The sequence below is a fragment of the Amborella trichopoda genome, chromosome 6 (assembly GCF_054954075.1).
Source record: "Amborella trichopoda isolate Santa Cruz 75 chromosome 6, AtrichopodaSantaCruz75HAP2 v2.0, whole genome shotgun sequence".
In the NCBI taxonomy this organism is placed as follows: domain Eukaryota; kingdom Viridiplantae; phylum Streptophyta; class Magnoliopsida; order Amborellales; family Amborellaceae; genus Amborella; species Amborella trichopoda.
In genome coordinates this window covers 12,500,076-12,561,937 of record NC_142341.1, presented here as the reverse complement: position 1 = coordinate 12,561,937, position 61,862 = coordinate 12,500,076, and the positions used below count along the sequence as shown (strand labels likewise).

General features: G+C 35.3%; 3 protein-coding genes across 27 annotated transcripts; 2 read left to right on the top strand and 1 right to left on the bottom strand.

The window, feature by feature from the left end:
- Window positions 1-9,202: 9,202 nt before the first annotated feature.
- LOC18438143 (Exostosin family protein) lies at window positions 9,203-18,278 on the top strand. Of its 4 annotated transcripts, none has more exons than XM_088869509.1 (5): window positions 9,203-9,546; window positions 10,046-10,297; window positions 15,290-15,586; window positions 15,675-15,770; window positions 17,494-18,278. In XM_088869509.1, exons 2-5 carry the CDS (start codon window positions 10,124-10,126, stop codon window positions 17,914-17,916), a joined length of 990 nt encoding a protein of 329 aa, XP_088725635.1. In that variant the 5' UTR covers window positions 9,203-9,546; window positions 10,046-10,123; the 3' UTR covers window positions 17,917-18,278. The 4 variants fall into 4 exon arrangements, with proteins under 4 accessions (XP_088725635.1, XP_020525554.1, XP_020525552.1 ...); XM_020669895.2 differs by having other exon boundaries at window positions 9,280-9,546; window positions 10,017-10,297; XM_020669894.2 differs by lacking the exon at window positions 9,203-9,546 and adding an exon at window positions 9,608-9,857 and having other exon boundaries at window positions 10,017-10,297.
- Window positions 18,279-19,085: 807 nt separating this feature from the next.
- LOC18438142 (P-loop containing nucleoside triphosphate hydrolases superfamily protein) lies at window positions 19,086-36,242 on the top strand. 17 transcript variants are annotated; one of them, XM_088869506.1, is made up of 14 exons: window positions 19,115-19,540; window positions 20,558-20,692; window positions 21,143-21,389; window positions 21,483-21,556; window positions 24,121-24,386; window positions 25,402-25,529; window positions 25,645-25,763; window positions 25,839-25,931; window positions 29,438-29,539; window positions 29,659-29,761; window positions 35,230-35,313; window positions 35,390-35,485; window positions 35,730-35,857; window positions 35,955-36,242. In XM_088869506.1, exons 2-14 carry the CDS (start codon window positions 20,618-20,620, stop codon window positions 36,054-36,056), a joined length of 1,617 nt encoding a protein of 538 aa, XP_088725632.1. In that variant the 5' UTR covers window positions 19,115-19,540; window positions 20,558-20,617; the 3' UTR covers window positions 36,057-36,242. The 17 variants fall into 17 exon arrangements, 4 of the variants coding, with proteins under 4 accessions (XP_020525517.1, XP_006848394.2, XP_088725632.1 ...); XR_016057510.1 differs by having other exon boundaries at window positions 19,138-19,540; window positions 20,554-20,692; window positions 25,846-25,931; XR_016057505.1 differs by having other exon boundaries at window positions 19,138-19,540; window positions 20,554-20,692; window positions 25,839-25,927.
- A 2,497-nt stretch (window positions 36,243-38,739) lies between these two features.
- LOC18438141 (serine/arginine-rich splicing factor SR30) lies at window positions 38,740-51,577 on the bottom strand. 6 transcript variants are annotated; one of them, XR_016057514.1, is made up of 15 exons: window positions 51,455-51,577; window positions 50,662-50,753; window positions 50,092-50,157; window positions 49,913-49,987; window positions 49,627-49,729; window positions 49,450-49,496; window positions 49,316-49,373; window positions 47,859-47,908; window positions 47,600-47,656; window positions 46,128-46,255; window positions 45,947-46,042; window positions 41,066-41,168; window positions 40,586-40,619; window positions 40,419-40,499; window positions 38,740-39,032 (listed from the first exon to the last, which is right to left on the bottom strand). XR_016057514.1 is itself a non-coding variant. In XM_011626616.3 (14 exons), exons 2-14 carry the CDS (start codon window positions 50,746-50,748, stop codon window positions 38,988-38,990), a joined length of 927 nt encoding a protein of 308 aa, XP_011624918.1. In that variant the 5' UTR covers window positions 50,749-50,753; window positions 51,455-51,577; the 3' UTR covers window positions 38,740-38,987. The 6 variants fall into 6 exon arrangements, 3 of the variants coding, with proteins under 3 accessions (XP_011624918.1, XP_011624919.1, XP_088725634.1); XR_016057513.1 differs by having other exon boundaries at window positions 40,419-40,493; XR_016057515.1 differs by lacking the exon at window positions 38,740-39,032 and adding an exon at window positions 41,317-41,414 and having other exon boundaries at window positions 40,413-40,493.
- Between the last annotated feature and the right edge of the window lie 10,285 nt (window positions 51,578-61,862).

The following is a 61,862-nucleotide window of genomic DNA, read 5'->3' as shown; positions in this document are numbered from 1 at the left end:
GCATTTTTAGGTTGCATCTAAATTCTACCCAAACAGTAACAATCCATTTGCAAGTAATGTATTACGTCAGTAATATATTTCACAGACAATATATATGCAGTAATCCAAACGACCCCTCAGGGCGTATGCTGTCAGGATCAATGTTAATAACCAGATTTTTTTATTCTTTCAATAGGTATTTTTATGACTTAATTTTTAGTTTTCATGAAGAAAATAGCATTTTACAAAAAAGGAAAAAGTTTTCTTTTATGCTTTAATATGAAAGTTTTTTGTTGAGGAATTTTGATGCATGTTAGGAAGGTTAGTGTTAATAATCATATTTTGTAAAACAATTTATACCTATTTGGATTTTTACGGATTGGTTCTTATTTTTAAGGAAAAAATAGATTTTTTAACAGGAAAAAGCCTTTTTTCATATTATAATATGGGCTTTTTGTAAGAGATTTTGAGTGATAGGCCATTAGGAAGGATTAAAGTCAATAATCAATTTTTTTTTCATTTTTATAATTATTTTGATTTTTTTTTTTCATAATCAAAATAGCAATTTTTAAAAGAATTATTTTTCATGTTACAATATGAAAGTTTGTTTATGAATTTTGATGCATTATGTTGTTAGGAAGGATTAGTGTTAATAGTCAGATTTTTATTTATTTTTATAATTATTTTGATTTTTATGCCTCTATTTTTATTTTTAGAAAAAAGTATTTTTTAGAAGGAATTTTTTTTTTCATTTTATAATATGAAAATTTGTTGGGGAATTCTATCATTTTATTTTATTTTATTGAATTTTGTTTATGATCTATATTGGCTTTTCTTTATTTTATGCTTTTTACTATAAATAGAATTTCTTTAAAAAAAGTTATTTAATGATTTATTACAAAAGAGTGTAAGTTCATAATTCCTTTTTAAAAAGTATTATATTGTCAATTATGATACTATAAAATTATTAATATGTATTATCTAACTTTTGAAAATGTTATCATTATATTTAATAAAATTTTGAATATGTCTATGACATAAACATAATCAAAAAATATTTTATTTAAAAAATGAAATTGATATATGACATTTGTCCTTTATATTTATTCAATAATTAGGATGGTAGTTTGCTTTGTAAGGTTTCTTTTACATCCATGATGTGTGGTTTCCAAGTTTACACAACCGTTTGTTCTTCATTGTGTTCATAAAATAGATAGTATGCATCGGTTTTGGTGCTTATTCAATAGGTAAAATGATGCAATTAATGCGTATTGTGACGGATTTATCTAATAAAATTGCAAGAATCGGTTTTGGCTCCTTTCATATTATAATTATCATGGCTAATTTTTGCATATCATGTGATTTGGGGTTCTTGGGTGGATCGACCGAGTCCGATTGTTGACTATGTGCATTTCCAATAGTCCTTAAGTTTTCACTATAGTCCAATCTAAGGAAGACCTTATATGGCAACATAGCATCCGATATGATCCAATCAAGAAAGACAAAATTGTTTGTACTTACTACCATACGATTTTAAGTAGTTGAGTAAATCGATTCAAGCAGCACTAAAGAATTTAGAAGGAGGTTGCTTACACCAAAATGTTCCTAGCAACGTGAGGAAGCATAGGGCGACTCTTTTAAAGGCTACTAAAGGTAGAAAGATAACTAAATGAAAGATAGATGAGAAAATAACTAGTGTTTATATACCATTAAGTGGAAAGGATCCAGACAAACAATTCAACATCAACATGGAGCTTGCAATAAGAGCAAGCTTAGAGGAAGTGCACCATCAAGAGAGTGGGATGGATATACATGATGATTATACCATATGCACGTATGGAGGGGCAGGGCCAAGTATGTGTGCAAGGCCAACCATGGTTATGTATAGATGGTCCAGCATGGGCAAGTATGGGGATCTAGGGGCACCTGGTGTCAGTTCTAGCATGATAGAGGGGTCGTCTGGGCAACCTTATCCTATACTTCAAATATAGAGGCGACTACTTCTGACTTGTTTAGGAGCGGCAGTGTCACAGAGAGCATGAAGGGTGCAAACACTAAACCTGGGAACCTCATGGCTCAGGGTCGCATAGACCCATTTCTAATGAAGCTTAGGTTGCAACATATGTCCCGGAGGTGTGCTCAAAGGTTCAAAGCATATAATGAAGAAGGCTATTGGGAATGGTTCTATGGTGAAGTGACCCCCTTCAACGCAGCCAACAACCCATATTATATAGCCGTTGCAATTCAAAATGTGGGTTTGAGGGTGAAGCTCCATGTAGCATATAAGTTTAGTGATGTAATCTTGGATAAAGAGTTAGAAGATATTTAAAAAAATGGATAGCCGAGTTTAAGAAGGTTTGGCTGAGAATGGATTTTACCATCATGAATGACGGTTGGTGGGACAAAATCAATTATCTAAACTTTCTATTTTATGTCCCACATGGGATGGCCTTCTTCTAGCAAAAAGTTCATAGGGTTAAGGAATGAAAGTTCTTGATACAATTATTGGACCAGATGATCGACGAGGAGGGAGAGACGTATGTAGTCCAGATTGGTATGGACAATGCCAATGCATATGTTTCTATGTGGCCAAAATTGATGAACAAAATAAAACAGCTAGTATGGAGCACTTATGTTACCCATTGAATTGATCTCATATTGGAGAAGATTGATGAAATCAAGATGGTGAAGGAAACTCTCGTTTCGGCAAGGACGGTAATGAAGTTTAGATATAACTACTTCATGATCCTTCATATGATGAGACAAGAAACCGAGAACAAAGACCTTATCAGGCCTGCTATCACTCACTTTGCAACAAACTACTTGGTTGTGAGATCTATTCTACAGTCCCAAGCTATATTAAAGAGGGTGAAAAATTGCCTCTTAGAGTCAAGTCGGGAACTTAATGTGGATGGCATAATCACCGATAAGAGGATTTGGTCCAAGTGTGGCCGTATTGTGAATGCCAACTATGGATGGCAAAAGAAATCCACCATGGCGCTTCTCTATGGAGGCATCGACAGAGCAAAAAGAGATATTTGGGAAAAGTGCAATTTTGCCCATAGAGTGGAGATCACATATAGAAGGTGGAGCAATCAATTAGGCTGCCCGATCCATTATACAAGTAAATCTTTATCTATATGTTTAAAAAATTTATATCAAAATATTTTATCAATATCAATTTAAATGGTTTCCATATCTTTGTGTTATCTATGTTTCTACTTCAGCCCCAAATAGTTTTATTCAATGCCTATTATTCCTATCAATGCCTATTACTCCTAACAAGGCCATGGAGGCGGTGAAAGATAATATTGGAAGGCTTAAGAGAAGCCATAAAAGTCAATTAGTGCACTAAGGGAGGTAAGATTCACATTTGATGTAAGAATTTCATTGACGTGGTGCATTTGTGAGGCAAGATTAAAGCACTAAAACATAATGTTTTCGCAACCTTCTATGTATAAGGATACAAGAGGCTCATCTGAAACTGGACTTGTAAGGATTTCTCGTGATACAATAGATCCAGGTTATTTCTTATCTAATTATGTAGCCTTTCATATCATTCATTGTATGAAATATTTCGGCCCTTTCTTATAATACAATTTGTATTTTGTTTCAGCATAATAGAGGAGTGTCATGATGTTGACGCACTTCACTTAAAACTTCACTTAAAAGGAATACAACAGAGGTGCTCTCTCAAGTATATTCAGCTGCTAGATGTGAACAGAACTAGAGGACGTTCTAGTGGACACACACTCGTAGAAGGAATCGACTGACTATAGAAAGTCTTCAGAAGCTCGTTTATGTCCATTGCATTTTGAAATTCCGACAACAAAAAATGAGAAGTAAGTCTAATCAACCTAGATGTGATATTTGTTGTAAATACAACCCTCGAGCGGTGGGTGGTCGAGGAAGAAGATTAATGCTACACGAGAGTATTCATTGAGGCAATAGGTAACATATATGAAGACGATGCTACGGAGTGGGGAGGAGGAGGTGACCCACCGACATATCGCAGTTCATTGGAGATATAGGCGATGTGGCGCCTGTTGAAGGAGAGTGGAAATGGGGTACTAGAGAAATAAGAGAGAAGCTGATTATGAGGCCACACTGTCCCAACTAAAATATATGCAACCCAAGACCCAACAACAAGAGTGTGGAGGCGAGCTAGAGGGTGGTGAGAGCATTAGGGATTGACATGCCTTAGGGATTTCAACCTAGGAGAGCAACAATTCACTAACCATGAGGGACTCTGGTATCGTTAGTTGGGCACCGATGATTCTGATGCATCTCAACAATTCAATGACTGGCAACAATATGATAGAAAAATGAAAAACGTTGTCATCTTTCATTTTAGTATTATGTTATATTTTAGTAGTTATATGCTTTATTTTTTGGGAAAGCTTTCTATGCTTCTCCTACCACATAAAACTTATATACTTCCCCTTATCCAACCGAGCATTATGAATGGAGGGCTAAGACTGCCCCAATCACAATGTCACATCTCTACACTATTTTATTTTTAAATTTTTTTCTATAAACTACTTTGACACAAAATTTTGGGAGTCTAATCCTCTATTAAACTCACAATATTGAAACATATTAAAAAAATATTTTTAATAAAATCAAATAACCAAACTACCCTTGAAAGTTTCAAGGGGTATTTTGGTCATTATATTTTATCAAAAAATTATTTTTAATATTTTTTTTTGGTGCACCTCAATGAGAAGATGACACATACAAAATTTCATATTCATACAATCTGTATAAAAAAAAACTAAAAATAAAATACTTTGAGACATCGGATCTAAGATCAAACGGTGTATGGCTCTCTTGATCAAAATTGGACCGTTGGATGGTAGGGGAAGCATAGATTTTCTATGTTGTAGGGGAAGTATAGAAACCTTTCCCTTATTTTTTTCCATGTATTTATATCTATAATGATTTTATGCTCATTTTCTTCGTGACGTGAATGTAATGGTCAACAGACATCTAGACACATTGAGAATGGCATAGGGCATTGGTAGTAATAATCCCAAGCTCCATGATGAGGTCTATAACTCCATTCTCATCAAAGGGCAAGGGCCCAAATCCCCACTGACTTACCTCTTTTTACTTACCCAAAAAAAAAAGACATCTAGACACGAAAAGAACCCTTTTACTTACCCCAAAACAAGGACATCTAGACAAGAAAAGAACGTCTCTACATTCACGTATTTTTTCAAAATTAATGCATAATGTATTTCTGTTATTTTTTTTAAAGAAAACAATACTTAGAAGGATCTTTAGTGATTTTTTGAATATTTTTGAGACTTGATCAGATCGATTCACCGATCGGGACCACGATTAGCCGATCAGGACTTATTTTTTAGATAGGTGATCAAGATTACCAATCCATTTTTCTAAACATTGGTTTATCCTTTTCCTTTATCTCTTTTTCTTCCTTTAGGTGTGGGAGTGCATGTGTGGAAACGCATAGAGTACGACCATTTTCTTTTAGTATGAGAAGACCACAACCATTATTGATCATTAGATATGAAATCTGCTGGTTAGGGATGTGTCATTGATAGATACGGAGTCCAAAATAAAATTTATTGAATGTTGTAACACACTTCAATCCAAATTTCACATCTAATGATTAAAAATAATTGTGACCTCCTTGTAACAAAAGTGGATGGTCTCATTGTAGACACCCAATTTAAAATTTGCTAATTTCTTAATTTCTCAAAAACCCTAAAAAACACCTATAGACTTGAACCATATGGACTTTACTGGACTAGTGAACCTTAGTGCAGTATAACTTGTGGTCCAAGATCTTTAAGAAAACCGCTAAATTTAACCAAATCTAGTCAAGTAAACCCAAATCTATATAAACCCATCTAAAGAAATCCAGATTGATTCAAACTTATCCGGAACAACAATACATATTTTTAGAAAGACAAAAAAACTTACATTAAATGCTCGAAACCATGTCAGAATTGAACCAAAGCAGCACCTTTGGACTCACAGGAGGACTGGCATGACCCGACAAATTTTGGGCCCGATCTGTTCTAAGGACAAGCCATGTGTCAGTGACCCAAAATGTGTCCAAAAATTTTGGGAAGCCCCGTCTAGTTGAGATACGTACTTTTTTCTTATTTAGTTGATTTTCGAGTTTTCTAGAATCCTAAGGACCTACACCCAATAGAAGACTGAATATTTCGACCCAATCAACCAGTTAAACCCTTTGAGCTCTTTCAAACCTAGAAAGTCCTAATTCTAAACTAATTAGAACTCCTATTCCTAATAAAATCAGGATGCTAATTGAAGCCTATACAAACCCTCCTTAGCCTCCCACAATTCACAAACTAAAAATCCCATATCCTAAACCCATATGTTAGAAGCCCTAGAGCCTAGAAAAGCCCTAGAGAAATCCTAGAGCTAGGACACCTAGAAAATCCTAGGTGACTCAATCTTAAGTCAATTATCTAAAAGGTGCAGTTTGCATACGGATGCACCGTAGGTATAGAAGTAAGGTGTACCTTCAAATTTTATCATGGTATATAATTTTGATGTAAAATGTCATTAGGATTATCTCAAAATCTATTGTTATATCTAATTATAAAATTTTAAATTTAAAAAATGATTAAAATCAAGTAGATCTATAAATATATGAAAATCTTGAAAATGGACGGTGTAGATAATATGTTGTAAAATGCATTATTTCTGAGACTTAAAATCTTTTTATTTTTCATAGTTCGAAATGATCAATCAAAAGGTTTTTCAGCATTAAAACGACCTTTTCCGATGGATTTTTGAGGGGCATCAATAGTGCTACATTACAAGGTAGTATCCTTATATAAGCTTTTTCCTTATCTAAAACCCTACTTCTCTACGACTCTAAATCAAAAAAAAAATTGAGAAAGAACATGCCCCAAGAAATGAAATCCTAGGAAGAACAAGCCCTACGCGCAATTCAATTAATTCTTAAAGAAATGAGAAAGCAAAAAAAAATAATCAACCCACGTTCTAATACGGGTCCTATTTACATTATCTCAGGGTTAGATCCCATTTTATCCTTAAAGCATGTATCCTCCCTTAATTGTGACTTAATAAGATAGATTGATACAACACACTATCATTAAATTCATAGTATAATTTGGTAATTTGAATCGTTGAACGTTTTCTTAGCCAGAATTCATAGTTGTCGAGCACCAAAGCATGGAGTGCATTGTACGTCTACTCTTTGTTAGACATGTCATAGTGCTTTTTATTATAAAAAATTAAGACTTGGTCCTTTGACTCTGGAGTTTTATGGGTCATGTAGATCATCCGCGTCCAATCCAGTAGAAGTGGGACCACGATATGGCAAGGAAACCTCTCATGACAGTATTAATTCGGGCTAGTAGTGGGTCCATCTGCCCCGGCCCTAAAAAGAAGAGCTTGGGCCACAAATTGTGGGCCAAGGGACGTACTATGTCTCCGCCTTTTTTTTTTTGTTTATTGTTATCCTTCTCCATTTGTTTGGCTCAGCCTAGAACGGCTTGGCCCAACCCAACACTACGGCCAAGGTTGGGCTTGGCCCAAGGTTGGCCCGTTGCCACCCGTATTGGTAGGGTCGAGAATTTTTCAGATCAGGTCAGGATCCAATCGGATCCAAAATTTTTGAATCGGGATCTAGATCAAAAATTATTTAGGATCTGAATCCGAATGCAGATCCGGATCAATTCCAGTTTTTTATATTATAAAGTTAAAATATAATTATAAAAATTAAAATAATTATATATTATATAAATATATGTAAATTAATAAATATATAAAGGATGCGGTTAGCATGTGGACCAAGCCCCCACATGTAAAAAAGTGGGCCCCTTAATAAATCTATTTTTGAGATGGGTTTTTGGGCTTAATTTTTAAAGATATGTAATATCTAACATGGAGATCATGAATATGAAAAAAGAAATAAATTTTTAAAAACTAGAAATAATAATTTTATTAAGAAAACATTTGGACGGTTAGTTTCAATTGTTTTTGGATGAAGCACATATTTGTGGGGGTGAGGTTTGTATAGAGCCGAGGTTCTAAACAATCAAAGTAAAGCGCACCTTCAAATAGTATCAAGAAAAGTGGTTTCAATACAAGAAAACTTTGTGATAGACTTAAATTATATTTTCATCTATAATTATGAAATTTAAAGCTTCAAAAATAGTGTAGATCGAGAAAATCAATGAAAATCTTGAAAATTAATAGTCCAAATATGCGTTACTAGATTGTACTATTTCCAAAATTTGAAATCCTTTTTTTTTTTTTCTCATGTCCATGCATCTTGATGTCGAGATGATCAATTTGAGGATATATGGGTATCAAAACAACATCCGCCAGTGAAATTTTTGAGGTGAGCTCTAATTTGATTGTTGAGAGCCTCGGCTCTATATAAACTTTTTCCCATATTTGTATCCATCTTTTAGATGGATGCTTTATACTTCTGGACCACATATGTAGAAAAGCGATTGAATTCGCATAAAACAATTTTTCATATATAAATTATAACACACATGTGTATATATATATATATGAGATAAGATATATTATTTAAAAAAATCAGGTCAGATTTGGATCAGATCCACGTACCCGAATCCGACACAAATTACTACTCAATCGATCCAAACCCAAATCCGAATAGATCTGAGTTTCAGGTTTTCAGATCAGATAAATTCTCAGCCCTACTTCCTGATAATGAGATGAACGTTTTTGACCCTTTCAATTTAAAAGCAGAACGCAAGGATGGAGCTCACTTGCACACGTTCTCTCTCAATAAAAAGCGCAAATGAAACAGTGAAAGTATCCCCACAAATCTGGGTCAAGGTAAAAGAGGAGTGTATTCTATAGTCCTTGTCCCTTTCGTTTCCGAGTAAGGCAACTGTTGTTGTATACTAATGTGATGTAACAACGTTAAAAGACGTTTATTTAATTTAAATTTTAAAATATTTTTTTTATTTTAATAAATAATAAAAAAAATTAAAAATATAATTTAAAAAGATTTTTTTTAGCCCAATTAATATAAGCAGCTGATTTTGATCAGAGATATAGATTTAGGTTTTAAAAAGTTTTTTTATTTTTTATTCCTTTGATGGTTTTATTATCATTAGATAAATAATATAAAAAAAATGATTTTAAATTTATAAAAACTAATATATTGAAATTCATGAAATAAATAGCCTAAGTTTGTTTTTAGAAAAATTCATTTGACCATTTTTAAGTTCAAATCGAAATTTTTATTTTTATTTATTTTATTTTAAGAGTTAATTATTGAGATGCAAGAGTGCGTGGCAAAATTTGAGGTACTTAGAGATTTTTTAGAAGTGTTTGTACTATCGTACAACGGTTGCATTGAATCCTTGCACTTCGTTTTCTTCAATCCTTCAATCCTCAATGAACACTTATACGCAATCCTTCAATCCTCAGTGAACACTCATACGCAAAGGCCCACCACGCTCCCCCCCCCCGCCCCCCCCGCTCCGGCCCCCCGCCCCCCATCCCCCACCCCCCGCCCCCCGCCCCCCGCCCTTTAATTGCTCTCTAGGAAACCAGGTACATCTGATCTTTCATGATCTTAACAGTGTTTATTTAAACCAGAAGGAAACTAATAATTGTAACAGGACTTCTCAGAAACCCTAGAAATGGCATGGCCGTTTTTCTACTGATCTCTTCCGAAAATTACGTAATGGAGCATTTTTGAAAGTTGAGTCGCAAAGTTTCTCTTAATCCCTAACCATGGCGGCTGATGACCCGCTTCTCTTTTCAATTTTATCAAATTCTCGAAAACAGACTCCCTGAAAGCCTATATTAGTCCTGAAATCCGGAGTGGAGCCTCTCTGGAACATCTAAAATGTTGGCCAAGGGTCTGTTACTCTCCTTCTGTGTACTTTTAATGGTGTTTATTTACCTATCTCTTGGTTCCCTTGATCTCAGATCTCAGTTCTTTGCGCCAACTATCATAGCCCCCAGTAATTCTCCATTGAAAATTTACATGTATAATCTACCTCGTCACTTTAACATAGGAATGCTAAGACGGTCTGATCCGCACCAGGACCTGCCATTCACTGGTCAAATACCACCATGGCCACAAAACTCTGGTTTAAAGAAGCAGCACAGTGTTGAGTACTGGATGATGGCTTCACTCCTTTATGAAGATGGAGAAGGGAGAGATATGGAGGCAATAAGGGTTTCTGATCCAGAAGAAGCAGATGCTTTCTTTGTTCCATTCTTTTCCTCACTCAGTTTCAACACACATGGGCACAACATGACTGACCCTGAGACTGAGGTCGATAGGCAGTTGCAGGTGCAATTTTCTCTCTCTCTCTCTCTCTCTCTCTATCTATCTATCTTCTATCTACACTCATGCAGATTTCTGAATTACTGGACATTTCATGATATAATTTTACATAATTCTGAGTTTCTGGAAATTTGACTTCTATTTGCTTTTATGCTTCTTTTTATTATTATCATCAGTAGTGCTGTTTTTGATATGTTATTGTTAGTTTCAGTTGGCCTTTGAGTATAGTCATGGAATGATGAGTTGAGGAGAACTATGAGTTATGAACTTATGATGTTTGTCAGAATTATTAAAAATATGAATTTTATTTTTCTTTTGTGGGAAATTGCCAGTTCTACGCTTTGAACTTTAAATCAGATTTATTTACACATAGTTAACTCATCAGTGATTTGGTGGGAATGGACTTTGTAATTTTGTATTCCAGTGGTTGGGATTCTTGTAAAAGAAGAGTAATAGTTGTGGTGGAGTGGATTCTGATGTCGCCATAATCATACTTATGGCTGTCTTTATTTACTCTTTATATTTAAGTGGGCAAGCTGTAAATTTTGAGAAGTGTTTGGTTGATGATTGAATGCGGAGTGAGATGCGATTACATGTTTTGCAAAAGTTGTTGGGTTTGATGTGGCAAATAGACCATAAACTCTGTAAAGATAAAGCAGCAAAATTTTATAAAACAAAGTGGTAATTGTAAAGTGAATCAGCAAAATTTCATAAAACACTTACTTAAATGAGGAATTAAACAATCAACAATAACTAGGATTTTTAAAAGCAGTATTGTAAAACATGGATTTTGGTGCCTAGATGGCCAGAGGTCTAGGCTGCTGGGTGGGCTTCTAGTTCCCTAGGTAGCCCATCAAGGAAGGCGGCAGTTCTAGGCCCCAAGTGTTTGAGGGATTCGTTTGGAAACCAAACCCCACAAATTGATATTAAAAATCATACTTTTCAAAAATACAAATAAAAAATTTATATAAGTACCTAAAACATCGTGCATATAGCATCATCATCATCCGAGCCTTAACCTGACTATTCGGGGTCGGCAACAGAATCGTGTTCCGCCATTCCACTCTATCAAGGGTCGTAACCTCAGTTAGACCAGAGGTCTCCATATCTTCTCTCTACTTCCGTCCATATCCGTTTGGGCCTTTCTCTTGCCCTCTTAGAGCCTTCCACTTGAACCAAATTACCCTTCCTAGCAGGTCTTGTTCTGTGTTGACGTTGTACATGGCCAGATCACTTAGGTCTATTTCTCCTCATCTTATCGTCTATTGGAGATACCCTTAAGTTCCCTCAAATGTATGCATTCCAAATTCTATCGTTTCTTGTCTTTCCACTCATCCATCTTAACATCCTCATCTCAGCTACACTCATTTCATGGATATGTCATTTCTTGACTGCTCAACATTTTGTCTCATAAAGCATGGCTGGTCTTATATTTATCATATAGAACTTCCTCTTCAGATTCATTGGTGTGTGACGATCACATAAGACTCCAAAAGCACATTTGCACTTCGTCCACCCAGTTCTAATTCTAAGCATGACATCTTCCTCAATCTATTCATTCTCATGGATTATCGTCCTAAGATATCAAAAAAAAAATTATTTTAGGTACTTTTTGCCATCAATTTTAAATAATTTATCATTCTACTCCTATAAATGCTAAGCTTTCGTTTCATAGTATTTTGTCTTAGTCCGACTAATTTTAAAACTTTTAAATTCTAGAGAATCCCTCCAAAATTCAAACCTTGCATTGACATAGTCTCTAGTCTCATCAATCCAAACTTTGTTATCTGCAATGTTTGAATTTATAGAATCCCTCCAAAATCTTTTGAATTTTAAAACCTTTAAATTCTAGAAAATCCCTCCAAAATCCAAACATTGCATTGACGTCGTCTAGGCAGCCAATCGCCAAAAACGCCTAGGCAGAACCTAGGTGGGGCACCTAGGCAGGCAAGGCGCCGCCTAGGCACTATAGTTAAGGTGGTCGCCTTGATGCAGGTTCTTGAGGGCGGAAAAATGCCCTCAGCTATGGTCAACATAGTAATTCCTCCCCCCCCCGGGGCCAAGAAGGGGGGAAAAGAGTTTTGGAGGGACATTCTAAACCCTCAGAACCAAATCCGTGCCATCTAGAGATAGAAAAACTCCCTAAAAACTTCTATTTTATGATTTATTGAAAGATTGATAAATTTTCGATTTTTTCGATTTCTTCCAAAATCAAAGGCAATACTTCGTGGTAGTTTTCAAAGCTTCTAGTGGTCAAGAGTGAGGACTTTTGGCGATCGAATGGAAGAGGTGGGTTGACATCGTTTTCATTTTGATATTTTTAGAGCATTATGCCATTATGATATTTGAATAAGGGTTTTTGATTTTTTTTGCAATAACGTATTATATTTTGAATTTTTTTTTTTTTTTTTTAGTTTTTTCCCTTTTATGATATATTTACATGTTTGTAGTTGAAAGATTGATTTTTTTTGTAATTAATGGATTATTAACTCATTTAGACGATGAAATTGGTCATATATCGAATTGTTTTATAAATAATTGGTTCTTATTTTGTACAATGTGTGATGTTTTGATATCCTATTAGTTTTGTTTTACTTTTTTGGTATTTCTTCATATTTTTAGATGGAACTTTTACTGATTTGGACTTATATTTTGTGAATAGTCATAAACTTTTGATGAAATTGATATTTTGTGAATATTTGATATCCGAAAGCAAATCTTATTGATATTAATTAATAATAATAATTATATTATAATTTATATGTGAATAGTCTCTATCTGTCCTTGTTCCTGGGCGCTTGCGTAGGCAGCCAGACCCCCAAAACGCATAGGCGACCACACTGGTTATCCGCAAATAACATACACCGCAGTACCCCATCCTGTTGATGCCTAGTTAACTTGTCCATAACCAAAGCAAAAAATTACGAACTTAACGTTGATCCCTGATGTATGCCTACTATCATTGAAAACTCACTTCTCTCTCCATTAGTTGTCCTCGCACTAGTTCGCGTCCCTTGTACATATACCTTATCATATCAATATCCTTTAGAGACTCATTTCTTTTTCAATGCCCACCAAATTAACTCTCTCGGTACCCTATCGTATGCTTTCTTTAGATCAATAAAGACCATGTGGAGGTCTTTTCTCTTCTTCCTAAACTTCTCAATCAATTGCCTAAGTAAGAAAATAGACTCAATGGTTGATCTCCTTGTCATAAAACCAAACTGATTATCTGGTAGACTTGTTTCATGTTGCAGCCATTGCACACTTACTTTCTCCTACAACTTTAGTGTGACTCATAAGTTTGATCCCTTGATAGTTCATACAACTCTATATGTCTCCTTTATTCTTGTCAATAGGTACCACAATACTTTTTTTCCATCCCTCTAGCATTTCCTTTGTTATTAAAATCTTGTTGAACGTCTAGGTCAACTAGATCTAAAACTGAAATCGAATTACTAAAATTCTAAAATTATAAAAGATTAATAGATGCTCGTAGCCTAAATGCAAGATAATCTTGGCTTGAATTGAGGACTGTTGGCTAAATGCTCTTTGATTTTGCAAGGAATCTAAAAGTTCGAAAAAAAATTTAATCTTCATAAAATCTCAAAAATCTTGAAATTTTTATATTTTTATTTTCACTCTGAAACAGCGAAAACCTTTTTTTGTTTTTTTCTTGGGGGGGGGGGGGGGGGGGGGGGGGGTAATGCGGGGGGTAAATACCATAAATTGTCCTTGGCAGGAGGGAATCTTTCCGCCCTCACCCCAAGGGGCTCGAGGCATCGCCTAGGGTGGCAACTAGGTAACTCAGTACCTAGGCAGCCTGCCTAGATCAATTCGGTTCGGTGAGGCCTCCTGGCCACCTAGGCGGTCAAAGTTTTGAACAGTATGCAAAAAAAATGCTATTGAGAAGCGCATGGAATATGTGAGAAGCTTTGCTCTTAAGAAAGTAAAGGAAAACAGGATCTCCAATGGGCCTGTCTTGTCTTCTATCTAAACCTGTGTCCCTCAAATAAGAAAGAGAGTAAGAGGGAATAGCTTATTAGAAGCTAAAGCTCCTCGTGTTGGAGTTGTTTGAATGTATTTCTGACTAATGTGGAACTTGGTTTTAAAGTCACTAATGAACTTGTTATTGATCATCATCATCCCATCATTGATCCTTATCACAACTATTTGGGTCAGTTAATGAATAAATGTGGCAAAAAAATTTATGCTGGCTGTCAACCTAACAGAACTCTCCTCCTTTCTCCAAGCTTGGGATCAGCATTACCAATTTTGTATTGGCTCTGACAGACAGAGTTAATGAACTTGCTAATGATAATTATTTTATATGATAATTGTCACAATCTACTCTCATCAGAAGACATCTGGTGTTGAGATACATGTCCAGATGGTTTTGACCATTTTATTTTCTATATATTTCTATGAGATGAGCAGTAAAAAGTTAATGCTTATCAGTGAGACCTAATGGCTTTACTGCTCAAATGCATATGAGCAGTAAAACTTAATGCTCGTCCGTGAATCCTTATGGACATCACAAACTAAAGGAAAGCAAAGAAATTCATAATCAAATGGCTTTGATGGTTATTTGGGGAATGAATTTGAGAAAATTGTTGCAAACATGTAACAAATAGATTGGCACATTTGTTTATTATCGCTATGCACAATCTTTTTATTGCCAGAGCTTAGCTAGAGTGCTGCATACGAGAATCAAGAGTAGATATGAACTTGGGATTGCTTAGATGTGTGGTTCTTCATTTTGTTCCTTTGTCTATTTTGTTCTCTTTTGGATTATTCGGAAAGTCACAGGCAGAGAAAACCGATGATCTGCAGATGATACTTTTATAGTTGAATTATGTAGAATTGAATTTTCATTTTCAAACTGCTTTTCTATTTCATTTGGTTACTGATTTATTACTAATAAACCAATCGTTGTGAATTTATCTATAAATTAATGATGAATCATCCAAATCTTAATATGTTATTACATGACGCTAGATTGAATTGCTGGAATTTTTGAGGATATCCAAATTTTGGGAGCAGTCTGGAGGCCGTGACCATGTAATTCCCATGCACCACCCGAACGCTTTCAGATTTCTTCGAGAAAAGGTGAATGCATCTATTCTTGTTGTTGCAGATTTTGGGCGCTGTCCAAAGAACATATCCTCTCTCAGCAAAGATGTGGTAGCCCCTTATGTGCATGTCGGGGATTCGTTCATTGATGATGACTCATCTGATCCATTTGAATCTAGGACAACACTTCTGTTTTTTCGAGGAAGAACAGTCAGAAAAGCTGTATGTTTGTTTATACTTTATATGCAATTTAAGGCCCCTGTGATCCAGATATTTTCTTGTTGAGTGAAGGAGTGTCCTTACTGTGCAGGAAGGGATTGTACGTTCAAAGCTGGCCAAAATTTTAAGGGGTCAGGAAGGTGTGCACTTTGAAGAAAGTGTTGCAACAGGGGAGAGCATAAAAGCGGTATGTTGTGGCTTCTTTGTGTCATATGGGATGCTTTCATTTGGTCAGTAATGGTATTAGTCATGTGGGATGCCGTTCTTTTATTTTGTCATCATCACTTCTTGAGAGGACAAAGGAGGAAGTTTAGTGATTGCTGAATGTCAACATCACCCAGAATTTACCATGGTCCAATTGACTATGATATGGTCATTGTCCATTGGGGGTCATCAATGTCCTATGAAATGATGTGCGTTAATGGAGAGTGGGACTGATCATGGGGTTATGTCTAGTTCTGGTGGGTTCCATGCTCTCTCCATCATTTGATTGGATGTTGATGACTCCAATGGACTTGGTATGATACAATAGTCAATTGGTTCTCATTATATATTCCCATCAAATTTTTTCTTAAGGACAAACAAGACCACAAAGCTGTTTGGTAACTGAGAAAACAATAGAAAATGACCTGTCTCTCAGTTACCACATTTTCCCCTGTTTGGGAATGGGAAAAGCGTGGAAATCTGAAGCCCTGCATTTCCCCACGTTTCCACACTTTTCCACATTTTTGGGGAAACTATAGCTCACCCTAAGGGGTGTGATTCCGATTTCTCAGGGAAATGGGGAAATACGAAACCACCTTGTCCCTTTTTATTTCTCTAACCTCATGATCTCTCTCCTCTCAATCTCTATTTGCCCAAGCACTTTCTCTGGTTTTCATTGATAGGTCACCAAACAAGGGTTCTCAACTTCCAGCCAAGAGTTTTCTACTTTTCAGGCTTCTAGTTTCTCAGAGATTCTTCAGGAAAACAGCTTTCTCAGTTACCAAACATACCAAATGATACTCACCTTGAAAGGGTGGACGCATGCCTACTCTTTTAGTGAGATGTCGTGTTTCACACAGAAATAGCAACTATAATTGTGATGGTTGCCTGTAGAAATATTCATACACAAAAAAACAAAAACTGAAACAAGGCATCTACATGTGTATGCATTGGTCGTATTTTAAATGTATGCGCATGGAAGATATTTGCATTAGAAAAAGAAAAACTGAAATCGGGCATCTACATGTGTATGCATCGATCATATGTCTACATGTGTATGTGCATGGAAGACATTTGCAAAGAGACATGGATGCACATGCATATGTATCTATGATTGCATGCCTCAATATCTATGATTGTATGCCTCTTAATATGCAGGACTGTAACAATCTGCTGCCATGTCTATTGAGATATTATATCCTACTTTGATCTCAAGAAGAATCCGAAAAGTTTTCACATAAACTTGTGAAAACTTGCCATGTACCAAGTCGAGGAATCCCTTTAATAAAAGAGAACTATCCTTGCCAGATTATAAAACAGAATAAACAAGATTATTGAGGAAATTGTGCAGTTTTGTAGAAGCAGAGGCCTTAAATTTTTACCATTGACATTGCTAAAATTTGAAGCTAAAATTTGAAATGCACTAAAATGCACCATGTGTGTGTTCACTGTCCATCTGCAGTCACCATCTCTTTTTATCTTCCCCCCCTATCTCTCTCTCTCTGTCTCTCTCTCTCTCGCTCTCTCCATTCATTTGACACACATTAGCAATTTCAAGCAGAAAATATCCGGTATAAGTGATCATGCTTTGTTGATCAGTGGCATGTTATCGTCAAGATCCTTCTTTTTTCTTTTTCTTTTTTCTTCTTTTTGTTTTTGGCGCTATATGGGAGGCTCATTTTTTCTCTCTGCTGCTGTTGCTACAGTCCTCACTAGGGATGCGTTCATCGAAGTTCTGTCTTAACCCTGCTGGAGACACCCCCTCCTCTTGCCGCCTCTTCGATGCCATTGTTAGCCACTGTATACCCGTCATTGTAAGCGACCGGATTGAGCTACCCTATGAGGATGAAATCGATTACCGTACTTTCTCTCTCTTCTTCTCAGTTGAAGAAGCCCTGAGGCCTGGCTATATGTTGAAAGAGCTTAGGCAGATTAAGAGAGAGAAATGGGTTGAAATGTGGAGGAGATTGAAGGAAATTTCTCACCACTTTGAGTTTCAGTTTCCACCCAAGAGAGATGACGCGGTGAACATGATATGGAAGCAGGTTAGGCACAAGCTGCCTGCTGCTAAGCTTGCGGTGCACAGAAGTAGGAGGCTGAAAATCCCAGATTGGTGGGAGAAGAGATGATCTTGAGTTGTGAAAACATCTTTCTATCCAAGTCTTAGGTCATGATATTTTAGGGGAGGTGACTTTGGCTTATGGAACATCTCTGTTGCTAATGAGAGAGAGAGAGAGAGAGAGAGAGAGAGAGAGAGATTGGTTTGATATTTTAGGGAAATGATCTTCAGATTGTACATCGTCTCCCTGGATTGCTCTGTAAGGAACAATTCTATTCTTTGATTAATATACATGTAACTGTGCAGCATTAAAGAGTTAAAATCCTTCTTCTATTGTACCTGGTGCCAATCATCACCAACTGCTGTGATACTCAGGGTGGTTTTGCCCATTACTTTCCGAATAATATAAAATTACATAGTTATTTTTTGATCTTCTTGATTGGGTTCCTTGTGAATGGGATTGAATGTTATTTTGCGGGTTCTCATTCTCTCATACATCTTCCATCATTAGTGAGATAGATAAACAATTAAGAAATTTTGCATGTTTGGTATGCATGAAAATATTTTTAAGAAAGTATTTTTACATGAAAAAATTGTCAGTGAGAATATTTTCACACCTATTTATAACTAATTGGTTTGAAAAAATACATTGGCATCAATTGGTATGAACAAATCTAGTTTTTTCTCATGTTTATGCATCTTGATGTCGAGATGATCAATTTAAGGATATTTGCGCATCAAAACAACATTTTCTAATGAAATTTTTGATGTGCGCTCTAATTAGGTTGTTTAGAGCCTCGGCTCTATATAAGCGTTTATATCAAATTAAGTACAGCCTCATTTCATAACTCATCCAAAATTACAATTCAAGCATTGGAAAACTTTTACATCATTTGAAAGTTATGTTTGTAAAAAAAATTTATGATTTCAAACTCTAACAATAGTGTATATTATAACAAATTATTGACCACCCATTTCGCCCTAAAAATAAATGTTCACAAATTCGTAAGATCTGTTCCATTTTTTTAATTTTTAATTTTATTGTTTGTATTGAAAATTGATTTTAGAGCTATCATGGATATTTCTTTTGTCGAAAGTAATTTCCAAATGAGGATTCGAGATGAGGCTTTATTTTGTTCGATAGGGCTGCAGCCCTAAAGAAAGCTGTAAAACATGGGTGCGAATATAAGAAGTCTGTGACGCAAGTAGAAATATTCTTCAAAGAGCAGGGGTGTTTTCGTCCTCCAAAGCTCAAACGATGACTTCAGAATTAGATGGAGTGGCGGGAAACTCGCCAATTGCACCTGCCTACCCTGCGAAACCATTGCCCTCTCTTTCTCACTCCTCTCTCTTACTCTCAACTATTGGCCTTCTTTCTCTCTCCTCATCTCTCTCTCAATCAGAACCTCTCATCTCTCTCTCTCATGCATAGGGAAAATGGAGAGCAGCGATGGCAAATGGAGGAGAGATGTCGACGAAAATCTCCAAAGGCTTCACTCTCTGCTATTTGGTACTGACATAACCCTAGAAAGAGGCAATCCCTCAACCTCCCTTCTCCTAGGCCTTCAACTTCTCGGTTTTCTCGACTCTCGGTCCCAAAACCCCATCGATGAAGCCTTGGTCTATCCCATTCGTCGCCAAGTCTTATCAAAGATCACCTATGCTCGCCGATCCCTTGCACCAGACTCTGATCGGTAGGCTTTTCCATGCCTTTTTATGCAACTTCTCTCTCTCTCTCTCTCTCTCTCTCTCTCTCTCTCTCTCTCGTGGTACATTGAACTGAAATGGTGATTGGGGCAAGTGCTACAAGTTTTATGGCTCATGTTTAGTCAAAATGAGGGATTTATTTTGTTTCTCTGGGTTTTAATTTGAAAACGTTATAGAAGAATCTGTCTAACAGAAATAATGAAGCACACAACTTTGTCTGGTTTGATAACTAGTAATCACTTATCAGAAGAAAAAGCAAAGATTTTTGTGTACAAAACTTATAATGGGAATTAATTTAATTTATTGGTTGGTTTGTTTATTGCATGCTCTGTAGAATTACGCATTAACCATGGTCCTTGTTACTTTATTAGCATTTTTTGGATCAATACATATTAAAAGTGTAGTTGTTCTCTTTTAATATTGCCTCTTTTGAATTGGATTCGAGATTAAGATATTTCAAATCTCTTGAAATTTAAATTCTATATAAGAAAGCAAGGTGAAAATTCTCTTCTCCGCCAAATTCTTCATTTTTTGTAAGAAGTGATTTTTGACATGCAAAGTGGGAATTTCCATCTTTTCTTAGCTGTATTATTACTTTTCCATTTAAAAGTAAGCAAATCATGCTGTCGATCATTTGTTGTCTATGCAATATTCTTAAAGGCAAGAATTGTACTTGGAATAGTTTCTTTTCCTAAACGTCATCTTGTGATTGGAACTAATTTCTACTTGTCTTGACAAAATCATCGTTTTGGTGAATGGGATTGTTCCTTCTAGCTGAATTGGATTGCATTTAGTCATCTTGGTTTTGCAACAGTTCCCTGTCTACTTTCCAAATATTTGTTTATGGTGTGACTTATGAATAATCTACTCAAACACAATTAGTAGGCACCTTGAGGCACATAAGATAGCGGTTACATGGTTTCACCTCAAATTTGTCCCTACTCTCCTCTTTCTGGTTCCTCTGGGTAATGAGTCATAATTTGGAATTCTCCTTATTCAGCCAGGCATTTGAGCAAGCAAGAAGGAAAGAAGGCTGCATATTTGTCAAGAGGGGGGATGTGGATATGGATAAGATCAAGGAGTCCAAGTATTTTCAACCTCTACTTTGTGAATCCAGAACTGCTACTAGTGATTCTTCGGTATGAATGAACATCTTACATTCAAGTCAACATTTCTTAAAAAACAAAAAACTTACATTTTAAGCTAACATTTCTTCAAAAAAAATAAACACCTTACATTCTTTTTTGTTTTCTGTAATGCATAAGTGAAATTCAACACTAGTTCAACTTCAAATATAAGTGTTCTGTTTTTGTTGTTTAATGCAATCAACTATGGAGGTGGAACTTTCATTCTTTTTCGTTTTTCCTAATACGTGAGCCAAATTCAACACTAATTATTTAATTGAAACGTAGGCGTTCTTTTGTTTTGTTTTTCTTGTTCTTAGTGTAACCAACTACATAATTGGAACTTTCGACGTTTATATTACTCAAAAAGAACTTCCTTTGTTTGTATCCAGCATTTTTGTGCTCAGGGAGGTTTGATTTATGGGGTACAATCATAATAAGGTTGGATGTGTTGTGCTTGCTCAGATTTCCAAGCCCTCCATGTTAAAGGGAGACACATTAACTCAAACAGAGCCAAGGGATAAACAAGATAATGATGTAAGTGTGAAGAGTTCAAAAGTTTTGACTCAAGCCAAATTGACATCATTATACACCAATAGGAGTCTGAAGCCAACCGGCACTTCTTTCAAGGCACTTATGAACTCTGAAAGCAACAACTCAGATGAATCTAGTGCTGAAAAACTGAACTCAAATCGACTGAACCATATGAAAGGTCATGCCTCCCCTTCCTTTGTGCAAGCTGAAGAAGATAAATCTCATGAGAATGTTCTAAGGACAAAACGTCGTCATGTGTATGACACCACAGGGTCTCCGTCAAGCAATGACAACGCCAATGATGATAATATTTCCAATGGATTCGTGACTGCTAGAGTGAAATTGGTAACTTCTATGGCCATATTGTTATCCTTATTGGCATCTGTTTTGAAATTTCAGTTCAAATGTTTAGGAACCATTGCATTTCTTTGAATAAAGTTCTATCCAAAGGCATTAATATTTTGCATTGGATTTTACTGCTTTTGTCTGTCCATATTGCTATCCTTATTGTCATCTACTTTGCAATTTCAGGTCAAGCATTAGGAAAAATGCATTTCTTAAACTAAATTTAATTGCTTTGTTTCAAATGTCATGTGCAGCACAACATAGAAGGCACCCCTTATTTCTGTAGTTTGTGTGTATCACAATCATCATAAGAGAGAAATTTTGTGCTTGGCACTACTTTTTGCCCTTTTACAGCATTTCAAGTTTTCTGCTAGCTGTGCTTTAGAACTTTCAGAGATGAGATTTCTTTTAAACTACACTGGTGTTGTTTTTTTTTCTTCCTTGGTTTGTTCTTTATGGCTTTCATTAAGTGTTTCTTCTTGTTTTCTTACTTGATGGGCCTTATTATAAGTGGGATTTGTCAAATTAAGTGCCACCTGATCGAGTTGTGAATCTTATGAAGGATCGCTACGTATTCTGATCTTGTGAAATCCTTTGGAAGTGTTCTGGTGTTTTATCATCTTTATGTATTTTGTCAAGGCCTTTCCTACCTTCTAAAATGAGTAGGTTTTGGTTAAGTCATCATAGGATTGTACTGGTGACTGACTTAGACAATTTGTTGAACAAAAGCTTACCTAACATGATATTTCATGATTGCCTAGGATGATCTGGTAGGAACCCTATTTGATTGATCAAATTGGTTTAGTTTTAAATGTATTTCAGCACTATAGAAAATGATGTGGATTGTCTTAACAACTTAAACATTAGTACAGAATGATCAAGATCTATAAAGAGATCCATGAGAAAAAATTTGAGTAATTTGGTGTGCCTTGCAACTTGAAATTGGATGATATTGATTACTAATTTACTTCAATTTTCATTTTCTTTTAATCGGCAGTTATTTTCAAATATTTTTATTAATTTTTTTAGAATGAAAATTCAATGACCTTAGTGTTTTGCATGTCTTTGGATATCTGGCTTGTATTATTAAGAGGGTGATACCCTATCCTTTAACTCTCAGGCTAGAACACAAGTTATTAGAGTTCAAACCAACTGTAAGTCCAGAATTCTTTATTTTGCTCAAGAATTTGTTTTGCTAGTGATTTTAGTAAACATGTGATAAAAAATGATATCCAAGTTGACTCCACTTCTATCTAAATAAAAGCCATAGATGCCCCTTTCAGATTTTGAAAGTCCAATGTAAATTTGACTCCCGGAGATTACGAGCCCAATGTGTGCTCAGGATGTGAAAATATCTATGGCTTGAGCCTTGAAACAATATTTTTACCAAAGTTTTCCTGTCGGAGATCATGGAAGTTATCCACTTTGATAGAACCACATAAGCTTTCAATTGGATCGATCTTCCTCAATTTCAAATATGAAGTTAGAGAATTAGGCCCAGGTTTCAAAATGACTGGTCACCATTATTATCTAGGAGATTACAGTTGGATATATTTCTATTCTTTGAAAATGGACAATCTGACCTAGTTGAATTGTTGAATTAGGTATCTCTTTTTGAAAGAAATCATTGTCATGGGCTACACAATAATTTCATGTTGTATTTGAAATGCATGTTTCAGAAAAAATAAAAAGAAAAAAAAAAACCAAAGAAAAGAACAGAAGAAACTACCACAAAAGAGTCTTATTGCTACATAACCTTGTACATCTGTGTATGTCTAGAATAAGATGTTATTTTAGCGCAGTTTTAGCCCGGAATATCGGTGACCTTTCCAGGAAGTTTTTGAAATTTCAGTTTTGAAAGTCACTTGACTAGGTTCAACCAGTTAGAAACCATCAAATGTGAAACTTCTGGAGCTTTCTGGATGGGACATGCACATGATGAAAAGAAACAGAGTAGAATTGTGCTTCAAGGAGGTCGGGATGTAGGATCTTATTTATGGAGAAATCCCACATTCGAAGAAATGGTGTTTCGTCATGGGAATTGTGTTTCCTTACTCATGAGTAGAACCAACCTGCTGAAGCAGCTGAACAGACTCCCTCTTCATATGTTCCTGATTGCTTGAATATCCTGTTCCTGTTCTTCTAAAATTGTGTTCCCTGAATTCTTAAGATTTTTATCCTGTGTTTTTTTCTGGGAGAAAAATAATCGTAATTCTCTGAAAAATATTTATATATTTTTCATTTTAATGTATAATATTTTTTAGAGTAACGATACTATGAGACCCTCTCACATCCATGTGAGTAGGACCCCAAAGGATCACCATTAAATTTAGCACAGATCTCTAAAAAAGTCAAGTCCCACACCCATGTGATAACTTTTCTAGAGATCTGTGCCAAATTTAATAGTGATCCTTTGGGGTCCTAAACACATGGGTGTGGGAGGGTCTCACAGGATCATTACTCTATTTTTTATTTTAATTATACATATACTTCATTTTAAATATCATCTTACATTGTTCATCCTTAGCAATGGGAGGATGAGCCATTTGTTTTCTGTAATGCAGGAGATGGATGCGAGGCAGAAACAAGGCCTGACATGTTCACCAAGTGCTTCCCTCTCCCCATCCTCCGGGTTTGGTCAGCAAAGTGACAATAATTCAACAGGGAATATCAGGAATCCAGGTTTAAGATCTGTTGGAATTCCTCGCCGTGGCATACGCAGCAACTTTGTTCCTCCTGTGAGATCCAATGGGGCAAACACTGGAGGTACGACAGGTTCACGAGTTACAGGGAAAACAGATGATGCACTTGAAGAGTCCACAAGGAGATGGTTAGTTCTGTATAACTGGTTTGAGGACTGATTTGAGTTGCATTACATGTTTCTAAATGTAAAATGCTTTTTTAGTTAATCTATAACTTGGTTTATTGATTTCGTTCCTAACTTCAATCTACAAGCATCATTTACCTGCTCCATTCTTTATGCTCCAAACAAAATTATATTTGCATTTTCTTTGATAAGTAGTACTCGTGCTACGTGAACTAATGACCTAGTTTATAGCATTCTCCTGAAATACGTAGGAGTATCTTGTTATTGTCTGTGATGGGAACTTTGGACTCTGTTCAAGTATAATTTATCAGTTTTTGTCATCAATTTTTCTAACAAGTGTTTAAAGCTGCCCTACTGTCATCTTCTTTATCAGGTACGGATTCTTTGATTTCCTTGGAATTCTTATAATGGCCTACCACATGAAATTTTGGAAAGCTGCAATCTTTGTGAAAATTTTCTTTAATCTTGAAAATGGAAGATGCTAATTACAGGAAGTTCTGACTGCTTTACTAATTTATTTCTCTTGGCTTCCCCTTGAGGGGAAGTATACTATATCTATCCCTAGGTGCTGATGATGTTTATGGAATTTCACTTCCTAAAAATTTATGTTCCTCATGTGTTTAGGATGGAGCATGAATTGGGCATTTTGCAGTGATATTGTATCTGTTCCATTTTCCTTAATCTTTAGTTTCTTTAACACACTTTAGGATGGATGTTAGCAACTTAAAATGAGGCTAGTACTGTTTTATTTGGTAGTCTGTGCATCTTCCCCTTTCCTCCGGGGTTAGGCCTCGTGGATCCCATAATGTCCTTTATGGTGCCAGCCTTTTTGTTTGTACCAGTTATTTCTGGAAGCCTATGCCTGACTCATTTTTGCTGATGATTCAATGAATGCTTGTTTGATCATAAATATGTAGATGGAATGATAATAAATTATGTTATTTTGACATTTTGTTTGAAGGTAGTGTAGTAGTGATGTAGTAGTGATGTTTTAACAACCTATAGTTTCTGATTTCAGTTTGGAAATGCTATGTGGTCCTGATGGCGAGCTTCCAGAAAAGTTGAGAAACTTGGAACCTCGATTAATTGAACATGTTAGTAATGAGATAATGGATCGAGACCCCAATGTTCGATGGGGTGATATTGGTAAGGGGACCTTAGATGCTTTAACCTTTGTCGTACTTGCTTTCTAAGAAATTTTTTAATTAATTATTTCAGCAAACAAGTTATGATTCTGCTTCTAATTTTTTCTCTTGTGAAGCTGGCCTAGAGCATGCAAAAAAATGTGTGACTGAAATGGTTATCTGGCCTTTGTTACGTCCTGATATATTTAAAGGCTGTCGCTCACCGGGAAGAGGCCTGCTTCTCTTTGGCCCTCCTGTAAGTAATCTTGCAGATTAAAGAATTTCTCAGTTCGTTAGTTCGTGTTCTCATTGAAGGACCATCTTTTTCTAGGGAACAGGTAAAACTATGATTGGAAAGGCTATTGCTGGAGAGGCTAAAGCAACCTTTTTCTACATATCTGCCAGTTCATTAACGAGCAAGTGGGTATGTTTCCTTTTTATCAATATGTCCCTGTTGCATAATACAATAACTTCTTGCAGAAAAAGTTCATGAATTACAAGCTTTCTCTAATGATATTGAGCATCAAAGTTTGCAGACCTATAGCATCATGTTAAACTATAAGAAGTATCTTTATTTAAAACCAAAAGAATGAAAGAATTAATTCTATTGCAATCCATAATTGATAATGCAGCCAGCAACCATTTTGTGGTAATTTATTGATATTTTTGGTGCGGCATTGTGGCATACTAGTGCGTCTCCATGGTCATATGGAGAAATCTGTCAGAATGTGAAATTTATTTCTTGTCCTGAAATAATAAATTCAAGGAAAATAAATGTGTGAGAAAAACGTCCCTTATAAATTATGGGATTTAGTAGCAGCCCACATTAGTGTTTGAAAAATCAATAATCCAGATTAGAACCGGCCAATCCGGATCAAGAATCGATCGGAGCGATCAGGTTCTTATCAGTTGGAACGATCCAGTTCTCATCAAATATTGAGAACCGGCCGTTTCCCCCATGACTTAACATGCTTCTAATTTTATTTTTTATTTTTGATCTTGTCACTCAAAATTTTCAATATTTTTTAGTTTGGGGTGGTCAGGTGGCCCTTTACGCAGCCACGAGGCTGCTTCCAACTCATGGTTTAAGCATGCCTCCTTTTATAAGCTTGTTGCCCTTATTGCTCTTCAAAATTCCCTGATGTGGGATAAGTAAAAACAAAGTTTCCTTCGTGCTTCTATTATGAAGCTTTCCCCTTTGCCATATAGAAATAAAAATATAGTAACAAAATGGTTTCACTCACGCTTTTTCCTTCTCTCTTTATTTGCCATACCTAATAAGCACTCATACGATTTGCATGTGGCAAAAATCCAGTTCTTTTCCATTGTAAAAAGTTTATAGTAACCTTATAATCATAATTATATTTTGCAATTTTAAAATAACTAAATTTCTATTTAGGTTGATTAGTCTTCAACCTATGACTATTTAAAACTTGTACCGCCATTTTTTATTGTTTATCTGACTATATGTATCCAAGTTTAAAGGGCCATAACCCAGGGCTGGTCCTGATTAAGCAAGGTCCCGGGAGGGGTGGGCTGGAAACAATCATAACCTTTGGCTTATGCACAAAGTGGCTGGCTGGCCGCTCCCAGGACTGGAACCCACGCTCTTGCGCTGGCTATCCGAGCTTTTTACCGTCACACCAAGTGACGGCTCCTTACATGTATCCAAGTTTAATTATTAAAAAAGCTTAGAAAAAAAAGTAGGCAACCATTACAGATTCTTTTTTTAGCTTAACACTTAGAGCTTGTGGCTCTAATTAATAGTGAAACCACTCGACTTAAGAAATTATCCCTTCTACCTATGAAACTTAGGAAAATAAGAAAATTTTAAAGTAATTAAAGTAGAACAAGTGGAGGAATGGATTAACTCTCCAATATTTTTTAATTTAAATCAAGAAAATAAATGAGGCCTCAACCGAAGTGGAAGCGAGAGAGAAAGAGTGGTCAAATATGTTTGTGTGTGTGAGAGAAAGAGGGGTCTAATGTTTTTTCATGTGTTTGTGTATGTGTTTATAAGAGAGAGAGAGAGAGAGGGAGATATCCATTGTGTGTGAGAGAAAAATCGCACGCAAAAATGACAATGAGAATCACAAAATTAGTATGAAAAATTACAAAAATCATTTTGTCCTTCATTTCTTCACTGAGAATCACAAAATAAGTATATTTTTTTAAAAGTATTGTGTCAAAATTAGTATAAAAATAGTATCAAAATTAATATCAATAGACACTAAGACAAGAAATGACATTTCAATTTTCTCGTATTTTTGCAAAATAATGAAAACACATAATGCACTACCCCCATTTTTTGGAAACTTCAAAAGCAATATGTTTTAGGGGTTTTTAGTGATTTTTTTAAGTTTTTAATGCCTATTCCGGTCGATTCTCAAATCTGAACCTTCGATTCGACCGGATTTTTCATATGGACAATTTGGGTCACCAATCCGTTTTTTAAAACCTTGATTGAAGCAAGGCTCCTGTCTCATGCATGGGCATGGATACATCATATGCTGAAGTTGTGCAAGCCTACCTTGTTATTTTTTTTTCAGGTGGTTAATTTGCTACATTGGGGAGATTTATTAAGTCCAAGGAATCTTCTCTCGAGTTGCTCCTTATAACATAATTATGACAATAAACAAAAAGCTGCTCCTTATAACATGCGATTAAGTGTTAGCATCAATGATAAGTATCATACTTGCTTATCTTTACTTTAATGGATTGGTTATGCATGCAGTAATATTTGAGAAGCTTGAGTGGGATATTTTGGACTTGCCTGAGTTGATTTGCCTGGACTACTTGCTGATTTTTTTTTATAAACAAAATACTAGAATGGAAAGACTAGTTTTGACTTGGTGAATATTTTTACACTCAAGGGAGGCCATGAGTCTTTTGCGAGGTCCCCATGACCACTTTAATAAAAATTTAATTTTATGTTTTAATAATTTTATTTTGAACACATCAAGAAATATTATTTAATGACTCAAGAGCGTTTTCTCAACCTGGGAGCAAACTAGTTTGCAATCCATATTTGTGTAGACTCAAACACGCATAAAAACTTTGACTCGCACTAATGATGATGATAATTATGATGATGATGATCATCTCTCCATTCTCGATTCTCGACTCCGTTATATTCATTCCACATTCACGTTTTCATGGGTGACTCGTGTTTCTTTCTTGCGGACTACTATCATTTCACTCACCCCTGAAATTTGGAAGCATCGCCACTCTTCATCAGTTTGTAAATGGGAGAAGTCTCTGATTTGAATATCATTAAGAGGCATTATGTTGATGCATGCTGATGGTACTTAAACTGTATTTGCCATCAATGTCAAAAATTATGAATGGGAATTGGTGTGTTGAAACAATACAGTTGTCATAGTCTACTTCACAATGTTATCATCATCGTCCTTTAAATACTGTACACTAATAGTAAACCTGTTTGTTATTTAGGGGTCAGTGTTCTCAGGTTTACATTGCAACTTGGTTCGGTTTGGCTGGGGAAGAGAGTGTTTCAGTGCTTCAGCAAATTTGGGGAATTCCTGGGACAAAAAGAAAATTGAAAAGGAAAATTGAAAGAACACAAAGAAATATTTTTGGCCGAGAAATATTTAAGAGGCCTAACTGCTGGCTGAGGCTAAATCTGACTCTCTTCAGTTTGTAGTCTGAAGCTGAGGGCTTTGGCTTCTTTGGCTGAAACAAAGTGGATGTGATTTGATCACATGACTAGTAGTGGTAGCATGAATTAAATAATTTACTTTTGTAAGCTTGATTTCTGTAGATTCACATTGGATTCCATTTTAGGTTGCCAGCTTGCACCTAAAATCTTCAATGCCATGTTGATGTGATGAAGATGTTTAAATAAATTTGTCCTGTTTAATATTATATCTGATTTATCCATACTTAGAGGTTCTTGCTTATGGCCTGTAGATTGGGGAGGGTGAAAAGCTTGTGAGAGCTCTATTTGGTGTTGCTTGTTGTCGTCAGCCTGCTGTCATCTTTGTGGACGAAATTGATTCACTACTTTCCCAGGTATGTCTGCTTCTTGGAGTTCACTCTAATTGGCAAATCCTGAAAAATGAAGTGATCTTATACTTTGAAGATCAAAGACATATCATGCCCAGAAGTTAGTGTATTCATCATGAATGCAGCGTAAGTCTGAAGGGGAGCATGAATCAAGTAGAAGACTTAAGACTCAGTTTTTAATTGAGATGGAAGGCTTTGACAGCGGAAATGAACAAATTTTACTTTTAGGTACTGAAAACAAATCTATATCCTGTAGTTCTAATTATTCACAGTTACAGTTGATATTATCCATGGGGCATGATAATTTTTTTGATGTCTCTTATGGCTATAACTGAATGGCTCATTCTTCTGTCTCGTTGAACTGAAAAGAACGCATTTTTGTCATGTTTCTGTTAAATTCTTACCAGCTTTTCCTTTTACATGGTTTCATTCTTTGTCAATGAATCTTTCTTCCTTACTAGATGTTTGCCATCAAATTTTGTTGGCTAATTTTTCGTCGAACTTAAACAGAAGTTTGAAGAACAAGATAAATGGATCTCCAGTTCCTAGGTTTGATTATTTGTTGGGAATCTTTATGTAGTTGCCATTGACTACAGGCATATTGGGACCGGCTCTTCATGACAATTCAGGGTTGAACATGCCCCCCTTTAATGAGAGCGAGTGCTGGAAATGGCTTTTACCTAATTAAATATATGCTGTAGTGCTAGATATCTTTGTTGTCTTGTCGCTACTAAGGTTGCTCTCCACTGTACTTTGTTGGAAATGGACTGTGAATGCGGTACATAATACCCCACTGTTTACTGTATTACTCTTTTAGGTCACTTTCTTAGTCATTACTAGAAAGTCAGTTGCTGCAATTCAGCACACAGACAATAATGACTAGTGGGAGTATCCCTTGCAACTTCTTCAGCAATGTGGTCAACAATCTTTTTTTTGATAATGTTAACATTGTATTACTTTAAAAGACGAAGGAATACATAGATTGAGGGAGGAGAGGACCGAGAATACCCACGAGACAGGTATCTCAATCAAAAAATCGGTTCACTGACCCTATACAAAATATATCCTTTTGAAGTGGCTGTATATGAAAGATTGAGGTCTAAAAAAAATGGGCTTAAAAGCACACCCTATTACAAGAAGCAGCAAAAAATATCTATTGTCCTAGACAACCTCTGTGGTCCAGAGCAAAAAAGGAGATGGACCAGTCATTATCTTCCATGTGTGGTCGTCGCCGTGCTCCGTTTCTAGCCAGAAGGTCAGCGAACTCGTTTGACGTTCGCCATATATGCCTCCAACAGACGTTGGTATCCCTGCATAAGTGGTAAATTTCGTCAAATATCCTAGATAGGTACCAAGGGGGGGGTACTGGTGCCTGCTGCCCATGATAAAATGTTTTGAGCGTCTCCTTCCACCACCAAGGATTGGCCCCAAGATGGATTAAAAAATTTTAGGCCCATTAGGAGTGCCAAGGCTTCAGCAAACTGTGAGTCTCCATGTCCGACATATTCTGAGTATGTCATGAGAACTTTGCGATTGTGGCCATGGAAAACCCCCCTTACTCCTGAAGGGCCCGGATTTCCCAAAGAACAGCCATCGAAGTTAAGCTTTATGGCATTTTCTGGAGGAGGCAACCAGTTGTGAGGTCTTTGTACCTTGAAGGGCTGGAATTGGATAATGTTCTTAAGAACTCATAGGAATCCCACCAAAGATGCTTTGGGTGGAAGCCCAAAAAGTTACAAGGATGTAACCTTATGAAATAGCGCTGAAACATCATTTTTGTGTCCTTGAAAGACCCTCTCATTTCTTTCTAGCCATAAAACCCATATGGTAGCAGCGATTGCTGCCCTCCACCAGGTTCTACCTGCTTTGGGCCAATGACCACCTGAGTAATAAACGAATAAATCTTTAACCGAAGGTGGGAGGACCCAATGGAGACCAAACAAGTGGAGAATTAGTGTCCAAAGCTCAAAGGCCATACTGCAATGAAGAAAGAGGTGGGGATTTGACTCCTCTATCAGGCACATTGCACATCTGTTTGGGAGTGGCAAACTTTTTTGAAGCTGATCGAGTGTGAGAGCCTGTTGACAGCTTGCTATCCAATTGAAGGTCTGGACTTTTGGAGGAGCTATTGTGTTCCAAACTTTGGAAGGAGGAGAGGTGCGATTTAACGGAAATGTAGGAGGTTGGATAAGTTTCTTATAGAAAGAGGCTACTGAGAACTTACCAGATGGGGATATAGTCCATACCAAAGAATCATTCCCTGATGAAGGTAAGAACAACGGGTGAAGAGCAGCCGAAAGGTTGGTGAAAGCTAAAGTTTCCTCCTTGGAGAGATTCCTTCTAAAAGAAGGATTCCAAGTTCTATGCCCCCTTGCCAAGACCATTTCATCTGCTATAGTGGACTCTTTGTTGGAAGAAAGTTGAAAAAGGGTGCGAAATAGGTCCCTAAGGGGAGCATGTCCAATCCAAAGATCAAACCAAAAGCGCACTCTACTGCCTTGTTTTGGATGGAAGCTAAGTTCTTGCTTGAACTGAGCAGGAGAGGAGGCGAAGGATTAGCTCCTGAAGCCCTGGTGCAGGAGACCCTTTTAGGCACCCATTTGTGACTCAGAATGTTGTATTTATTCCGAATAACCTGTGCCCAGAAAGAGTTTGATTGGGTGGCCAATCTCCACCACCACTTCCCCAGCAGAGCCAGATTATGTTTTCTTAGATCTCTGATTCCTAAACCACCTTGGGATTTGGGCAGTCGGACTCTATCCCAAGAGATAACGTGGTGTCTCGTTTTTTCTGCTTGGCTGGACCACAGAAAGTTCCTCATTAGTTGGTCCAGCCTGTTAGCCACCGACGCTGGCATATCTTTGGAACATAATTTGGGATTGAACAAATGATGCTACTTTTATTGGAAAACCTCAAACTACTGTTTGGGCATTTCAACTCTTTATGATGTTCTGGTTGTAATTTGTCCCATGTCAATGTGTATAGCCGGTCACTCTCTCTATATTAGGGCCTGAGACTTGCTTACATAAGGCATGTGGGTTGGTGAAAGAGCCCTATCAAGAATTCTAAGGTTGCTACCAACGTCTTAAGAATCCTGGTCCGTCATTCTGCTCTATTAAAGACTATACTATTAGTGAGGCCATAAGTCCTTTTGAGCCTACCCATTGCCTTTTTTGAGCCTTCTACTTGAACTATCTTGCACCTTCTAACAAGTGTTGTGCTGGATCTGTGCCACACATGGTCAGCCCACCAAGTCTACTCTCTCATCTTATTGCTTGTTAGTGCCGCACCTAAATTTTCCTGAATGTATTCATTTAGAATTATGTCCCTTTTTGTCTTGCCACTCATCCATCTTAACATCTTCTTCTTCGCTACATTCATTCTATGAGTATGTTGTTTTTTGATCGCCCAACATTTCGCTTCATAGAACAAAACTGGTCTCATAGAACTTGCCCTTCATCTTCATTGGTATGTAGCGATCACATAAAATTCCATTTGCACATCTCCACTTCGTCCACCTACTCTAATTTTATGTGCGACATCTTCTTCAATCTCTCCATTGTCTTAGATTATCAACCCAAGATATCGAAAATGCGCTCTTTTTGGTATTTCATGACCGTCAATTTTAACTGCTTCCTCGTCTCTACTACTATTAATATTAAACTTGCATTTTATATACTCTATCTTAGTCCGTCTAAGTTTAAAACCTTTAGATTCTTGAGCGTCCCTCCAAAGTTCTAACTTTGTGTTGACGCTATTTTGAGTCTCATCAATGAGCACTATGTGACCTGCGAATAATTTCCACCACAGTACATCATCTTGTAAGTGTCTAGTTAAGTCGTCATAACTACGATAAAGAGGTATGGGCTTAATGCTGACCCTTGATTTGGACCTATTGTCACTGAAAACTCACTCGTCTCTCCACTAGTTGTTCGTATATTAGTTAGTTCTCCATTGTACATATCTCTTACCAATTGGATGTAGTGTCTTGAGACTCCTTTCTTTTCCAACACCCACCAAATCAAATCTCGAGGTACCCTATCATAAGCTTCTCTAGATCAATAAAGCCCATGTGGATGTCTATTCCCTTCTCCTTAAACCTCTCAATCAGCTGCCTAAGTTGGAAAATTGCCTCGGTTGTTGACCTCCTTGGCATACAACTGAATTGGTTTTTTGATACGCTCGTTTCATGCCTTAATCGTTTCTCAGTCACTCTCTCCCACATATTCATAGTGCGACTCATAAGTTTGATCCCTCAATAGTTTGCACAATTCTGTATGTCTCTTTTGTTCTTGTAAATAGGTACCATAGTACTTTTCCTCCATTTGTCTGCTGAATATTATCTGTAGACAGACTATGTTTACAACTATTCTGAAATTAATGCTTAATAAATGTATGTGAAATGAGTTTTGAGTACAGTCAAGTGTGACTGTGCAATAAGACCTGGAATTGGTTGGCTTTGAAGGGCTTTGCTGATGCTGGCCTGGCCTGAAAACTTTTGGCATTTGGATTAGTATTTTGGAGAAGACTTCACACTGAGAACTTTGCAATGCTTTTTCTTGACATGATGCAAGTCAAACTTTTCCATGACTTCTAAACCTTGCCTTTTCTTCTTGTCCACTTTATTTCTTGCAACCTGTCATTAAAAGCACTCATTCTAGTGGACATGGCCTCCAATGAAAGTATATTTATTGATTGGAAAAAGAAACAGGCAAAGTCCAACCATAGTACTGGTCCGTTTACTGTATCTCCCTTGACCTAAGTCATCATCATACTTCATTTCTTGTAACCTGTGTCATTAAAAGCACGCATTGGAATGACATCTCTCTAGTGGACATGGCCTCCAATGAAAGTATATTTATTGATTGGAAAAAGAAACAGGCAAAGTCAAACCTTAGTATTGGTACTTTTACTATATCTCCCTTGACCTAAATCATCATCATCAACATCATCACAGCCTTTTCCCAACTATTTGGGGCTGACTCCCTTGACCTAAATGTCCTTGATATCTCTCTTTGTGTCTGCTATTCTTGTACTCGCTTTTGCATTCTTAGTTACCACTGGATGAGATTCCATTGCCAGCAAGAAAGATAATGTTGTAATGTTGTACGGGATCAAGGTTTTGTAACTCAATGCATAAAACAAAATGACCAATTGAGGATCGTAGAAATGCATATTATTATGTTTCATCAGAGGAGTTTGGCAGAATATTCCAGGGCCATCACCAGATGAAGCTATAAGCTATGCATATGCATTGGTTCATGCCTAGCGCTATTTCTTATGCTCATACACATGTACATATTATTTATATCCATGTTTACATAAGGAAGCGGTCTCTATGTGGCCAGCCTGCATATTGTAGAAATGCAGGCTTGGCAATAAATATATTTTTTAAATATAATTTGATCCTAATTTTTAGAGAATATATAATCTTTAATATGGAGATCATGAATATCAAAAAAAAAAAAAACAATTTTGAAAACTAGAAATAATAAGTATATTAAGAAAATATTTGGGACTGTTAGTTACAATTGTTTTTAGCTGGACCACCTATTTGCATCCATCTTAGCTGGACCACCTATTTGCATCCATCTTTAAGATGGATGCTTTATACCTCCGGACTGCATATTGTAGAAATGCAGTCCAGCCCGCATGAAACAATTTTCCTTTACATAATTGTCTTTACATTGAAATAGGAGCAACAAACAGGCCACAGGAGCTTGATGAGGCAGCCCGAAGGAGACTCTCAAAGCGTCTGTACATACCTCTACCACCTTCAGGTAGTGATGGATTAACCTCTGCTCAACTTGTATTCAAATGACCAAGGTTACAAACATATTTGTGTTGGCATTGAAGAAGCTAGAGCCTGGATCGTGCGAAATCTGTTGGAGAAGGATGGCCTGTTTAAGCTTTCGGAAGAAGACACAAATGCCATTTGCAGGTTAACTGAAGGTAGGTTTTCTTTAGATCTATGAATCTTTTCTTTTTTTCCTTTTTCCCTTTTCTCTTTTTAGTGTATCTTCCTGTTTGTTAACCATATTTAGCAAAATTCAGAAGCGAAACATTAATATTAAATATCAAGGAAAAGAAGTAAAAACATTTAGATATTACACAAACAGACGTTCATTAATGGAAAATATCTGGTAAAAAGGAAGCCATTCCATTGTTTGCATTTCATGTTTCTTGGTTTTATTAGGCTATTCGGGATCGGATATGAAGAATTTGGTTAAGGATGCATCAATGGGTCCACTTAGAGAGGCTCTATGTCAAGGCATTGAGATTACCAATTTGAGGAAGGAGGATATGAGGCCAGTCCTGCTTCAGGTAATTTCACCCAGGTGCTTGAGTCAAAATGGACATCAGCTTTTTTGTTTTAAGACTTTTAAGAGTGGTGTATTTTCTTTGTTTTTTTGTCATTTAGGATTTTGAGAGGGCATTACAAGAAGTCAGACCCTCTGTTTCTCAACATGAGTTAGGAGGCTATGAGGACTGGAATAAGCAGTTTGGCAGCCTTTCTATTTAGGATTTATTTGTGACCATGTCGTGCCTATGCTGCTTCTAGATCTGCCAGTGTTCCAGAAATGTGTTCATTGGACACCGTAAGTCACTTGAAGAAGTGGGTGAGCGAATTGATGTTTGTTGTACATTTCAGTTTTAAAATGTTCAGGGACACTGGTTGGTTGATGAATCATTTCTCCTGTTTTTTTTTGTTGTTGCTTCTATAGTTGATGCATGGTCCTATTAGTTTTTGGTTTTTCTTTTGGGTACGGTTTGTGTAAGGTTGCCACCTTAAACAATTAAGGCGCACCTCCAAATTTTTTCTCCTAAATATAATTTTGGTGTAAAAAATTCTTAGGATGGTTTGAGAATTTATTTTGATCTCTAATTATAAAATCTTAAACTCCAAAAATGGTTAAAATCAAATAGACCTATGAACACTTAAAATCTTGAAAATGGACATTCTAGATAATGTGTTGCAAAATGCACTATTTTTAAGACTCAAAATCTTTTTTTCTTTTCATATTCATACATCTTGATGTCAAGATGATCAATTAGAAGGTTTTTCAATATCAAAACAACTTTTTGTAATGGATTTTTGAGGTGCACCTTAGTTTTACATTTTAAAGTTGCAACCTTATGTAAATACGGATGAGTGCAACCTTTTCCTTTTTTTTTTTCTTTTGCTCTTGTAGAGTTCTTCGATAAGAATGAGCCCAATTCATGTTTCTCATTGTCAACCACAAATACGGATGAACATGGGAGGGTAACCCATTTAATCTGCAGGATCAACTTGCTACCTATTGTAGCATGTTACAGTGCTTCAAAAACTCCCAAGCCAACTCGAAACTACCCAAGCCCACCCAAAACCGGTGGATTACTTTTGGGTCTAAAACCCCAGCAGTTTTTCCAAGCTCTCATAGGCTTTTTTATGTAATTCTTTTGGTACAAGAACACCTGTATTGGAAAATTCTGAGCCTGTGTAGAACCAGAGGGTGACCAGTTCGAGCCGGAGGTGAGATTTTCAAGGCACTAGTGGTTATTGGATAGGAAGTGCGCTATCATTCTTGAACATGCTCGTCACACTTTCTAAGAGCACTCCTCAATGGTAATCTAGTGAATTTCACCCAAATTTAGAATTTGATCATGAGAAAGCTGAGCTCTATCTTTATTGGTAACTAGGCCCTCATTGTTATCAAAGTAAATTGGGCATTTATGTCTTTTCACCCACATATTTTACGTAAAGGAGATTCTTATGAACCGTATCGCTTTTCTTCTCAGTGGCCAATTTAACCGCACTATCTCCAAAATCGAGTTGAACTTAGCTGGTGACCAGACTAAAAAATAAATAATTCAAATGCATGCCTCGATCAGGCAGAAAAAAAAAAGGGGAAAAAGACAAACCACCATTTCTAAAATTATAGTCTCAAATAATCTCCTGGTCCTATAACTATCCTATAGACGACCCCCAGAGTTAAATAAAGTTCAATAAAAAAGGATATTTAAATTTAAACATAGCCGATCGGACAATTCATGGATATCTCGTATACTCACAAAAAGAAGCCATAAGAGAATGTACCAAATACATTAATAATGGGGAGAGACATTCCTTGGAAACGAATTTGGAAGAGAAATCATACAATAGTGTACAGACCAATAAATTGGAGATGCATTCCTAAAAAATGTGTTTTCTCCACCCACGAATAGGACTCGCACCAGACAGCAGTATTTTAATACCGGTGTGGGAATTGGCCATAAAATTTCAAAAATATCTTAAAATGTTGAATAATGAAAAATAACAGAGAAGCAAACAACCGAGACTGACAGAAAACAATCAAAACACGCAGAATTAATTTCTCAACAAAAACTATTTTGAATGCTTTAAAATTTAGCATCTGGAACATAAAATCAAATAAAAACCTAAATTGCTGAAGTTCGTGATTTCATTTTGTTGAAAACTTAAATAAAAGATTTGACTCAATGATTCAAACGACTCCAAATTGATTAATTTTTTTTTAATTTGAAAAGAAGCTTGCATAAAAAAAAACTGGCGCATGAGAGGTTCAAAATAAAAACCCTCCTAACGATTCATACAAAAAACCTGGCGCATGAGAGGTTCAAAATAAAAACCCTCCTAACGACTCGTACGAAAGTGATAATGTTCAAAATAAAAACCCTCCTAATGATTCGTACGAAAGTGATCTAGTACTTTTAAACCAAGTTTTTAGAATCTCAAAACCTTTAAGACATTTAATGATTTCTTTGTTTGTTTAGCAAATTGTTTAAAAAACAAAACCTCAGACTCGTACCAGTCTCAATTTGTTACAAAAGAGTACTAAAAAAAAAAGTTTTCAGAGTTCAGCATTGGGCTGACTCCCGATATTGACAAAGAATCCGCTGAGTCACTGGATAAATCCTATAGGAATTGGCATTCCTGATCCGGATCTGTGAATTTTAAATATTCGCACGAAAAGTACACCATGTAGCTGAGTATGGTGAAGTTTGCACAACCAGACTGTAGTTTGGGCCTCCATGATAGATGATCTGATCAAACAGTCAAAACATATTCCATACGTTTATCTACAAAAGTGTAGCTATTTTCAAAAAACATTTCTCATGGTAGGTTATTTCAGATATTTGCAGAACATAGATGCCCTTTTCTATACCTATTAGAATGGAAGTAAAATAGACCAAGAGCCAAAGGACAATAAACCACAATAAAAAGTCCCCTTTTCCCGAAATAAGGCGCCACCAATTTTTCTTAGGAAGTTCAGGACTGCAACTATTTGAGCCCAAAATCCAGGTTCCACTACGTAGAACACAATATTTTCTAACATGAAAACAATAAGAAAAGCCAATAATCTGTTTTTCATGGTGTCTTCAGTCAACCAAAACCACCTTGGATCTCAATTCGTCCACAGCAAAATGTAATTCCTAACCATGCAAAGCAAAGGAGTCATCGGCCCCGAGAATCCAGAGAGCGGCTACGGTCAGATTTTGCCTGTTCAGAGTCAATTTGTTGCATGTAAATTTCTGAATCTCAGCTGCATTTTATATAGGAGATCCAGTTTCTATGCGGCCAAGTTCGCATATGTTGAAATGCGGGCCTCTTAATAAATCTATTTTTGAGATGGATTTAAGACTTAATTTTTAAGGATATGTAATCTCTAACATGGAGATTATGAATATAAAAAAATAAATTAATTCTAAAAACTTAAAATAATAATTCTAGTAAGAAAACATTTCAACTGTTTTTCCATTGCTTTTAGATGAAACACTTGTAGAAATGCTTTACACTTTCTGGACCGTATATGTACAAATGCGGTCCGGCTCACATGAAACAATTTTCCTTTTATACAACTTAAACGTGATTTGTGTCTGTGCGTGTGTGTGTGTGAGAGAGAGAGAGAGAAAGAGAGAGAGAGAGGGGGGGAGGGGGCATGTGGTAATGCTCTACCTCTTAGCGCCAATATTTTTGTCAAAGGACTATTTACATCATATGTTAAAGGAAGACCAGATTCACAATTCACAATAAATGACAAGGGTACATGTTAGTTGCTTTCAGCCATTTAATTCCGCCCATGTGGCTAAGAGGATACCCGTATCATTTACTGCAAACTTCATCCTGATCTACCACTGACAAATGACATAAGATGCCGCTACTAAAAAATGCTACTAAAAAATATTGGGCGCACAAGTATAGCAACCAGTGCTAGCAAAATTGAACCGGAAGGGTTAACCAGACATGGGCCTGGAAGCGGTATAACCGGCCTAACCGGTAAACTGGCCGATTCAACCGCTCTAACCGGGCAAGTCCAGTGTTGAAAAACAATAAAAAAAAATACAAAAACAAACTACTAAAATATGAAAAGCATATAAATAATGATTAAAACAAAACGCATTCAAATGAAGTTGAAAATTAATGAAAAAAATAGATTTCAACCCATTTTATATTTTCCAAGGGCTATTTTAAAAAATTTCTAAAAAAAAAAAGGAAAATATAAAAGTGAGTATTAATGACCAAAAGAATTTTTAAATCTTTACCATAATGTAAAGAATATTAAAAAATGCATTACAAATCAAATTACTTATTTTTTAGACTTTATATACATTTTTTTGATTTTTTTTTTTTAAATACCCGTTGATCACCCTAGCCACCCAAAACTGAAACCGGACATTGGTCGGTTCCGATCTAACCGGGCGGTTAGCGGTTAGATCGGGCGATTTTGTGAACAATGATAACAACAGAGTTCAATGACCAAAAAAATTCTTTAGCACAACAGCATATTACAGCAACTATGAAAAGCAATAATAACTTATGCATGTCATTAAGGACAATCCTCACAAGCACAACCAAAGGAAGAAAACATTCACAAGTGGTACATACCACAGGGGAGCGAGAACGCGAAATACTGCGGCTCCTGCTGGGGCTCCTCCTACTGCTTGTTCGCTTATGCCGACGCTGTGCCTCAAGGAAACAGAATGCCAGAATCAGAAACATAGTAAAGAACAACATAATTTTTTACAAAAAACAAGAAAAGGAATCCAACTTACAGAGGGAGATGGTGACTTTGACTTAGATCCAGGTCTGCAAAACAAAAATGTAAAAAAAGGGGAGAAATTAGGCATAAAATCTTGCATTCATAAACACATCCAAGAGTTCCAGTAAACTGATTAAAACACATGTAAAATGAACATGAAAAACATTGTTTTTAACCATATCAGAAACATATTTTACAATATAAAGAATCAATGGGAGAAATGGGTTCCATGAAGGCTGCCCATTTATTACTATATATGGTTGCATAGGAGTTTCAACCTCCTCTGCACATAATCCAAAGGAGATAATCAAGCCTCAGGTCATCATTTCGAACAAATTACACTGCCTGATACAAGGGTTCATGGTGTACCATGCTGCAGAATAACATCCTAAAAACTTGATATATTTTGTGAAATCATAAGAGGGTACACGATTACTAGATTCAAATGAACAATGGCAGCGCAATGATGCATAAGTAAGTTTACTAATACCACCTGGAAAAATTTGGTTCCAATGGGATTTCCAGTTCCACTTGGATGTGTCCAAAAGCTTTCCCAGAAATCCATATTTCAAGCTCACCCAATTTCAACTAAGTGGCTACGTAGAAAGGAAAAAGAAGAAACAGAGATTAGATGTCACTGCCTTAAAGCTATTCGACTGTATTTACACAATATATCAACAGTCTGTATTGTTCTGAACATTTACAAGCACATGCTTATTTATTGTTTTTTTTTCAACAGCATACCTCCTCAGGCACACATCAAAAGTAATCCAATTCCAGCCATCCCCATATATTTCCAAACAAGCAATCCCATAAATATGCTTGCAAGCCGCATGCCTCATCTAAAAACAAAAAAGTCAGTTTTCACAAACTTTCAAGTAGTCTCATATCTGTGGTTCTTGCTCCCATCCTTTTCCTTTGTTATATAATTATTAACTATATACATCAAAACCAAATGAGGGTGATGATAGCAGAGAATAAATGGAGTAAATAAAAGACTCTTCAAAACAAAAAAAATCTACCCAGAGATGAATTCATAAAAGTTTATCATAAAAGATCAATGTCTAATCTCAATAACTCAGTCATATCATGTGCCAATGCTTACGTGCACATCTTGATGCACTCATGCATGTCCATGCACCTGGGTCTATTGCTCACGAACTCTCTAGGAAAATTAAGCTAACAGTACAGATTATGATTACACAAGAAATTCTGCAGACTCAAAATCACTTCTAAATTTTTCCTTTGTTTCCAATTCTTTTTTTCTTTTATTCGAATCTACAGATCAATTAGGATCCAGGTCTCAATTCGTAACAGGGTTGAGGATAGCTATAAGTTGGCAAAGCACTCGCTTATCTCATCTTACCAAGGAAAGAATTTGAATCAGCAGATACCTTTGGACTTGTTCATTAATAAATGAGGGGAACTTCAATACAAGAATTGATTTTTCGGATCTTCTGCTACATTCCTTGATGAATATTCTCATTATACAGAGGTGTTTTTCCTATTCTCATATTGCTTGATTTCTTTAAATCATTTAATAAAATGGTTGAAACAAATAGAGCAAAAGATAAAAAAACTCCGGAAAAATTGGCAAAGGGAGCGCCTTTTATCTTTCTCAACTCGTGGGGACTGGAAAGCACATGACTCATAAACTTGATGATTTTATTAAAATTTCAAGGGATGTACACAACATATCTCATGCACACTACATAGCAATGTTTACAAACCCCAAACCAGGAACCTGTCGGGTCTGAGTCGGCCGTGTGACTAAGCAAGCCGCCCCAGCTAACACGATGACTTCTTTTGAAAAAGGTAATAAATAGAGAAATATGGGGAAAAAAAAGAAGAAAAAAAAGAAGAAAAAATTTATAAATATGATCTATAGGAGAATTTTTCCAAAAACTTTTATCATTCAACCGTTCATCTAGTATGATCTTTCAAATAAAAATCAAAATAAAAATTAAATTCAAGACATTTTTGAAAGAAAATCGAAGGAAAAAAATAGTAAAAAAGAACCAAAAAATTGATATAGATATTTTTTGTTTTTAATCAAAAACAATTCCTATCGCATTTGTAGATCAATAACCTAGGACCATTTTGGGACGAATTAGAACAGATTTGGTGCAATATTTGAGTGAGAAATCAAACTTTTTTTATTTTCGGTAAAAAATCCAAAAAATTCAACTATATATATATATATATATATATATATATATATATATATATATATATATATATATATATATATCTGGAAACAAGGGCTTAGATCAAACAAATTATGATAGGAATCTTTAAGAGAGCTCCAATACCAACATTTTGGATCAAATTTAAGACAAACTGATTGTTTAATGAGAGAGATAGTAAGAAAGGTGGAATGGTGTATAGGGATCTCTCCAAATTGCGATTCTGGATCAAAATATTTATTTTTTGGAGGCCTTAAGATAGATCCAAATTGATCAAAATGGAGGTTTAAAATATTATTAGTTAAGAAAAGAGAGAGAGAGAGAACCATAGCTTACCTCTTTTTCCACCTCAAAAATGAAATAAATAAATAAATAAAGGGTACCCAGGCCGACTCACTCGAGTCTGGGTGAGAACTGGCCTGGGTGCCTCTGGGTCCAATTGGACCCGACGAGTCTCCAGCCATGCTCCACAGCACAATAGGATTTGCTTTTTTTTCCTCGGAAGTTTGTTGAGCACAAAAACAACCATTCATGGACCCTGCTAGAGCTCTTTTGAATGAAAGCCATCTCCATCAATTCCATGGTTCATCTCCTATTCGTATAGATGTTATATATTCTTACCACATTTGAACACAACTATCATTCCCTTTATTTGTTTTGGAAAACTATTCCAATCTACTATCAACATCCAAATTAACTAAGTATCTCCCAAAATAATAAGGAATTTGCAGCATGTGATATTCTTTAAAGGCCTCTTAAAGTAAGTCATTTCTGGGTCGCGATTTCCCTATAAGTTAACGAGTCACAATCCCACCAGCCTGGCAAGGCACTCACAATCCACTGTCAACTTTACATAGAGTTTGGGAGGTAGTTGATCATTCAGACCTTCCAATGTCATAAATGACAATCTCTGATCTATGAATGGGTATATTCCCAATATTCACAAAGAAAAAGGGAAGTGACTTAGACAAAACGAGAAGTCACTTGGACAGAAAAAAAGCGAAGTGACTTAAACAATTTTTTTTTTTGATAACCTCAGTCAAATCAATTCAAGCACCCCTATTGATAGCTGATAATCATCCCTAAAGGTGATGTAGACATATAAGCTATGGAAGCTGTCTACATTCTACATTTATAAATTGCATCAACCCACTGATGGCCTATCCTCTTCAGCTGGGAGTTAACTCTAGAACTGAGAAACCAGTCCATTATGATATATTACTATGTGCAGCCCTTGACTCCTCCCAATAAATCTGCATAATACAAGACCTTTCCCCTACAAAATACACTTTTCTTGCTAATGTTCTTTTCTTACCACGACCATTAGCTTCATCACACAAGGCTGCTTTTGAGACATGGTCGCAACAAGTTGCAGTAAGAGTTGCAAGCTCATCAGAACAACCAACATGAGATCAATCTACAAGGATTGGGGAACTTGTGCACCTAGAAACAGTTCTTATCTGATCCATAACAGTCCAATCAGCAGGTGACCATTCAAACTAGCCAGCATAGCATAATAGAAAGCATTACTGAGAATATATAAAATAAAAAATACAAAGAAATTTGTTTCATTTCTTTTTTCCAGTTTCTGAAAATAATTTGAGTTTGATGAACTCCTTTAGAAATGCATTTGAAACACAAAAATTCACTGGTGTCACTTGTCTCATATGCAAATATCACACCGTTTAATAACAAACTGAGTACCTTGCCGGTGACAAATCCACCATATATCACCACAAAAATGAGCTGAAGTGCACCAAGTTCCACTCACTGCCATTTTATCCTCGTACTCAATGCTTTTCATCCATCCTACATGTCCTCGTATCTATCATGTTCCTACCGTTCCTGTGTCATGCCTCTCATCTCTACCAAAATCTGCCCTCATATTCCAGATGTTTTCCCCCCTATCTATCTCCCAGCAAAAAGTAAAGCCCCAGCTATGCCCGAATAACCCCACACACCATCATTCCACCTGTATCCTCCACACTGCAAATCACCGAATTAATCCAACTTGCCCACATGCATTCCATGTCTTCCTCTAAACACCTCTCTCCCAAGGAGCCTCAGCATAAGAACACCCTCCATTGTTCATGAAATTTCCATGGTGCTACTTACACAAGCTAAGACAAACGGCCAATGAAAAGCTATCCTCCACCCCCTTTTGTTTCTTCAGTATCTATTTGTGTAGCTTCTACATAACTCTGCAACCTATCTACTCCCACGAAGATGCTATGACCATGGAATGATCACAAAGCGTGATCTTGATATTCTCCAATTGTTCAAATATTTGGAAGGTTCAACTGCTACACATCCATTTCTCCTCCACATCTTACTGTACTACATTGCATGAGGTTCTGCTCCACTAATTGTCAAGATTTCTAAAATGAACCCCTCTTAAACTACTGCTACTACTGCGCATACTCCAGTACTGTATCCCTCCATCGTAACCACCATCATCAAGATCTGAAAACCAAACCCAATGGTAACAACACAGAAGAAGTCACTGGACCACTCTAGACTCCAGCACAGCCCAGCTTCCACAGCTGCCAGAGCTGTAACATTCTGTTCAATGTTCCTGCTGAGATGGTTTCGCCACAATGGTCCTATGCCCATTTAGTATTAGTATTAACATCCCTACCTCATGGCCCTCACAACCAACATAATAGGCCCAATACTTCCCCAAAAGAAAGAGAAAGGCAATAATTAAAACTTTGTAACATACAGTTATTAAACAAATAGAAAGCTTTGGACAAAATCTATTTACCAAAAATTAGAAGGGAATGAAGTATTCATGGAAAATCATAAAATGAAAAATTGGAAAGGTAAATGAGCAGAAAGACTTCATCTACCAAGAATTACCTCATAGCACAACAAAGAAACCATTGGATTTGACTGGACAGCCAGAGAAAGATGAGATCGTAAAAACAATTTTTCAAATGTCATGAATCAAGATGAATTTCATAGCTTTTTTTGTCCGTTACAAGAAATAGATAGAAAGAAAAAGAAAGAACCACCAATTCATGTAAAAAGCAAGTCAAATGGAAACGGAATATAAGAAGAATAAAGTACATTTTATGCAACAAATTCTATGATTGGACAAAATCTCCTCCAATTATAGGAAACATTATGCACTTGAAACATAAATAGATCCTTTCTAATGCATTGGGAAAAATATACAGAAACTGTACCTTCCTTTCACACGCGGTGGTGGTGATCGTGAACGAGAACGTGATGAAATGGACCTAGATCGAGATCTAGATAGGGATTTGGCCTTCGGGGGTATGCTGTATGAAAACATGAATTAAATTTATTTATCACTAGAAATAAACTAAATTGGCGACTTGACTACCCTAAATTACAGTTTCAAACCTTCGACTTCTGCTTCTACTAGGACTTCGGCTACGACTAGGAACAGGACTCTTGCTTCTACTTCTTGAAACTGAGTGACTACGACTGCGGCTACGGGATAGGCTCTTCCCTGACTTGTACTCCTTTACCTGGGGCCAAAAATAACCAAAGGGTTCTAACTAAAAAAAACAAAAGCAATTAAGCATAACACAACTACAAACCAAATGCAATAAGGGATTTATACGACAAGACCATTACCTTTTATATACAAAGGTCACAAACACCCCAAGCCGTTCGATGTCAAATCGGACATCTGAGGTGTATCATTTCTCCACACAGCTCACAAAATTTTTCTGAGTTCAAGCTAGCCAATGGTACGCCCCGGCTGCTTGGTTTCACATCAAATAGCTGGGGTGATTGTGACCTTTTTGTACCAAAGGAATTGTTATATAGAACTTTTTCTGAAAATAAGGTAAACTGCCATATGTAAACTCTCCCATTTAAGGATGACACTAATAGGATCTTAAAAACATCTATCTAGAGATAAAGTCCAGGAGAGATGCAACAAGTAGCATACTAGAACATTGCATGAGGAGACTCAAAAAACGGTAGAACAGGTAGTCCAAACTTCTTGACCCCCAATACAAATGGACATGTAACCATGTGTGGTCAATTCATTACATGTAAAGCAGAGGTTAGTCATGCATTATTACACGTCCATGGGAATGGGATGTAGATACAAAACAAACTATCAGAAATATGATATGTTTGACATGCATGTGTATGCATCCATGTCACATAACTAGAGATCAACTCATGACATGCATAAATACATAGATGGCCTGTTTTAATATAATGGTTATCATCGATAATGCACTGTTTCAATAAAGTTAATCCTAATAGTGAGTTATCTGTTGTTTAGCTGCGCCCATTCTAAAGTTATTTGAGATAAACTTATAGGCAGCTTTACATATAAGTTTATCTTTTTGAAAAGCTATTTTTACTATATTCAAATAAATTTGCTGAACATCACATGTTCTTCGCCAGAAATAACTAAAAATAGATAGGAATCATTGGAAAATGAAATATTTTAATAATATATGTACCAAACAGCTAACAAAATAATTCTATCCAGCATATATTAAATTTCATATAAGATTATGCATTCCAGATAAAATAACTGTCATCCAAACAGGCCACAAATAACTTTGTCTGATTAAAAACATAAAAACGAGATGCATCCACAGGCTTGTACATCTACTGCAGACATGCAAATTTTCTGTCGTCTCAGGAAAAGATACTCAATACTGCCCCGTGTCAGATTAATAGCCACCACTTACTCTTCTTGCTATTCAATACAAAAGGTTACATATTTTACTGTCATTGGAGACTAGTTTGGTGACTGCAGGTGTACCAAAAAGCAAAGGTGCTACAACAATTGGTGAAGAAAGCCAAAAGTGTAACTAAAATTCAATAGCTGAAAGGAATTTTACCCGTATGTAAGCCCGAGAAAATGCATTTCTGAACTCAGAGTCATCAAGTTTCCTTATCTGCTTGCAACAGACCATGAATATCATTTGAATCACTGATTTATATAATTCCAACAAGTTTCTCACGATAAACAATGAGGCAGAAATATGTCAGAAAACACATATAACAAACACGGAGATGCAAAGGTAGCTAACATGAATAATATGGAATAGAACTTGCTTCATTAGTGATAAAAGAAAATAAGCAAGCAAAACAACCGACCGCATATTTCATGTCATCATAGTTTGTGTAGTCCACGATACCAGTTGTGCCTGCAAACCATAGAACTAAATTAGACATCTGGAGCTCGGACAATAAAAGAAATAAGACTACTTAAAAGAGTTCTATTTTTAACTTTGCAAAGAGCATATTAAGACAACAACCCAAACACAGTATCAATGGTGGCCCAGATGTCTTCAAACAAACTGGCTAGCAAAGGCTTTTACCAGCTATTCCCTGCCTTTGATGGCTTTCAAATGGCCAGCTATTAAGTATTACAATCAGGTCAAACACTTAACACACAAGGGGCCATTTATATTTGAACCCCATCTAATTCTTGTTACGCTGCTCCCTAGACATCATATAGAAATTAGGGCAAATGCATACTCAGGAATTGGATTGTAATCACTGAGATACCTACTCGACTTTCCTCATGACACACAGGATTGCTACAGAAACACAAGAAAACCAAAGAAGAAAAGAACAAGATATGCGAAAGAAAACCAACGAAGAAAAGAACAAGATATGCGAAAATAACATGAGGCATAAGTTCCAAAGAACTGAGAATCGCACAAAAATAGAACAATTGGTGCAAACATCCAAATTATCTTAAATTCAGAAGTATTTCACATTCATGCAATGCAATGTATATAATGCTTTGCCTTAGGTGGCTTTAACATGCACAATCATGCACCACAGTATATATAATGCATTGTCGGAAATTCAGAAGTATTTCACATTCATGCAATGCAGTATATATAATGCTTGGCTTTAGAAGGCTTTAGGTGAATCTAGCATGCACAATCATCAAGACCATCTGTTTTCCTCTTTATTTACAATGATCATCAGTTCTGGGCACCTATATTATCTAGTTAGTTGAGAGCATCAAAAGTGTAAGGCATTTTTTATTCTTGTTAGTTTTTTTTTGCCAAGAAAGAAGCTCAATCTGATGACCGGTTTTTACTGGAAATTGCTTCACTTCCCGCATTTCTTGGCTTATATGGAATTACTTGTACCTTGCATATATGTGTTTGGCAGGTCTCCCCTGCTTTATTTGGTAAACTAAAAACCATATAAGCCAAGAAATGCTGGAAGTGAAGCAATTTCCAGTAAAAACCACTCATTAGATTGAGCTTCTTTCTTGGCAAAAAAAAATTAACAAGAAAAAAAAAAATGCCTTATAACTTTGATGCTCTCAACTAACTAGTTACATATAGGTGACCAGAACCTTCCACAGGAAAAAAGGACAAAAGAAGCTCAATTTAAAATGAAATATGTTTTCCGATACAACAGTCACATTTCTCAACAGTTCTAGCTAATTAGGCAGATGCAGAGATGCTAATGAAACCCACTCATTGGCATCAAAATTATGCTTTCCAATACACCCTAGAAAGTAGGATAAGTTAATCTCAGCACAATATTCTAGACATGATGCAGGATAGGAGGAGGAAAAGACTTACCACTGCCATCACGAAACACTTGAGAAAAGCAAACATCACCAGCCCGACGCATATGATCCTGAAACCATTCAACTCACACTCAAGACCACTGATGGATGGACCATCAAAATACGATAAAATCTTAACACACATACTTTCAAGTCTTGCCATGAAGCAGCTGACGGCAACCCAGTTACAAGCACTGCAAAATTCCAAGAATCAAACTCATTACAAGAAAGAAAACCATGGAAGGCACAGAAATATTTACAAATTAATACAAATAAAAAAGAAATCAGTTTAGTGCATAATTAAAAATAATTCCTTAGGTGTACCTCTATATTCAGAGCGCCTTGAAAGTCCACGCCCACCACCATAGCTACCACCATAGCGATCTGAAGATGAAGAATGGTTCCGACCCCCATGGGCAAGTTCTACCTACAAAAGCAAAAGAATTGAAAGCTATAGACCTTGACTCAAGACAAGCAAAGAGATGCACAAATATTAATCTAATAATACAAATTTGAATAGAGATTCCTCCTTCCGATCTTGAATAAAATACACTTTATTAATATTACAGTAAAGTCAAGCAACAATAAACTTAGTCAGCATGCTGCCTACCCTTAGCCGGTGGCCATCAAAGTTGTAACCATCACGACCGCGGATAGCATCTTCAGCATCACGAGCATCTTCAAACTGAAATAACATACAAGATAAAGTAGGGCATTAGAGATGGCCTTGAAGCTAGGCCGGGGAAACAACAAGATCGTTGAAATCACAGTTGACATAACAGATCATACCTCAATAAAACAGTAGCCAGGGGGCCTGGGGGGAATCTTCAATTCAATATCAACAATTGGACCATACTGTTTGGAAACAGTAACCATTAAGAAATAAGAACAATAAAGACAACACATGTTTACTTTTTCCATCTTTTCATAGGAAGAAAAATAAAGATAATATCTCAAAATGCAAATGCAATACAAATTGCAGTCCATTCAAATACATGCCAAAGATATAGCTGCTCCATAGAAGAGTCTAGTCACTACATTTAAACACCGACAAACCCAAAAAAAGGTGAAAAAGGAAAGAAAAAACTAGAAATAAAACTAGAGGAAATATTGTAGTACATAACAACAACTGACTCTGCAAAAAAGGGCCCATCATCCTAATGAAGCCCCGAAGACAGCATCCTAAAGTTGGTAGGACCCCAACAAAAAAAACAAGGAAAAGCGAAATGAATTTTTTTAAACGTCATTAACTATGACATAAATAAAAACAAACAACAAAAATCCCTCACTGGGAATGGATATAAAATCAAACCCAGAATAATTTTTATGAATAACAAACATGATGAAAAGAGACAACACCTTATAGAATAAATCTTCAACTTCTCTTTCACGAATGTCTCCTGGTAAATTGCCAACATAGAGGGTCCTACTGGCCCGGCCACTCATGTTTCCTACAATACCAATAAATAATCATCAGTGATACAATTGGATTAAACAAGTAGCAAATTCTTCAACTTCCTATTTCTATTTTTGTAAATATTTTTTTCATTCATAGAAAAGCTAAAAAAATGCAGAATTACATCTCAAAACACAAACAAAGAAAAAATATCACAATACCAACAAAATTTCAGTTTTCCTCATACAATCAAACAATCATGAAAGCCAAAGCACAGTAATCATCAGTAATTCAAAATTGACTAAACATCTACAGTTGCTTCAACTTTCTGCTCTTTTTTATCTCTCTCTCTACATAATAGGTCTTCCATCCATAAAAAGCTTGACAGGTATGGAATGGTATCTCAGTACCAAAGTGATTCAGCTTCTACCTTTGAATCAGACAATTGTGAAAAATATAGGCAGGGTTACCACTCAGAAACACGCTTAACACAAACACGGACACTTGAAAGTGAATAAAGCGTCACTTATAGATCCGTATCATGCAATAATAGCAAAATTCATACATGAAAACCGTAAATTAATCTGGTAATACAACACAATAATCACTCAAGAACCCAAAAAATGCCACGGGTTATTGTAGTTTGCTACAGATTACAACTCCACAACAACAAAGAAACAAGAAGTTAGGGTTTTTCACAGTGTAATGGGCAGAAGAAAGCAGAATACATTACAAAGGTTGGAGGAGAGAGCGTACCAGAAGAGAGAAAGTGCAGGTATCAGAAGGAAAGAGAGAGAAAATTAGGGTTTGCAGATGAAAGTCTCTGGAAATTAGCTGCAGTGAGTCGGACCAGCACCACAGGAGCCGTGCCCAAAGTCCTAAATGGTTGAAAGGTTTTCTGTCACCTTATATTAAAGGGCAGAATCACTGAAATGATCCTTAACATTTTAAAAATTCCGGAGATATCTTTGATTTATGGGTGCAGTTTGTATAGAGCCTAGGCTCTAAACAATCAAATTAGAGCCTACATTCAAATAGTATCGAGAAATATAGTTTTAATAATGAAAATATTTGTGATAGCCTTAAAATATATTTTCATAGTTATTTATAAATTTTAAAGCTTCAAAAATAGTGTAGATATCTATGAAAATTTAAAAATCTTAAAAATTGACAGTCCAAAAATACATTATAAAATACACTATTTCCAAAACTGGGAATCTATTTTTTTTTTCATGTCCATGCATCTTGATGTCGAGATGATCAATTTGAAGATATTTAAGCATAAAAAAAAAAACCCTCTTCTAGTGAAAATTTTGAGATAGGCTCTAATTTGATTGTTTAGAACATCGGCTCTGTATAAAGTTTTCCGTTGATTTATTGATTTTATTTATATATGGAAAATAGTTTGATAGGGCTGTCAAAATGAGTAAAGCCTCACCCTGCAACTCATTGAAAATTGTAGATCTGGCATCAGAAAACTTACATCGAACATCTTGAATTGACCATTATGATTGTAAAAAAATAATTAGGAATTCAAGCATTAAAAATAGTGTATATTGTAATTCATTATCTAGACTGTCCATTTCGCCCTAAAAATGGTTGTTTACGGATCTAAAAGATTTGCATTATTTTTTTAGCTTCAAATTTCATAATTGGTGTTGGTAAGTGATTTTAGTTCAATCATGAAGATTTATGATGCCCAATGTTTTTATGAGGATTCAAGATGAGGCTTTACTTATATTTCATGAAGCCTAGGTCTTATAGAAACTACATCTTTTATATATTGCTTGTTTTTTCTTTTTTGAGTGTTACCTTTAGATATAATTATCATGTTTAAAAATGTAGTAGCAGGAAGACACTCTTTGTAGCTATGTGGCTTTACCTTTTTCATTTTTTTAATAGACACCTTTATGATTATTTTGTGTGAGAAGACGATGTTCTCCCTCAGTCTATTTCTAGGTTTTTTTACGCATTTTGTTGTTTATTATTAGTTTCTTATATGCATTTTGTTCTTGAATTCAATTTATTAATATCAATTCTATGTTGATCATCAAATTTGCGAGGTCAAATGATGGTTTAGGGCCAGCAATCATGTTTTTTATGGGTAACCTAATAATATCTATTGGGTGCTAAGTTGCAGTAGAGATGGGTTTTGGGCCGATGGTAGCCATGGGAGTTAAGGAGGCTTATGGATATATTAGTTGGATTAGGTGCGTTGCATGCATAAAATTTTTTTTGTAGTTGCATAAAATAATTACATAAATTCAAAGTTTTGAAGGGCTTTAACATTTAAGTTGTGGCTAATTTGATGTTTGGTTCCAGTTCGATGCAGAGAGGAAAGACTCACTGCCATATTCAAGAGGCCTACTCTCTAGCTAGGGTTCATCTAAACTAACAAGAAAATTATGCTATCATTTGGGCTCTTGAGGAAATCTGCAATTGTTATCTATATCAATGCACATTAAACTAGACAATTGAAAGAAAACTACATTTTTTTCTTATTTCATTTGATTTTGACCTACTTATTACTATTATTATTTTCTTGTTCATTTGATTTTGACATATCATTATTATTATTATTATTATTATTATTATTATTATTATTATTATTATTATTATTATTATTATTATTATTATTATTATTATTATTATTATTATTATTATTATTATTATTTTGTTGTATTTTTCTTTTAGAGTCATTGAGGAGGAAAGTTAGAATTATCAAGAGTTTATTTCCAATTAGAAATACCTTTTCTCTATTTTTAGAAAATTCTTGAAAATTTCAGATATTTCTCCATAAATTAAGAAAATGGAACCTAAGAAATGTATCAAAAAATATGGTTAAACATTTAGAAATTTCACTAAAATAAAATGTGATTTTTGCTAATATTTATTCTTGATAATAATAAAACAAGACTGAAGCTAAATAATAAAATAAAAAATAAGTACTGTCATATATTAAAAGAGTACTTTATTTATGTAAATAAAATATTTTGTCTGAAGTTGCAGTATATCATGCTAGTATTTTTTAGTATTTTTGGTATTAAAAAATACTTATATGTATTTCAAAACAATCTTATAGTTTATTCTTTCATAAATTGCTTTGCTTTTGATTTTATTGTTTTTTCCCAAATTATTTGGTAGAGAGAGAAGGATGTGGGTTTGAGTCCTACATTGAAGATAAGAGAGTTTGTTAAGCTATATTTAAGAGCACGCATTCCTATATAATATATTCAAAGTGTTGGTACATGTGGGTGCGCATGGGGCCTTTAAACGTGCCATATTTTTCTCTCTTTATTTTTATATTTTTCTCTCTCTTTATCTTCATTGAGAAAGCCTTCTCTCTCTTTATTTTCATATTTTTCTCTCTCTTTATCTTCATTGAGGAAACTGAACATTGGAGAACTGCCTCCTCGCATCCCTCATTAAGAAGGGAGGTACAAAACAAAATATAAAGTTCTCCTTGTTCTGGTATAACTCGACCTCTATGATCCATCTTACAACATTGCCATTAATCATGGGAGCTTGGTATTATTTTCATCATCTTCTCATCAATAGTCCAACATTGGTATCAGAACAAGGTTCCATTATTGATTTATTTATTTATTTATCATTGCTCTCTTGATATTATTTTCATGTTTAACTTGTGCTGCTGAGATTTTTTGTTTATGCTCCTTGCCTATGCGGTCATTTCTTTTCCCTCTCACCATCCTTTAAGATTTCCACGGTTATCTTGTTAAGCATTCGTGGTTTCCTCATTAGTCAAAAGGCAAGATGGGTAAACATAAATTCACTGCATTGCAGTAAATTTCAGTGAAAATAAAATTTCTCTTCTCTCTCATAAAGGTCCGCCACAATTTTTATTTATCTGATAATGCTGAAGAAATCAGGTGCTTATCTCCCCAATTAAAATACTTATCTTCTCAATTTTTCCTCTCTTGGATGCATATAGAGGGTAAAAATCTTATCTACCCAATTAAAGTATTTATCTTCCCAATTTTTCCTCTATTGGACATACATAGATGGTAAAAATTCCTCAGCCAAGTATTGACTTTTCAACTGAATTTTATCACCATATTCACCCCATTCATATAGGACAAATAATAGTACTAAAACAAGATAAAGAAGAAACTTTATTTTCTTTCATCCTACCACCGAGTAGCCCAATAGTTATTTTATTTTATATTTTGATCGCCTCCTTGCAAAAAGGCGCCCTTACCTTTGTTGTTGAATGGCATTAGAATGACGGTTGACACCAAGGCTATTATAGGTCAAAGGTGAAGTGCATAACAATTAAAAAAGGAAAAATTGTAAAGACTGCCCAAAATTCTTCTACTCTGTGCACGGTAGCTGAGCACTCATACTTGCTTTTCTTGAGTAGTGAGAATCTAAATTTCCTTACTGTTATATACTCTTTATTGACCATGAACTGCTGAAAATCAGTTAGCTTGCATCATTTTTCTTCCATCTATTGTTGCTGAAAATTAGTGCATATTTTTATTGAATTATTGAAAATTGTTATGCACACAATAACTATTCTAGTAAAGGCCGACATATCAATTGCATGCATTTTTTTTGTGGCTTATAATTTAGGGATTTTCTACATATTTTATTTGCATACTAATTATCATTGCATTGCATAATTATTCTATGCTTTGGTCGTTTTAAGTAAGAAAATTTAATGATCTTGATTTTGTGAAATCATTTTTTGTGATATATGTTATGCCTTATTTTTGTTGAAAAATATTAAATATCATTGTAGATTCTCTCTAGAGCTAAAACATATATTTATGAAAATTAGTCTTATGCAAGAATTACATAAAGTAGACTGTTGCCTTACTTTTTGATTTTTTTGCCTCACAGCAGTGTGAACATAAACCTTTTAAGAGAATTCTTCATTGAAATCACTGGCCATACAAAGTTGGCAACATATTGATTTGACGAGCAGACATCCTGTTCTTAAACACAATTGAATTTTTTGAACTTTTAGATATTATCTAAAATGTAAAATGACATCTAAGCTAATCATGTCAGAACTATCCAAACTTGAAAATCTCAATGGAACTAATATTTTTATGTGGAAAAGAAAATTTTGATATATTCTCTTCCAAGATAGGGTAGATTATGTTCTAGATATAGAACCACCAATTTTAGAACCTAATGTCAATGGTCAAGCTAGAAGGCAAATTGAAAAATGGTTAGAAAATGACAAAGTAGCTAGGACTACTATGTTGAGTTTTATGGAAGATGATTTAATTAGAGTCTTTGAGGATCACACTACAGCTCAAAGTATGATGTATGCCCTATCTAAAAAGTATGGAACCACTTCTAAAACCCATGTACAATTGTTATTAGAAAAATATAATTATTGCAAAATGAAATAATCAGACTCAATGACCTAGCATGTCAATAAAATGACAGTGCTTGCAAAGGACTTTGCTGAAGCCTGGAATCCAGTCCTTGATCGTCTGCAAGTGTCCATCGTCCTTAACAGTCTCCCTCCGTCTTGGGGCTTGTTGTAATTGCATCAAACTATTCTGCATAAGGGATATCTATGTTTAATATTCCCATACACCTTAGTATTGAAGCTGAGAGGAGAATGATAAAGAAATCAAATGAGTTCCACTTTGCCCAAAGTTTGTCTTCTCATATCCCCAAGAAACCTTATAATAATCAAAACAATAATAAGTATAAGGGAAATGAGATAAATTTTTAAAATCAAAATAAATTTTAAAAACCTATTTTTATTGTAAGGAAATTGGGCATATCAAGTTTAATTATCATAAATTGAAAAACAAAAATAGGAACTTGAATAATAACCATGCTCAAAATACTTAAAATAAAAGAAAATACTTGATTTGCGTAGACCTAGGATCTTTAGTTGTCGACCATGATTTGAGAAATTGGTAGATCACCTTAGCCTCCACTCGTCATGTCTTGAGGACTAAGGACGGATTCACAGAGTTGAATGAGATCACAGCTAGTAATCAATGAATTTATATGGGGAATGACAACTACTGTGATGTACTTGGTATCGGTACTTTCAAACGATGTTTACCAGGAGGAACAAATCTCCTTGTCTAATACTGTCTATGCGCCCAGTATGAGGCGCAATTTGATTTCTGTCTATACGCTAGACGACAAGGGTTATAAAATAAGGTTCAAGTCTGATCGGGCCATAATTGGGAAGCATTCTAAAGCATTGGTGTATGATATTAAAGTTGACAATTTGTACCAATTGAATATTAATGAAAATTCATCTTTTTCTGGTTATTATGATGCATCTTTTGATGCTTTTGCTTGTATAGATGATTCATATTTATGACACTTAAGATTAAGATATATAAATAAAGATAAAATGAATCAAATCGTTTAAAGAGGCTTACTCCCCAATTCAGGAGAAATTGTGTTCAAAACTTACAAGCCATATATTTCTGGAAAATTAACTAAGAAGTAATTTCCTTAAAGGGAAAAGGTCTAATGAACTATTTAGTATTATTCACTCTGATATATGTGACCCTTAAATGTAAATACACATAGAGGTATGAAATCTTTCATAACATTTATAGATGATTATTCACATTATGGATATGTACACGAAGTTAATAAAAAAATCAGATGCTTTAGAAATATTTAAAGAATATAAAGCTGAGGTAGAAAATCAGTTAGACAGACATATTAAAATTCTTTGAACAGATAGGGGACGTGAATATTGCTTCACCTTATTTATCGAATTTTGTAAGGAGCATAATATAATTCACCAAACAACCATATTATTTACACCACAACAAAATAGTATAGCTAAAAGAAGAAATAGAATTCTAATAGACAAGGTCAGGTCCATGATGAGCCATTCAAACTTATCACCTCATTTTTGGGATGAGGCTCTTAATACTGCAATGTATATTATTAATTGCATTCCAACTAAATTTATAGACTTGACCCCATATGAATTATGGACAGGTAGGAAACCTAACCTTACTATCTTGAAAGTTTGGGGTTCTTGGGTACATGTACTTATACCACTACAAAATAGAGATAAATTACAAAGCAAAACTATAAAATGCTCATTTATAAGTTATTCAAAATTTTGAAGGGATATAAATTGTATAACCATGATACTAGATCATTAATAGAGAGTCGTGATGCTCATTTCTTAAAAAATATAAATGATGAACATAATTTGAGTATGCCTATTGACTTACATGAAATTAATAGAGATAAGGGTCTGGAAGACCCTATTTCTCATTCTCCCTCTACCATTGGTGAGAATGATTCAATTGAATCAAGTATACCAGATAGACTTAAAAGAACTAGAGTCTCACCTACGACTTTAGAAGAATTTTATGTGTTTATGAATGAAGATAATTATTCTTCAATGAGTAAGGATTTAATAGATGAACCTCAAAGCTACAGTGAAACTATTAACTCACATGACTCAGCTGAGTGGACTCAAGCCCTGAATAGTGAGCTTGATTCTATTAAAATAAATCAAGTTTAGGAGTTGGTTGACCTCCCTAAAGATAGAAAAGCTATTAGTTGCAAATGGGTATTAAAAAAAAGAAAGCTTAATGCAAATGGATCCATTGATAAATATAAAGCTAGGTTGGTAGCAAAAGAATTCACCAAAGGGAAGGTATAAATTATGTAGAGACTTATTCTCCAGTAGCAAAATTTTCATCTATTAGAATCATCCAAACATTAGTTGCATATTATGATCTAGAATTATTTCAAATGGATGTCAAAACAGCTTTCTTAAATGGAGGATTAAAAGAAGATATATACATGAAACAACCAGAATGATATGTCAATTAAAGGCCAAGAAGACAAAGTATATAAACTTAAAAAAAAATTATATGGTCTAAAACAGTCTTCTAAGAAGTGGTACTTTACTTTTCATAATGCAATAACTGAAATTGGTTACATAGCCAACAAGTTAGACCATTGTGTATATGTTTGGAAAAGTGGAAGCATTTTTATTATATTATCACTATATGTAGATCATAATTTGATAGCTAGTAATGATGTTGACATGATTAACCATACCAAATCATGGCTAAGTTCCCATTTTGAGATGAAAGATATAGGAGAAGCCTCATATGTATTGGCCATTAAAATAACAAGGGATAGAAGTTCGAGACTTCTATGTTTATCTCAAGAACAATATTTAGAAAATATTTTAAAGAGATATAAGATGAAAAATTGCAAGCCCATAAATACACCCATTTGTAAAGGCTTAAAATTGTCAAAGAAAATGTGTTAATTAAATGATAGTGACAAAGCTGAAATGAAAAGAATTCCATATACTCAAGCTGTATGATGTATAAATTATGGCATGTTGTGTACAAGACCTAATTTGAGTCATGCATACGGTATTGCAAGTAGATTTTAAAGTAATATTGAGATCGCTCATTGGCAAGTCGTAAAAAGGATACTCAGATATATTCAGAAAACTAAAAATTACAAGTTGTGCTTTCAAGCTAATAACTTAGAGGTTACTGAGTACGATGATGCAGACTTTGCAGAAGACCTAGATGATAGAAAATCAACCACAGGATCTATATTCCTCTTTGTAGGTTGATGTATTTCTTGGTCTAGCAAGAAACAAGGTTGTGTAGCTCGGTATACTATGGAAGTCAAGTATATTACTTGTAGCATTGCTATAACTTATGCCGTCTGGATTAAACGCTTCATAAATGATTTGAAGCTGGATATAGCCGACAGACTTGTCAAAATTTTTTGTGATAATCAGACTGTTATCTCATCAATTAGAAATGGAGCTTATAGTTCCAAGGGTAACCACATTGAAATTGAGTATCATTATATTTATGATATTATTGGAAAGAATAAAATAACTGTAAGTTATTTACCATCTTCAGATATGATCGCAGATCATTTAACAAAGGAATTGAGTTAAAAAATACTATCAAAGCATGTAGCTTTGATGAGACTTAGAAATATATAAGTCAGGAACACCCAAATGGGTTTTTTTTTTTTTAAGTCTTGGTTATGAGAGGAAAAGCCGCATTAGCATGAAAAACTTCATGACATGACTTTGGATATTTTTTTTTATAAGATGCATAACTACACTAGCGTAAAAATCCTCATGACAAAGTGTAGACAACCCATTTTAAATCTGGTAAATTCTATGGTTTTCTAAACCCTTAGGACCACGTTATCCTAGTAGACTCAATTTAATTACTTCAAAACTACTAAAATCCATATCTCAATTTGAAGTAGAGCCCAAGAGCTTTCTAACGGTTCAAGAATCGCCAGAATTGGACCTACAGATAAAAACATATAATAAATGACAATTTAGTCCCTATGAGACCCAACTGTTGGGCCTAGAGCCGGGTTATAACAGGCCCAGACGTAGGCTGATGACGTAGTCAACGCATCTGATGATGCAGTAAACGCGTTTTTTTTAATTAAATAAAGCTAAAACTTCAAGATAAATCCAAAAAATTTCGAAAAAGTCCAAACAATTTAGGAAAAATCGCTAATTGAATCTTATATATATTCACTCTACCTAACCCAAAAAGAGAGAGAAAAAGAGACCGAAAAAACCTTAGAAATTCTAGAAATTAGGGAAATTATCCAAAAATACCAAAAATAGAAAAAACCCTTAGAAACTTCATAAAAATTTAGGAAAAATTTCCAAAAATTAGAAAAAACATCTCAGAATTCATATTCAACCTATGAAGGTCACAAAACCCTTAGAAAACTAAGGAAATTCTCGTCCAGACCTCAGAAAGACCTACAGCTTTAGAAAAATCTCTAGATTGAAAACCCTAGAAAAGATAGAAACCCTAGCCTCCTGAAATCCTAACCCCCAAGACTGAGAAAACCTAGACTGAGTGCACACAAACCCTAGATCAAAACTAGAATTTGAGCACAACAACCCTAGATTTAAGCCTTTACACCAGAGATCTGCTGGTCAACATCCGAATGAGAGAGGTAAAGAGGACCGGTTCTGATACGGGCGAGCCCTTGAACGCTCGAGAATCCCGGGCCATCCGGCCTGATTTGGTATTATTTCTTCTCATCTCTTTCTTCTTTTTTTTATGATTTTTCTTCATTTATTTATGCTTGATATGTTAACTTGTCTTAAAAATTGTATTTTAATGCTCTGGATCATGTTGGCTTTGACACATATCTGAGAGTAGATCTACTCGTTTCCGAGCAAATCTGGCCACAGATCTGAATTCGATTTGTCCCACTTCCTCTACCACCTTATTTACATCTTTTTAATTAGTTTAAGGTGTTAAAATTCGAGAGATCTTCATCAGAAGATCGGTCAGATTTTCATCGTAAACAGTTTGGCGCCCACCGTGGGGTTATTTCGAGCTTGATCCAAGCTTCAAAATACGATTTTTATTCATTGTTTTTCACCATTTTCAGTCACAAAAGGTCCCAAAAGTCGGCTGTGACCAGAATCTAGGGTTTCGGTCCGAAACCTTGCTTTTTCAGGGCAACACTCCCAGTGTTGGCCAAAGTCAAAGGCCTTAGAAACCTCTGGAACTTTGTGGATCTGTTCTAGGGACTCTTTTGTGACTGCACAAAAAATTTCAAATCAAAATAAAATCTTTAAAAATATATAAAAAAAATATTTTTCAGTTCAATATGGGCTTTCTGTTTTACTTTATTTTAATTTATTTCATCATAAATATTTTTATTTCCTGCTTCTTCCAAGTTTAAAGTTATCTTATTTTTATCAAGACTAACAAGATATATATATATATATATATATATATATATATATATATATATATATATATATATATATATATATATATATATATATATATATATATATATATATATATATATATATATATAATATTTTTTGGGCAACACTAGCCGTGTTGCCCACCCTGCAAGGGTGACACCACCCGTGTTGCCCAACTGCAAGTGTCCTAGAAATATTCTAGGACCCCACAAGACCATTCTAAGGACTTTTGGCTCCCTGTTGACCAATTTTTTACTTAAAATAAAATTTTCCAAAAAAATAAAAAAAATATTTTGCTTCAAATATATCTGTTTTGTTTCTGCCTTTTTTATTTTATTTTAGTTTGTTAATTTTGACTGAAATCATATTTTCCCTGCTTTCACCATGCTTAGTTTAACTGTGTTTCATCAAAATTAAAACGATAATATATATATA

What these genes read in the sequence shown, in the direction of transcription:
- LOC18438143 (XM_020669893.2), top strand. Translation starts at nt 9,845, where the DNA reads ATGTTGGCCAAGGGTCTGTTACTCTCCTTCTGTGTACTTTTAATGGTG. An exon ending in AGGTCGATAGGCAGTTGCAG is followed by an intron (nt 10,298 to 15,289) that starts GTGCAATTTTCT and finishes ACATGACGCTAG; the next exon opens with ATTGAATTGCTGGAATTTTT. An exon ending in CAGGGGAGAGCATAAAAGCG is followed by an intron (nt 15,771 to 17,493) that starts GTATGTTGTGGC and finishes CTGTTGCTACAG; the next exon opens with TCCTCACTAGGGATGCGTTC.
- LOC18438141 (XM_011626616.3), bottom strand. Translation starts at nt 50,748, where the DNA reads ATGAGTGGCCGGGCCAGTAGGACCCTCTATGTTGGCAATTTACCAGGA. An exon ending in CTTCATGGCAAGACTTGAAA is followed by an intron (nt 49,374 to 49,449) that starts GTATGTGTGTTA and finishes GAATGGTTTCAG; the next exon opens with GATCATATGCGTCGGGCTGG. An exon ending in ATGATGACATGAAATATGCG is followed by an intron (nt 47,657 to 47,858) that starts GTCGGTTGTTTT and finishes TGTTGCAAGCAG; the next exon opens with ATAAGGAAACTTGATGACTC.
- LOC18438142 (XM_006848331.4), top strand. Translation starts at nt 19,284, where the DNA reads ATGGAGAGCAGCGATGGCAAATGGAGGAGAGATGTCGACGAAAATCTC. An exon ending in TGACTGCTAGAGTGAAATTG is followed by an intron (nt 21,557 to 24,120) that starts GTAACTTCTATG and finishes TCTGTAATGCAG; the next exon opens with GAGATGGATGCGAGGCAGAA. An exon ending in GTTCATTAACGAGCAAGTGG is followed by an intron (nt 25,932 to 29,437) that starts GTATGTTTCCTT and finishes TATGGCCTGTAG; the next exon opens with ATTGGGGAGGGTGAAAAGCT.